General features: G+C 33.0%; 1 protein-coding gene across 2 annotated transcripts; it reads left to right on the forward strand.

The window, feature by feature from the left end:
- Positions 1 to 4,537: 4,537 nt before the first annotated feature.
- Positions 4,538 to 31,215, forward strand: LOC145265524 (uncharacterized). 2 transcript variants are annotated; one of them, XM_080121439.1, is made up of 13 exons: positions 4,538 to 4,741; positions 21,090 to 21,239; positions 22,327 to 22,386; positions 24,797 to 24,935; positions 25,023 to 25,132; positions 27,144 to 27,273; positions 28,214 to 28,338; positions 28,438 to 28,587; positions 28,926 to 29,008; positions 29,098 to 29,186; positions 29,271 to 29,348; positions 29,483 to 29,643; positions 30,795 to 31,215. In XM_080121439.1, the coding sequence occupies exons 2-13, from the start codon at positions 21,098 to 21,100 to the stop codon at positions 30,854 to 30,856; spliced, it is 1,329 nt and encodes a 442-aa protein (XP_079977565.1). In that variant the 5' UTR covers positions 4,538 to 4,741; positions 21,090 to 21,097; the 3' UTR covers positions 30,857 to 31,215. The 2 variants fall into 2 exon arrangements, with proteins under 2 accessions (XP_079977565.1, XP_079977564.1); XM_080121438.1 differs by having other exon boundaries at positions 4,553 to 4,741; positions 29,483 to 29,793.
- The last annotated feature ends 36,285 nt before the right edge of the window (positions 31,216 to 67,500 follow it).

A 67,500-nucleotide genomic window follows, 5' to 3' on the forward strand; every position in this document is an offset into this window, starting at 1 on the left:
ACAAGTTTTGGGGACTGACCTTCACTCCTGACCTGAAATGGAACACATGCATCAAATCTGTTGCCAATATCGCTGGAAAAATGGTCAGATCATTCTACCACTTCAAAAAGTTATCTCATTACCAATGTAATCCTCTATTTGTATAAGAGCCAGGTACATCCTAAAACGGAGTACTGTTGCTGCATCTAGGCAGGAGCTGCTCTGTGTGCCTTATCCAGCCTTGATAGAATTCAAATCAGCTTTGAAACCTAGTGGGTGATGCCCTTTTCTCTTTCCTGCAACCTCTTTCTTTTTATTGCGAGCCTGTCTCTGCTAAATGCTTGACTGAACTCCAATCTTTGGTTCCTTCCTTGCCAAGTTTTCACAAAAATACTCTACTAAATATAACCACTATCAACAATTCCCCCATTCTCTATCTGTGCCTAAATCTAAACCAAATACCATGAACAAAACTTCTTTCTTAGAACTACCTGCCTGGGGAACACTGTTTCACTGGTCTGCTTCCTGACTGACTACAGTATGGTAGACTTCAAGTCCTATATAAACAAGTTCTTGTTGAGCTGTCCCCATAAATAATCGAATTCTACCAAACTTACATGATTAACGATTACTACACGATCACCTTATATTCATTAACCCTTATTCTCGAGTGGCCTTTGGGCCTTGAAAAACAGTGACTCCCTCGTAAAAAGGAAAAAAAAGGGGAGAAAACTGAGACTGAAAAACAATCCATCTACATCTACCTTACTTATATCTTTATATCATAAGTAACAGAGGATCTACCTCCCCCTCCCCCATGCACGGTTGCACGCACCCACATGCAGCTGTTAGTAGCTGGAGTAGTGGCAGTCGGGTGTGGAGGATGCAGAGTTGTTCCTGCTCAGCTCTTTATAACCCACTTCTCTCACCTTCATTTGAAAGTGATACATGCACTCGCTTAAACATTAGATTTTTCAACTTCCAAGAGACGGTGAGGCATATTTATGTGAGCAAATGACTGTAGAAATTGTACACTGAACGCTTCAGTTGTTGACAGGGTAAAAAAAGAGAAGAAAAAAAAAAGCTAAAGTAAATTTCAATGCTATATTTATAAGTTGAGAGAGGAACGTATGAAATAAAAATATATGAGAGTCTGTGGCACGGTCCCTGACTTTGGTGGAGGCCATCTTGGAACATCTTTGGGTAAAGCTATGGAGCACACCAACATTTAACATTATATATATATATATATATATATATATATTAAGGTATAGATGTTATTGTTTTAGTGAAGGAAGAAAATGAATGAATATATTATATATATATATATATATATATATATATATATATATATATATATATATATATATATATATAATGCTCCCTATCTTGGGTTGAGCATTTCGGGAAGTGATATACAAATTGCCATTAGCGTATAAAGCGACGCTCTTTGTGTAAACAAATCGAGCGGAGGCATTTGGACGATGTTAAAACTAAACATCGTTAAATTCATTACCCACAAAGCAGCAGCTGTATAGCATAATGGTGAGAAGCCTTGACTCTCATTTGGGCAGTCAGGTTTCAATTATGGCCAGGATCGAAACCTGAACGCCATACAGTACTGTATGTAAAATAATATATATATATATATATATATATATATATATATATATAGTCATCCACATACAGTACTATTTTGCTGTTTCACAGCTCATCAGTGTGGCTATATATATATATATATATATATATATATATACACTAGCATGGGTGCCCGGCATTGCCCGGGTGTTTTGGAGGTGTATGTTGAACAAAAGAAAAAAGAAAAGTAGTAGTAGGAAGGCAAGCTCGAACCTCTATGGCAAAGTAGGAAAAGGATGGTGAAAAAACCTGACGTCTTTGCTGTTACGGCCACCACCAAACCGGAAGTGATATAGGTTTTAATTAAGGTTAGAAAATCGAAAGGAGAAGATGGCTTTCGAAAATATCGGCGAAAAACGCGCCCCCCCCCTGTAGAAAAGTGCCCAGTTGAAGGTGAAGATATTAATGCTTTTAGCCCATTTTTCGATATTTTCCATCTGAAAGGTCGAAATTAAAAAAGATACTGATCCGTCACCTCTGTCAAAAGTTTTAGGCAGACATGCAAACATACATACACACATACATTCATATACACATACATACATGCATTTATATATTGGTAACTCAAATTTTTGACCCAAATTAAAAAGCTTGCCCTATGTCTGAATAGCCTTTATGTAAAATTTCAAATGTTTAAACCAGAAATTGTCTGAGTAATTTGGTAGAAACCAAAGCGGTCAAATTTTTTAAAACTTTGACCCCTATTATGACCCCTTAACATTTATTGTTTTGGGCTCAAATCAAGTTATTAAGTTAGATCCATGTCCAAGAAACCTATATCTAAAATTTCAAGTGTTTAGACCCAAAATTGTCGGAGGAGTTTGGTAGAGTTCTCAAAGGTCAAATTGTTGAACTTTGACCCCTTAACAGCCAAATTTCTATATGAACTCTCATTCTTTGACGTTATTCTCGCGTTGGCTACGCACAGTTCAAACATTTCAAAATACAACCGCAAGAAACAACGTGCGGCTCTTTACAAACAGACCTCTTTCTCCAAATTTACAACATGGCAAGGAAGAAGAAAAGAAAAAAAAAGAAACAAAACAACACACTGAAGATGGAGTATACCTCTGAAATATATTTGTGTTATACATTTCGAACAAGTAAAATATTTGTTTATTTTCCTAATATTATGTTGTATTTGGTTTTCAAGTGCACTTGATGCATATATATATATATATATATATATATATATATATATATATATATATATTAGTATTGGTTTATATATTAGTGTTTTGTATATATGTATATATACGTGTTGATTAATCGAAATCGGAATCGGGAATTGAAAAACTCAACAAATTTGTGGGTATTGGAAATGGTATCGGAATCGAAAAAATTGGTGCCTTTTTTCCGATGCCGAAGTGATTTGTAGTGGACTGGTGGATATATTATACATATACCCCAGTCGTACAAAATAGGAAAAATGAATTGCATTGAGAAAGGAAAAATGTATTGCTTTGAAGAAGAAACGAATAACACGTTTATTTGAAGTAAACGAACTAGGATTTATTTCCTGAAGAAACACATGAAAGAAAAGGGTACCGCACACGTTTAGTTGGGCGTGCGTCTCTCGCTGTTTACTCGTGAGAAGGAAAGTCTATTGTCGTAGAGTGAGAAAGAGAGAAAGTCAATCCAGTTTGGTGTGCGTCTCTCAATGTTAGCTGGTGAGAAGGAAAGTCTATTGTAGTATAGAGAGAGAGAAAAAATGAGAAAAAGTCAATCCAGGCCATGGAGATAGAAAACGTGTAAGGTGTACATACTGTCTGTTAACTCTTGCCCTCACACATACAGTAGCAGGGGCTGTGACGTGCACGGATGCACGCCTCCCGAGAGGGAGACGGCTGGTTCGTAGAACCGTTCAGTTCGGGAGCTGGTCCAATAAAAGGGCTGGAAACAGCTTGTCTCTTGCTTTTATACTTGTTTCCGGTGGTCCTTTGCACATGTGTGGATTTCCTTTGAAAGGGGAAGTGACGTTGCCCATGTGTGCGTACGTGTGCGCGTATGTGAGTACATGTGTGTACGTTAGCGTGTGTGTGTATACACGTGAATGTGAGTGTATATATGCGAACGTGAATATATCTACTTGTGTGTACATGCGCGCGTATGTTTGTGTGCGCGTATGTATATGACAAGAAATATGGCTTGAGATGTGAATGCGTGTTTTTGTGTGAGACTAGGAAAGGCTCCCACATATATATTTATATATATATATTTATATATATATATATATATATATATATATATTAAATGAAAGATAAGGAATAAAAGTTATATATAACTTTCTTGTATCATCAGAACAATAAGGAAAAGTTTAGTGGAAATTTAAGGAAAAGAATTTTTTTTTTTCTTAATTCAGTAACCCTCTCACACTCCGAAGTGTTTCTTCACGTTACTATATATATATATATATATATATATATATATATATATATATATATATATATATATATATATATATATATATATATATATATATATATATATGCAGATATTTTCCCAGCTTTTTTTTTTTATGGAAATCGCTCGAGGAGCTAACGAAAGATGATTATTGCAAAAGACAGGAGATGCTTATTGACTCTAGTCTTAAAAAGACTCAGGCTGTAAGTAGAAGGGAAAACAGTGAGCAGAAAAGAATTCCACAACCTTGCAATGCTTTGAAAAAAAGTTACTGGAATAGGAATAGGAAGCTGAGGTATTAAAACAAAACAGTTTTAATTGATGGTTGCTTATATGTAACCGCCACAACAGAGTAGAATTTAATTAAAATTTTTTAGTGAAACAGGCTGCTTATTTATCTATTAATAAAATTATTTATTATTATTTATTAATACATTTATGTATTTATTTATTTCCCACGTGTGGATTTCGTTAGATTCGAACCGTAAACTTCTGCAGCGGCGGGGGGGGGGGGGTTGATATTTCTCGGATCACGTGAGATATAGTAGGAGGAAAAGTGTGAGTAGACATCATAAGAGATAGTGACTAACGGCGGATTTTGATTCGTTAAAATTTCTGAGCCTGCGCAGAGCCTTTATAACGTGCGTTCTTTCCCGATTGCGCTTCAAACCATTCACTGAGATTTTCTACTCTTTTCTTCTCCGTCGAAGCACACTACACGGTAAGTTCACGGAAGAAATTATTTTTCATAGTTTTGTTTGTTTCCGCGATCAATAATTTAAAATTTTTCGTAGGGTTGAATTTTCCTATTTAAAAAGAAAATCGGGTTTTGTTAACCAGAAATTCAACGGCTCTTGGTAATTTTATCAACGGCCATCTTGAATTATTTTGGGGCGTGTTGCTTTTTTTTTCTATGCCTTTTGTTTAAGATTAATTTTAATTCTTAAAAATGTTTTTCTTTAAATAACAAACATTTGTTTTTGTAAAATGTTTAAAAAAAAATTCTTGGTCTGTTTTATTTTTAAATTTGAATCTTGCCGTTTTCACTTTTTTTCTACCTTTTTTTTTCTCTACAAAAAAAAAAAAAAAAGACCCGGTCACACGCGTTTTTTTTTTCTTTTTTCGTTAAACAAAAATTCTTATGAAAATAATTAAAGCAATTAAATTGAGTTTATTGTAATGAGTTTATTTTAATATTGAGGTTTATTTTTAATGTTCCAATTTTTAATCAACAATATGCTCTCGGGGGGGGGGGCATAAAAATGTGTCGAAACGACTTCCGTATAATTTAAATTTCTTTGTTTTATTTCGCTTTCAATTTTTTTAAGTTCAAAATAAATTTAATCTTTTTGTTTTAAGGTAAATTTGAGAACGGTAAAATTAGCTTAAAATCAATACATTAATTTAAACGACTTTTCTCTAAAAAAAAAATTATGGATTGAAAATATTCGCAAAAGTGGTAATTCTGAAATATTTTCGCTTAGAGTATATTAAATTAATTTAAATTTAGCTACTTATGCACTGATTGGTCCGTGCTGAAATAACGTTATTTAGAAAGCCATTTTTAACATGAGGACGAGGGTGTTTGTGTACCTATTCTGTACTTTCACCTTACAAAAGACTTCGGTACTAGTGCAGAGTAATCCGGACGTAAATAATGTTATTTAAAAAGCCAGGGAGGATGTTTTGTACCTATTCTGTCCTTTAACCTTACAATTGAATAAAAACATCCCATAAAACTTTAAATGTGGAAATACGGTTTAAAAAAAAAAAAATAGCGCGGATCACTCATTAGCACAAAGATTTTAAACTTGCATACTCTTTGAGAAAAGCGGATCAATAAGTGCACTAGTACCGAAATTTAGCAACTACTAATGGTTTCGAGTAGTTTCATGGAACTGCTAGAGTACGCTTAAATCATTTTGCCTGTTTCAATTCAGTTGTGTAAAATAAAAATTTGGGCGAAAGTACATAATAGGTAAAAAAAAAAAAAACGTATTTTACATTAAGGCCCGTCTCACGGTCGTATATAACAATTTTTTTTTTTTTTTTTTTTTCACTTTTCTTCATGAAATTTTTCGAGAAGTGGGTGATCACTTTTCCATGTAAATTTAACTTCATATGAGTACCTACTTTCTGGCCACCTGGGAGAAACGGGCATTTTTTATTAGCTAAAAGGTTTCATTTTATCAATAGACACGAGGAAATTTAAAAATAAAGAAATCGGTATTTTACTTCAAGGCTCGTCTCGCATTTGTATAGAAAAAAAAAAATAGTTGGTAAAACTATACAAACACCGTGACAGCGAATTAACCCTAACCCTAACGCTGTCACGGTGTTTGTATAATAATACCAAATAGTTTTCGGTGTGCTTTAAAAGAAAATGGTAACCGTTTCCGTGGCAAATTTACCGTTTGTATGTTAACTCGGATCATTTTCCATTTCATTTATTTTCCGAAAATTTAAAATTAGACGAAAAAGTTTTCCAAACATGAGCCATGTAATTCTGTTATCACGGTTGGCCATTTTTGTACGCGCAAGCGTAGGCCATGTGCGCGCTTGCGCGTACAAAATGGCCGGCCGTGATAACATAGAATTACATGGTGATAACAGTTTACATGGTTTATTTAGAAAACTACGTGTTTTTCGTCTAATTTTAAATTTTCGTCAATACTACACTGTGACAAGCAGTTTGGTATGCGAGTGCACATTTAACAGCCTTCATTTATGCTCGCGCGTAGCGTAAATGAAGGCTGGGCTGTGAAGTGGAAAATAGTCCCAGAGCTAAGGGGGTTAATACCATACAAACGGTAAGTTTGCGACGGAAACGGTTACCATTTTCTTTCAAAGCACACCGAAAACTAAAAACCATTTTATATACAAATGTGAAACATTTTTCTTTATTTTTAAATTTCCTGGTGTCTTTATTGAAAGATAAAAACGAAACCTTTTAACCAATGAACACTAAAATGCACCTTCTCAGGTGACCAGAAAGTGGGTACTCATTTTAAGTTAAATTTACATCGAAAAGTGATCACCCACTTTTCGAAAAAGTAATTTCTTATGAAAATTTTCTTGCGACGGAAATCAGATTCGTTACCACACCGAAATATACAAAACCGGTAATGAAATTAATTCTAAGTTCAGTATTTTTGAATTTTCATTTTTTTTTTTTTTTTTTTAATGAAACCTTGCTCTTTTAATTGAAAAAAAAATTAGGCTTTGAATAACATTTTTAAAGTAGTTATAAGCTTGGAAAGACAGGGTGTCGAATTAATTCAACCCCCCCCCCTATTGAAATATCTAAAAAGTAAATTGGATAACCTTTACGGAGATGGTCACAACGTCCGCCTCGTTCTGAGCTCGGAGAAGCCGTCTGACGTAGGCGGTGTCGAGGCAGAAAATTACCCCTTCAATAAAGTGCCCAGTTAACTTAAGGAGAAAAAAAAAAAGCCGTTCCAATAATTAGAATTTAAAAACAAAACAGTCCATGATTAGAATAGTTCCACGTGGTTAGTTAACCCTGTAAAATTCTGTGATTTGTTTCACAATATTTATAGAAGCATCTGTCTGTGGCATATCGCATATTTTAGGGTTAGGGTAATTTTCTGCCTCGACACCGCCTACGTCAGACGGCCTCTCCCCGAACTCAGAACGAGGCGGACGTCGGGACCATCTCCGTAAAGGATAACCAGTAAATTTACTTAAGTTTTATATAAAAGATCAAATATATTCAAATAAAACTTTTTTTTTTTTTTTTAGAAATTTAAAGTCCGAAGTTTAAAATCTTTTTAAATCACTTTTAAATAAAATCTTGGTCCTTACTCCTTTAATTGAAGAAAATTAGGGTTTGAATTACATTTTTCGAGGAGTTAAGTTTGGAAAGGCAGGGGGTCGAATTATTCAATGTTTCACGAAGTTTCGGACACCTAACGAACGCGAGACGGACCTTAATGTAAAATTTTACAAAAAAAAAAAAAAAACTGTTACAACGACTCTCCAAATAACATTTTAACGCATGTATTAAACGGCGAAGAAGCGGTACTCTAAATTAAAATTTTGGTATTTGTACAGTTTAAGACGTAAAAATGGAAATATCGAAAAGGTTATGGAACGAAGTTCTCAAAACATTTCACTTAATTTCATCAAGTAGGTTTTTTTCGTTAAGATCGGAAAAATTTGATACCGAGTAAAAGGTTCGATTTTTAGGAAAAGCTAGTATTAAAGATGGAGGGGGTGTCGGCGCTTTAAATGGAGTATCTCCCCGTGGCGTGTTTAATAAATTCCAAGATGCCTAACTTCAACGCGCTCATAAAAACCTTTTCCGCTGTAAACAAAATTATCAAATAATTAAGTGATTTTGGTACTAGTGCACTTATTGATCCGTGCTGAAATAACGTTATTTAAAAAGCCATTAACATGGAGGGAGGGTATTTTGTACCTATTCTGTACTTTAAACGTATAATTGAATAAAAACTTTAGTATCTTCAGTCAATACATACAATATAACCTTTTCGAGATTTTTTTTTTTTTTTTTTTTTTTTTGTCTTGATTAAACTGTACGAGTACCAAAACTCGAATAATTTGCAGTTTAAAAATTAACTAAGAATAAACAAATTGAAAAATTCAAAAATTTCTAAGTTATGCCCGTTTTGTAGTTTTTTTTTTTTTTTTTTTTTTTTAATCAATCACCTTTGTATGAAGCACTAGAAGCAAGTTAAATCTTAAATGTTACCTCAAATGAGTTTTTCTAAATTCTCCATAATTCATGTGACCCACATTTTCAATTTAAATTTCAGTTTTAAGCAAAACTGAAGATTATCGATTTGAAGATGTTTCTCTAAATTAAGACGGCCCAAACAGATGCGATGTGTAATCGATACACTTTATATTGAGTAAAAATTTAATGTAACTCCCGCTGGAAATGTATAAATATTGCTAGAAGAATCGAGGGCGGAGTTGTTTCTATACTGATAGGTTTTTTGACTTTTTTTTTTTTTTTTTTTTTTCACTGGATTATTGGACACGCAGATTATGAAAAATCATTATTTCGATATTTGAAAGGGCTGCCCACTTTTTAGTTATAACGTTCTGTTAAATCAGTCACCTATTTTGTAACCAATAAAAATGCGGGTATATCAAAATCATAGTAAAAATAACAAACCTCTACCGCATTTGTAAGTCGGAAATATTAGAAAAAAAGCTAGGGTACTTGTGCATTTAACGAACCAGACGTAACTCAGCATTTGCTCGGCTTTGTCCGGCGCATGACGTCAACAGCCGAATATAACCGAGCGTTGCCGATTAAGCAGACGAGAATTTCGCTATCAATTGGAAGAGTCACAACTCAAGAAACGCTTATTTGAAGAGTTTAAAAAAATTGTTTTAAAAAGATAACCGACGAAATAATAATGAACCTTGCGGACCAGCTCCAGACCCCAGAGGCTGCACTAAACTTTTGCCAGCAACGGAAATTGTTGGCAGAAGAGAAAAGGTGTTTACATTTTGGCCAGGATTGTGTACTTGCAAAGAGAACAAGCCTTTCCGGCGGTTACGGTTGGAGGTGTAGAAGTGTAACATGTCGTCGATGGACCTCCATTAGGATTGGAACCTTCTTCTCAATCTCGACTAACCATCGCGTGTATAATAAAAATAATATACTTATGGGCGTTCGAGATGGCATCTACAAAAAAATCTCCATCCCGAATGTGGGTTACGTTCTCGCCACACAATTGTGGATTGGAAGATTTTCCTGCGTGGCAGGGATTATTTTCTTAGGAATCCCCGGCAGATTGGAGGCCCAGCAGGCCATACGATAGAAATCGTTTTTAACCGCAGAAAACACAACGTCGGCAAACTTCTGACACCGGTTTGGGTCTTCGGTGGATACGACCCCGCCGAAAAGGAAGGTTTCTTGGTCACTGTACCAAATAGGAACGCCGAAACCCTCCTTCCACTAATAAAGTCCTTGTTTCTGGCGAAAAAAAAAAAATGTACAAATAATCCTTGTTCATGCCCCCCCCCCATTGCCGTTTTTTTTTTTTTAGGCTTTTTCCATTTATTTGACAAGGAGTTGCAAAAAAAAAAATTTTTTTACGTGTTTAAGACATAGACAATATGGTTTTTACGTTAAAAAATGAAAAAAATAAACCGTTTAGACAAAGTTTCCTATTAACAAAAAACTTGTTTTATATGTATTTATTTTGAAAACGGAAAACAATTTCAAACAATATTAATAAAAAAACAAATGAACGGTAGGTTTTTGCTTTTTACTTTAAATTTTTTTGTTTCTACATTTTACAATTTCATTGTACAGATATTTTGTTGTAGCGTTTTTATTTTATCGCCAACGCTCGGTTTTATTCGGCTGTTGACGTCATGCGCGCCGGACAAAGTCGAGCAAATGCTGAGTTACGTCTGGTTCGTTAAATGCACAAGTACCAAAGCGAGAATTAACGTAACATTGTTTTATGAAAGTTTTTTTTTTATTACTACTGTACACATAGATTCCAAAAAAGTTGTCAAAACATAAATGTACTAGTGCACTTATTGATCCGTGCTGAAATAATGTTAAAGCCATTCTTAACACGGAGGGTGTCTTGTACCTATTTCTATTTTACAAATGAATTTAAAAAAAAAAAAAGCAACAAAAAAAAACTTGGAAATTTAAAAAATAACGCGGATTAGTAAGTGCACTAGGTGTATCCGAATTGTAGTCCACCCGCCATAACAAACGACTGATGGAATAGACCCTCCCCCCTCCAATGTATGCAAGATTATAACAAAATGAAAATGTAATTTCAAACCTTCATTTTTATTTCAATAAAATGTGCAAAGACCCAATTTTATAAGACTAGGTTTGTATTACTGTACACATAGATTCGAAAAAGTTGTCAAAAAAACAAATAACAAATGTTATCAAAGGCAAGATAAGTTACTTTTCTACCAAACTGGATATAATTTTCGTGTTTTTATTCAATTCAACATGTTTATTCAAAAACATTGGCGTCATTGAAGGCGCGCGTCGCCGCGCCTGTACTTTGTAAACACTGTTTTATAAATAAAAATATTTCTATTTTAAACAACTTTATTTTGTTTTGGAATTATATTCCATAAAGAAAATAAACCCACTTAAAAGAAATTACGAGTTTTTTATATTTTATTCGCAGTTTCGTGTTAGGGGTGTCAAATTCCCCAAAAATTCTGATGCACCTATAAGTTACTTTTCTAACTGGGTACATTTTTAGTGTTATTTAATGTCGCATTTTTTTTTTTTTTTTTTGTCATTGTTAAATACAAAGTATTAAAACTTATTCCCTAATACAATTGCTTCTACTCTAAAACGTTATAAATTTATTGGCCATGCATGCACTAATTTTATTGGCTGCTAGTGCAGAGTGATCCGCGCTATTTTTTTAAATCGTATTTCCAAGTTTAATTAGTTTTGTTTTTTATTCAATTACAAAGTTGAAGTATAGAATAGGTACAAGACACACTTCCCTCCCCATGTTAAGAATGGCTTTTTAAATAATAACGTTATTATTTACGTCCGGCGGATCACTCTCTGCACTAGTACCTTTTTATTGTAAACCGATCTCCTTTACTTAAACATTTATGGAATTCTTATATATATATATATATATGCGTGAAAGTTTTTTATTCATATTTAATGATTCAATTAGTAGTTAGTAACTATTTCGCGCGACACTTAAAAAAAAAAAAAAAAAAAAAAAAAATTTGGGGTTTGTATTATTACTGTACACAGATTCGAAAAAGTTGTAAAAAAACAAATATATAACAAATGAATGTTATCAAAGGCAAGAAAAGTTACTTTTCTACCTAACTGGATATTTTTCGTGTTTTTATTCAATGTAACATGTTTATTCAGCTCGAAAAGCATAGTGTTTACCGATGTGCGATGTATTGGAAAATTCAAAATGGCGCCGACACTCGCTTTAACACGGTAAGTTCAGGGAAAGATGTTATAAATAATAAACTAGACGAAATACTGTTAGAAATTCGCTCATTATAGGTTACCGTGACATAAGTTGACATATATTCGGTGTTTTTTTTTTTTTTGTATTTTTTTTTTAATAGTATTTTGTCTAGTTTATTAACCTTTTCCCAAACTTAGCATATTAGAGTGTCGGGCGCCATTTTGAATTTTCCAATACATCGGTAAACACTGCATGTTTTTCGAGCTGAATAAATATGTTACATTGAATAAAAACACAAAAATATATCCAGTTTGGTAGAAAAGTAACTTATCTTGCCTTTGATAACATTTATTTGTTATATATTTGTTTTTTTGACAACTATGTATACAGTAATACAAACCCCAACTTTGATTTAATGACATTAAACGCAGATTCTTCGGCAATCTACTGATTCGTCTGTCATTATGCAGTTTAAATATTTAATTTTAATTTCTCATTTTAAAACTAAAAATTTTTTACTTAAACACCCAACCTCGAAAGCGTTCCTAAGGTTGGGGTGTAGGTTAACCGGTGTTTATACTACGCTGGGGCAGGCCGTAAGAAATAATACCTTAAAATGCATAGTAACTTTATCTGAACTGAACAATTCATAAAGTATTAATTAATCATTCTTTAAATTTATTACATTTAAAATGCTGTATTTTAGGTACCTCCAACACGCGCCACAGTTTTACCCCCTCCCCTATATGTAGCCCGATGTAATTTAATCTAAATTTTTTACCATTTAATAGAAAAGGCTTCAGAGGTTGACACTCCTGACACTTTTCACAAATCGCTAAAAACATGGACGACCTACACGCATGACACTGAAAGTAATTAACGCCCCCTCTGACACGTGACCGGAAGTTAGGGGGCATGTGTATTTTTCATTTACATAGGTGAATGAACAACGAACCATTCTTTCATCTAACAATTTAATGAAAAAAATTTTTTAGTTCGTATTTCTCGCGTTGGCGAAACCGCACTAGTACCAAATGTCTTTGGTTAAGAATAAAAGTATGGTGACAATTTCATGTGTATATATATATATATATATATATATTCGAGACCAAAGCGTTTGTTAGACACCTGTGGCGCTGTGGCGGGGTCTACAAAATGTTCCGAATGGTTAACTGTCATACGAACTTAATTTTTCATTAAATTATTAAGTGAAAGAATGGTTCGTTGTTCATTCACATATGTAAAGTCAAAACAAATGCCCCCTTACTTCCGGTCATGGGGAGAGTTAATTACTTTCAGTGTTAGGTCGTTCACCATTTTTTTTTTTTTTTAGCGATTTTTGAAAAGTCGCAGGATTGTCAACCTCCGCCAAAGCTTCAAATAAACTGCTAATATTTTATTTTTTACAGCATACAACAATGAAAATGCGAGACAAATCGTGTTTACATTATCGACGCTTTACAACGACGTTCCTATGTAATGACGTTTTTTTAAGCCACCCATGTTTTAAAAATCTAGTAAAAATCAAATCACATTTTCCTGAAATTTTCGATATTCAATCATTAAGCTTGCATATTAAAAGTAGGTTTCGATAAATATATTAGCGGAAATATATATTTTTTCTTTGTTCTACCCCCCCCCCCCAACATTATTTTTAAACAGAAAACATTAACATTAATTTTATTTTAACTCTAGTCTGTAGTTCCTTAATGTTTGTTTTTTTTTTAGCAATAAAAACGTTACTCCATATGATTGCGAACGCTTATCCATAGAAATTAAACACGAAATGACGTCACTATATAAAAAAAATGTGTACTACTGCCGTTTTACACATCGCCGTGGAGGTACCTACTGTACTTAATTTTAAGTTTTTAAAGTTCTGTTTAGTAACACAACGGTGATTATGGAAATTTAGCTCCCTTTTATGAGGGTTCGAGAGTATTTTGCTAATTTTGCTTTGAATATTTCTGATTGCTTTTTTCATTTTTCTCGATTCGGAAAAACCTAAAATGAAAATAACAATTTAAACTAATGGTCTTTTATTCGAATGTTAAAATGATTTAGATTCTTTTTTCCTTACTACTTTTGCGCTTAATGTGGAAGCTTTTTAACTAGTTGAATTTCATCTAAACGAGATTCCATGAAAATTAAATTTATCCTGAAAATTTATAAGTTGAAAGTGCACTGAGGACCACCCGAAGACTGTCAATGTGCATTGGGTTGTCCAACAATGCAAAGGCCGTTTTAGTAAATGGAGAATTTTTCTACCTTCGAAAAATCCTTTTAAATTACCACTTAGATTTTCGGGGCAATTGAAAACTAAAATAACGCTTAAAATTCTGGCAAACGAGTAGTTTCCAAGATATGAAAGCGAATATATAACAAATGTTATCAAAGGCAAGGTAAGTTTTTAGTGTTTTTAATGTAACATGTTTATTCAGCTCGAAAAACAGTCTTACCGATAGCATTATCAGAATTTTTGTAGGAATTTTTGACACCCCTAACACGAAACTGCGAATACAATATAAAAATCTCGTAATTTCTCTGTTAAAAGTGGGTTATTTATTTTCTTTATGGATTATACTTCCAAAATAAACTATTACAGTTGTTTTAAAAGTAATAGAAATATTTTTTTTTTTTTTTTTTTAAACAGTAATGAATTTTCCGAACTCAATATTTTTCAATTTTTAAACTTTAAAAATCTATCAAAATTTTTCTATTGATTCTATTTTTACGATATTTTCAGGGTCAATGTGAAATTTTATGTTCTTTCCAATAAACCGAATATAATATTTTAGACAAACGTTTTTTTTAAATTCCCCCCCCCCCCCCAGTGTCACCCATTTTGAAATGTCTATTAAAAAGTAAATAATTAATTTATGTCGCACAAATTGAAGAGAAAGGGTCAATAAATAATATATTCAAATTTAAAACAAAAAAAATCGCTTTTTTAGAAATTTACCTGTAAAGTCCGAAGTTTAAAACCTTATTTTATAAGAACACTGTTTTTTTTTTTTTGTTTTTTTTTTTATGAAACCTTGGTCCTTGCTCCTTTAATTGAAAAAATAATTAGGGCTTGAATTACATTTTTCGAGGAGTTATAAGCTTGAAAAGACAGGGGGTCGAATAATTCACGCCTCTCATTTTGAAATGTCTATTAAAAAGTAAATAATTAATTATATCGGAGTTTTATATATCACAAATTGAAGAGAAAAGGTCAATAAATAATATATTCAAATTTAAAACAAAAAAAAATATCGCTTTTTTAGAAATTTACCTGTAAAGTCCGAAGTTTAAAACCTTTTTTTTTTTTTTTTTTTAAAAACACATTGTTTTTTTTTTTTTTTTTTTTTGTTTTTTTTTGTTTTTTTTTTTAAACCTTGGTCCTTGCTCCTTTAATTGAAAAAAAAATTAGGGCTTGAATTACATTTTTCGAGGAGTTATGAGCTTAGAAAGATGGGGTGGAATTATTCACTATTTTCACGAAATTTCTGACACTGCTATCTTACCGATGTATTTGAAAATTTAAAATGGCGCCCGACTCTTTGACATGTAAGTTCGGGAAAAAGAGTTAAAAATAAAAACTAGACGTGACATGTTCGGTGAGGTTTTAACAATATTTACTTTTAACTCCTTTCCCAAACTTACCGCGTTAAAGTTTCGAGTTGATTAAATATTTTACATTAAATAAAAACGCTAAAAAAGTATCCAGTTGGGTAGAAAAGTAACTTATCTTGCCTTTGGTAACATTTGTTTAACAACTTTTTCGAATCTGTGCAGTAATACAAACCCAATTCTTCATACCTGCCCAGAATAGTACTTAACACCTTCCCTGTGTTAATGATTTTCGGGTTTGTTTTACTGTACATAGATTGGAAAAAGTTGTCACAAAACAAATATAGAACAAATAAATGTTATCAAAGGCAAGATAAGTTACTTTTCTACCCAACTGAATATGTTTTTAGTGTTTATATTTAATGTAACATGTTTATTCAGCTTGAAAAACAGTGTTTACCGATGTATTGGAAAATTCAAAATGGCGGCCGACTCTGTCACGGAGTTATAAATAAAACCGTCAAAATACTGTTAAAAACTCGCCGAATATGTCACAGTAACATAGGAAGGGAGTTTCTAACAGTATTTTGTGTTTTCTGCCATTTTAAATTTTTCCATAAGTTTTTCGAGCTGAGTGAACATAACATGTTACATTAAATATAAACACTAAAAACATTCAGTTAGGTAGAAAAGTAACTTATCTTGCCTTTGATAACATTTTTGGCAAAGTAATATAAGTGCATAAGTACCGATAATTCATCGGCCAACTGATTAAAAAAAAAAAGCTATATTCAAGGTAGGATTTTTAAATCGGACGAAAAATAAAAATCGATAGTTTTGCAATTCATGGATCGTGCTATTTATATAAATTGGAAGTGCACTTGTATCACCTGAAGATGTAGAAGTATCAGAATTTTTGTAGGAATTTTTGACACCCCTAACACGAAACTGCGAATACAATATAAAAATCTCGTAATTTCTCTGTTAAAAGTGGGTTATGTATTTTTTTAAGGATTATACTTCCAAAATAAACTATTACAGTTGTTTTAAAAGTAATAGAAATATTTTTTTTTTGTTTTTTTTTTTTAAACAGTAATGAATTTTCCGAACTCAATATTTTTCAATCTTTAAACTTTAAAAATCTATCAATTTTTCTATTGATTCTATTTTTACGATATTTTCAGGGTCAGTGTGAAATTTTATGTTCTTTCCAATAAATCGAATATAATATTTTAGACAAACGTTTTTTTTTTTTTTTATTCACGGTTTCTCCCCCCCCCCTCCCAATTTTTAAGTGTCTATTACAAAGTAAATACTTAATTTAGACCCGGATAAGTACATAATTATTTACTCACAAATTGAAGAGAAAAGGTCAATACATAATATATTCAAATTTAAAAAAAAACGGACATCGTGTTCTCGTAGAATTTTACCTGTAAAGTTTGAAGTTTAAAACCTTTTTTTTAAACCACGTTATTTGTTTTTTCTTTTTTTTTTTTTTAATGGAACCTTGGTCCTTGCTCCTTTAATTGAAAAAAAAATTAGGGCTTGAATTACATTTTTCGAGGAGTTATAAGCTTGGAAAGACAGGGGGTCGAATAATTCACGCCTCCAATTTTGTAAATGTCTAATAATAATTAATTTAGACCCGGATAAGTACATAATTATTTACTCACAAATTGAAGAGAAAAGGTCAATACATAATATATTCAAATTTAAAAAAAAAACGGACATCGTGTTCTCGTAGAATTTTACCTGTAAAGTCCGAAGTTTAAAACCTTTTTAAAAAAAAAAAACTTTTTTTTTTTTTTTTTTTTTTTTTTTTTTTTTTTTTTTTTAATGAAATCTTGGTCCTTGCTCCTTTAATTGAAAAAAAAAATTAGGGCTGGAATTGCATTTTTCGAGGAGTTATAAGCTTGGAAAGATGGGGTGGAATTATTCGCTATTTTCACAAATTTTCTGATACTGCTACTGAAGATGTACCTTAAGTTGATTACGAGGAGGTTAAAAATCCGAAAATGCCTTTCGGGCCTCCTCATGTTAAGAACGGTGGTAAAAGTGCAGCATCTTTCCACCTTTCCTTTAAAATTACGACTATTGGTTATGATTCATCTTCCTTTGTTTACAAAGCCATTTGGCGGAAGTGACGTCCAACATTTTTAGTTAACGATGACCAAAACTGTATAGAATTGCCCCCCCCCCTCTTTTTTTTTTCTAACGAAAAGTTAGGTTTTTGACATTTCTCATGTATTTAGACACCGCTAAAAATGGCAGAAAAATGAAGTTTTTTTTTTTTTTTTCAAAACAAATTACATTTATTAAAATCCATTATTTCTGAGTAACTTTTTTTTCCAAAAAGATAAAACCCTGAATTTTATCATAGAAAGCAGAATAATGTAAAACTTTCTATTTTTAATTAAATTTTAAATGTTAAATTTCCCCCCAAAGTTAATTATGAATAGTTAAAAGTTTTTGAAAGAATTTTTATTTCTTGTCTATGGTTTTAGGCTGATTTTTCTGAGAATATGCAAAAAAATATAAGTACCTGAATTTCAAATAATTCCACTTTTCATATAGGCAACCAGTTACTTTGCGTCAATTTGATACAATGTTTACATTTGTACTTGATAAAAAGCAAACTACGGAAGACCAAACAGGCAAAAAAAAAAAAAAAACTTATTTTTTAGTGACATTATTTCAATGTATTAATGCTGAGGCTGGCCAGTACCAGATGGGTGACCATTTGTACGAGTTTGGTTTTTAATGTGTGTGTGTGTGTGGGGGGGGGGGGGCAATTTAAAGCCGAATAAAAATTATTTCGCCGCGTTTGTTTCACCATAGTCGAAAGGCGGCAAACGTTTTCAAACGGGATCGAAAAAATATTTTTAACACAAAGGGCACAATATTTATTTTTTTTTTAATCGATTCAAAGTATTCCCTGTTTAATAATGGTCATGCATTATTCGGCTCGCTAAAAAATTGTTTATCAAGGATTTTAAAATGGCTTTTTTCGTATGAATATTTAAGCAAGAACAAATATCGTTTATAAAAAATAAGTAGTTATAAAGTTCATTCTTTTAATCGCTGAAAATTTCGTATTGATTGGATAATTACCTGATTTAGTACCCCCCCCCCTCCCGTTTTGGCGGTGCTTTGATATTTCAATCATAAAAAAAAAAAAAATTGTATCCAATACATATTCCCCAAATAATTGGAGGTTAGCCTGCCACTTTTCAAAAATCGCTAAAAAAACATGGCAGACGACCTATGCATGACACTTAAAGTAATTAACGCTCCCTCTGACACGTAACTGGAATTTATTTGTTTACAATTTTTCACCATACTTTCTTTCTTAACCAAAGACATTTGGTACTAATGAAGTTTCGCCAACTTTAAAAAAAATTTTCATTAAACTTTTTTAATCAGTTTTCTTTATAGATTTAAAGAAAATCAACGAAATTCCAAAAACGCGCTTACCTATAAAAAATACTATTCAATGTGTACTTTCATTAAGAATTTATCCATATTTATACTTATATTCCATGTCCTTTGTAAATAAAATACTTTTTAAACAAGGATTCCCAAAAAAAGCAAACTCGGAATTTTTGTTCAAATAAACGGAGACTTTTGTGTGTGGCTTATAAATGCCACAATATCTTTCTGTTGCGTTCTGTTAACCAAAATTATTTGGGCCTCTGGAAGTTAAAAAATGCACACATTCACTAAAGTTTTTGCCATTAAACAAAAACCCAGTCGACCATTTTTTTGTTTTTGTTTTTTTAAGCGTTTTACACTTTGGACTTTACAGGTAAATTTCCAAAAAAAACACTTTAAGAATATTTTATTGATATTTTATCTTATATTTGTGATATATAAAAACTTTAAATTTTAATAGACATTTCAAAGGGGGGGGTTAAAAAGTTTGTCTAAAATATATTCGGTTTATTGAAAAGAGCATAAAATTTCATTGATCCTGAAAGTATCGTAAAAATTGAACCAATAGAAAAATTTTGATAACTTTTAAAGTTTAAGAATTGAAAAATATTTAACTCATAAAATTCAATTGGTTTTATTACATAAAAAATGGCTGCATGAAGGCGTGCCGGTACTTTGTAAACACTTCCTTTTTAACAAATTTCTATTTTTTAAACAACTTTATTTTGGAAGTATATTCCATAAAGAAAATAAACCCACTTTTAAAAGAAATTACGAGGTTTTCTTTTTTTTTTTTTGTATTTTATCCGCAGTTTTGGGTTAGGGGTGTCAAATTCCCCCAAAATTCTGATACACCTAATACGACAGTGTCCCTTAAAATTAAAAATCTCTCTTTAAAAGTTTAATCTTAAGCTGATGTTAGTTCCATCTGTATACAAAGGATTTCTGTAAAGCTGTGACATCGATTGCATGGTGATGGCCCTAAAGTTTTTACTTTTTTAATAGTAAACTGAAACAAGGGAGCTTAACTTTATTTAAAATACAACTTGGAAAAATCCAGTTTCATTTTACTACTCGTGATAAAAACTTGTAAAATTTCAAATTGGAAAAAAAACTTTAAACCTTTCGAAGTGAGGGTCTTTGAAATTGATGCCACGTCTTCAAAGAAATCCTTTGTAAACAATTAGTGATTAAACAGTTTGCTTGAGGATGTTGCAGTGCGCAAATTTAGAAAACCATTTAACATGGGGGGGGATTTGTTGCATTTTCTCTTGCACAGATGAACTAAATTGAACACTACTTGCTTGGATGTAAATGGCACTAGTGCCAAAAAAATATTTCTTAAACGTTAAGTGTTCGATAAAACTTGCCCGTTGATGTAAGTACAAATATTTTCTTGGATGCTTAAGGAACTGTACCAATTTAAGTTTTATAATTTTAATAAAACTAGATGTTATTGTGCATCAACTTTATTTTTGAAAGTTGCATTTTTAACCCAAAAATGTTAAAAACAAAATCCATTAAAATTCACCGATACTTGGAATTTTCAATACTGGTTTACAATTTGTGATTTGTCATCCATGAGCAAGTGGATATTTACCAAAATTATTTCAATAACCGTTTAGTCTCTAAGTGCAAATCCTTCCCCCTTGCAGCGTGTGATGGGAAATTAAGATCTGCAGCTGGCATTTTCCATTCATAGAAACAAAACCCTCATTCTTTACAACTGCGATGACTTAAATGTTATTATTGTTAGACCCCCACCCACCCCCATCCTTTTATACAAAGGAGGCATGCGATAGTCTTGAGGTTGAAATAAAAAAAATGACTAATTTCATAGTTTCAAAATTTTTAGACAAAGTATTTTACTAAATCGTGCTGCTTAGCTTGTTTACTCACTTTTTAAATCTTTAACACTAAATATTTAGTGCTAGACGTCTTGTATTTATCCAAAACTATGAATTTCAAATGGCCAGTATTGAAAGTTATTTAGAAACATTCTTTCACCGAAGAATCTAATATATTGTAAAATTGGATGTTTTTTTTATTTTTAAGGTATAGTCCATGAACTGCAGAAATACCAATCTCTATTTTCTTCAGCTTTCCTCGCCTTGTTTAATTCAGCCTTTATTTCTTTGTTAGCCTAAAAGATGTCTGCCGATGAAAACCAAACTGAAGCCTGTCTTGATGAAATTGAAGACTCAAATGCAACCGAGATGGAGACTAATGTTGCCGAACCGGAGGCTAATGCCGATGGGGAGACTCCCATGGATGATTCCGTTGTTGAAACAGGTAACCATTCTACGGAAGTTTTTTTTTGTTGTTACACATTTATTATATACTAGCGGGGGGTACCCGGCGATGCCCGGGTGTTTTTGAGGTAAATCAAAACTCCGGGGGGTTAAATAATTAAAAAGTTTTGGTAGGTGAGTATGAGGATCGAACCCGTACCCTTGAGTTGGAAATTAATGTGTGAAAAAAAAAAACATGCGTTAACCATTGGACCACCGCGACATACAACGTAGACAGGTTTGGATTTATTTAACTATAAAAACAGGCGTGCGCAATAAAAGTTAACTCTGCTGCTTCTATTTGACCTTAATTAGGTCAAATGGAAGTCATGCAGCGTTTGAGTTTGGTTACCCAAATTTGACTCCCACCACCAGATGTTGGAGGGGGAAAGCAGCTCCCAATTGTCTAGATTGAATAGCAATTGTATGATATACAAGATTGATCAAAGCTGATTGCTTCTGGACGTTTCCCGGCTTGATGCCGAGAAAGCTTACTTAGCTTTGAATTGGTTTCGCTTTTTATATGAAAAAGTCAAATCAACATGCGAGAAGCCAAAATAGCAATAATTTTGTAAAAGTCGATGTAAATAAATCTAGACGAGACGCACTTTCCCAAATCCTAGATATTATCTAGGACCTAATATAAACAGTTGTAAGCGATCGTAACGAACCCGGGAGCGTGTGCGAGAAGAAAAGCCTTTTGAAGACATACACGAAATGGTCACACACATTCTGCCTTATATATATATATATATATATGTATATGTATATATATGAGAATAATGGAAATAGTATTCTGACAAAATAGAAATTAAAAGGAACAAAGCGAGTTATGTGTTCAACGTTTCGTCTTTGTATATGGGAACCTATCTATATAAACATCAGTATAGTAGATAAAACAAGTGAAAAGTTGGATAAATTATCTCTTTACATCTGGGATGGCATTCTCTTCACTGAATATTGAATAAAACCTTTTGCAAATTGAAATTACTTTAATTAAATTGATTTTTTTTTTTTTTTTTTTTTTTTTCTATTGAAAATGTTAGTTATATCTTATGCAAAACAATCTTATCTATTTTTAATTTCAGACAAGAAAGATGACGAAAAGGATAAAAAAGAGGAGGAAGATGACAATACATTAAATATGAGTAAGTTGCTTTTTCCAAACATTATCTACAGCAAAATTTGATTGCAACACTTAAAAACCTTAAGGATCTCAATTACCTAAATAGGTGTCTTGTTTAAAAATTAATGAAACTGTTACTGTTAATAGTAAATGAGGTCTGCTAATTTTTAAGCCAATTTTCACTTTGTATTTCATAATAGAATTTGAATTCAATTTAGGAAAGTGTTAAATGATCACATTCTAAGCAAAAATCATAAAATATTTAATCTAGAAATGTTTGAAATGTAATATGGATGGTAATCCAGTATATCAGAAATGGTGCTTCTATTTAATCTGAAAAATGGGTTACTTAATACATCTAAATATTGTCATATTTTCTAAATGTAAAAGAAATTCTACATGTTTGTACTATATCACTAGCAGTATTAGAAATCGCCATTAAAAATGAGTGATAACTTGAATAATTCGACCTCTTTCGAAGCTTATAATTACTTGGAAAATGTAATTCAAACTTTATTTTTTTTTTTTTTTTCAATTAAAGAAGCAAAGACCAAAAAGTAACAGGTTTAATAGCAAATTATGCAATATTTGTTAAATCAGTTTTCTTTAAAAGATTTAAAGAAAATCAACGAATTTTAACACACACACACACACACACATTCCAAAAAAATACTAATCAATGGGTACTTCCATTCTCTAAGAATTTATCCATATTTATTTTATATTCCATGTCCTTAAATAAAACACCTCAGATTTTTACAGTTAAAGTAAAGGGTGACAAATGTCTACTTAGAGTTGACATCTTCGGTGGCTTTAAGCGCCAGAATTAATGTCTTTCTAATGCGTGCTGTAAACAAGTTAGTAAATATGGGCCACCATAATTCAAAAATGATCCCATTTCACTTATCAGTTTTTGCTGTTAAAAAAAACACTACCTTTTTTTTTTTTTTTTTTTTCCAATGAGTTTTTAATTTAATGTTTTATTTCTTTATGGAGTGAATTTTTTAATATCTTAATATTAAATTGTAAGAAATTTTCTGAACAATGTAACAAACTTATATGGTTTCACTTAAAAAAAAAAAAAAAAAAAAAAATGGACATGGTTTTTAAAAAGGTTTTAAACTTTGGACTTTACAGGTAAATTTGCAAATAACTTTTGTTTTTAAATTAGCTTATTTTATTTATTGATCTTTTCTCTTCAATTTGTGATAAATTTGAGGTGAGAAAATTTTCATTTTAATACATTTCAAAATGGGTGAATTTTAAAAAAAAAAACTTGTCTAGAATATTATATTCGGTTTATTGGAAAGAGCATAAAATTTCACATTGAACCTGAAAATCTTAAAAATTGAACCAATAGAAAAATTGATTCTTAAAGTTTAAAAATTGAAAATTAACTCCTAAAATTCAATTAATTTCATTACATGAAGAAAAAATGGCTGCATGAATGTGCACAGGCATTTTGTAAACACTATTTTATTTTAAACTTTGGCAGTATGTTCCATAAAGAAAATAAACCCATTTTAAAAGAAATTATGAGTTTTTATATTTTATTTGCAGTTTTGGGTTAGGGGTGTGAAATTCTCACAAAATTCTGATACTTACTAAATCACTGCTTCGATAAATATTGCCTTAAATATTTAAACCTGAATTTAGTCTTTCAAAATAAAATATTAGTTTTAGAGTATTCCAGTGTGCCTTTTGGCCATCAAGTGTCTTAACTATCTGCATACATACCTCAGATACAAGGTCATCCTGTCAAAATGACTGGCTCAGGGCTGATTGTTGGAGCAATCCATATTTGATCTGTGCCAACTTTAGTTTTCTCACTAACCTATATATTTTTCATTTATGTACATTTTTAGGTTGAAACAAAAACTAGTTCAATAATATTCATGATCTGTTAAAGAATTTTTTTATGAATTTGAAAAGTAATTTGGAGATCTAATGTTTAATTGGACTAGGATGATGGCTGCTGCAAATAAATTCTAATTCTGGTTAGTTTACATTCAGTTGTGATGTACTTCTGACGCTTCTACTGTGAAGCTGTAGTACAGTGTTCAAATGGGTTATGTTATAGGGTATACTTAAATCGTACTATAAAAGCACTGATGCAATTTTAAAATACAGCTAGACTTGAATGTCTACATTTTGGCTAGCCTGTTTTCAGTACAGGGTATTAAATACTGGTAATGGCCTTTTTAGAATTGCTTGGTTCACTTCTACATCGAGTACCTTCATGCCTTGTCTGGAGTAATGATTTTAATTCTATTTTTAAACAAAACCAAGAAAATATTTTACCTGTAAAATTTGAATCTTAAAAATTAAACTTTTCTGGAAGTATTTTGAATCCATCTGTCCAGATTTTGTTCGGTTCTTCAGTGCCCGCTTCCATTTTTTTCTTCACTCAACTTTGTCTTTTATTTATCCAGGGAGGCCATATCCAAATTTGTTGACAATTCATAAATTGAAACTGGAAGACATCAAAGTTGCTGTTGCTGAACTATCTGACTATTGGGAGGATACCTGCCTGAATATCAGATATATTAAAGAAAAGACAGTTGGCAAAGGGTATGTACATTTTGCTTTAACATGCAAACAAAAACTGTTACTTAATTTTGGTTTGAACTAATTGATGTTTTGTTTTTTCCTATAAAGGTTCATGCGAATGAAATTTCCTACTGAAGAAGCTGCAGAAATTGTGTTCAACAAATTACAACCCATGCAAATCAATGGCAAACCCTTTGTATATGAACCCCCATCAGAAGGTAAGGAAAAAAAGATGGCTATTTTAGCTTTGGAGATTGAGATTCCATTTATTAAAAAAAATGCCCACTTTATCTTGTGAAGCTTTTTAGTTAAAAGCTTTCACTGAGATTGGATCATTAGGATTTTGTAAATTCCAGAGACAAAATAATGGCTTCTTTCTTGATTCTTTCAGGTATGCCTTTTTGTCGTTATGGCTGAATCTTGTTGTAATGCCATACTGTGTGAATGAAGGAATTATTTTGCTGCCAAACCAATCTATTTTCCTTCTTGGTGTTGGCTCCTCAACCAGCGGAAGTGAAAGCATTTTCATCTGCTAATCTTTCGATTCTTGAATGGATCTGTTCAGCTATTCAACATAAAAATAAGACTAATGGAATTTTAAGCATTTTTGTTTTTACTTTGAAATTTTCAAATGTATTGTTAAAACTTAGTTTAACCAAATATTTAAAACTTAGTTGCATCCAGTCCTTCTCCTCCACCTCTCCCTCTGCCTTGTGCAAAAAGTCAAATCTCATTGATTGCTCATATATGGGATGTTAAAAAAAAAAAAAAAAAAATGAATTTTGACATCTTTTCTTTTCCAAATTCAAATATTAGACCCTTGAATTTTTTATGCATTCTCTTGTTTTTAAATGTATTGTTTGTGTAAGGCTCCAGCATTTGAAATATTCTGGCTTTTACTAAACTCATTTAATACAAATAAGTGACATTATTTTGAAATGTTAGTTTTAGTTTTTCTGTAACCTCTGATTAAAGTTATGATGCAGTAATATTTCTTTTTGCGAGAGTCTTGCACTTGGGTAAGCAACACTTTTGTTTTCAAACTCCTGTATTAAATTAAATATGCTTAAAACGCTTTATTTGAGGAAGTTAGATGCAAATATTCATTTTGGAGTCTAATGTAATGCCTATGTAGACCTACGTATCTTTAAGTTTAAAATTTGCCAGTAGAATTTGTTTTTCAGCTTTAGCCATCGTTAAATCACTAAGATTTGTTTATAGTTTATCAGAACTATATATCAAGTCTACTGGGACTTAATTAAAAATAAGTTGCAATAAAAAAAAAAAATTTAAAAATGTACTTGTGGCTATTGTCCACTTGGCTTATTGTAAGGTACAATAATTAAGAGGAAAAATAGTTTTCTCCCCACCCACCCCCTTCAAATTCATGTTGCCAAAATTAGGCAAGTAAGCCATGTTTTTGTGGGGTTGAAACTGCTAGGTGAACAATTCTCTAGTGTTATCCTCAAATATGTATCATCCATCGGAGTTTGACTTGAGGCTTGTTTTTTGTCTTTTTGTCTTTGATTTTTTTGTCTTTTTTACACATGTATAGTCAAAGATTGGAATGGCCAACGACGCCTTCTCTTGCTTTTGACATTTCTCTGAAAATAATTGGTAAAAAGGAATCTTTTTTTTATCCCTTACAGGAATTGTTGACTAAGAATACATTTTTGATTCTTTTGTGTGCAAAGTGTGCAGTGTTTGTTTACCAATCCTGCAAAACCTTTGAATCACAAAGACAAAACATGGGTGAACGATTAGTTATTATAAATTTTTTTTTTTTTTTTTCCTCCCATACCTAACTGATGCAACAGTATTTGTTGGGATGGAGGTGTAAAATAATTGAGTGTGTGGGGTCATTAGCAAGAGAAGGTTAATTTCAAAGTCTTGGTCAACCAATTCCAGTTTTTGATACTTGTCGCTGGCGCCTCCATTGTTGGTGTCTCTGTGTTGAGCGTACCTTCAGTGGACGGTGGTCAGCAGTGATGATGATAATAAAACTTGCTTAATCCTCTTTTGTGGGCACGTCGTGCCTTCACTGTCTTTTGTACAGTCTTGTTAGTAAATGACCATGTTAGATTGTAAGCAGGTGTGATACGCATCCATGTGCTTTCCACCTGTTTGTATGCATCATCGTCATCCTCCTTCTTCTCATCGCCATTCTTAACTACAACACCGATTCTTCTTCCCCCTATGGTTTCTTTTGGGGCGACCTGACATTTACAGGGAACAAGAAAGACTATTCCCTCTATGTGAACAACATTCCACAAGGAGTCACGGTGAAGGAGGTTCAGGCGTTATTCCCGCAAGCCCGGAATGTGGTGATCCCACTTAATGAGGAAGATCAGAATCAGGGGTAATTTGTCAGCCTTGCGCATTTTTAAATTTAGTTGGTGCAGTTTCAAACCTGCATCAACACTCAGTTTTTTTTTTTCCTTCCTGTCAACGTCTTTCTGTTGCACAGTCCTTGTGACTGCAGCAACAGCTAGGCACCTTATTCTTAATTTTCTAAATCTTCTGGCTGCCTGTATTTAATATCTGTAGATCTATTTTGATGTAGCACTTTTTTTTTTTTTTTTAAACTAGCCAGCCGGTTGCTCTTTTATATCCTTTATATTGGATGCAGCGACAAGGCAGCTAGCAGCAACTCACTTATATACTATGTGTATACGTTTCTACTTCTAGTCTTAGAATTGTTATTTTAATTAGACTACTATTGTATGAGCAGCTTAGTTTTCATTAATTAGTATCTATTGCACTTAAAAAAACTGTTTTCCATTTTAATTAAAGAAATAATTGCACCAAATTTGACTTTAAATTTAAAAGATTTTAAATAACCTTTATTTTTAACTATTAGATGTTACAATGGGCAACATTTTTGTTTATCCTGTTTGGACCGTTTGCTTTCTATATTAGTGACATGTGACCCCCTTTCGTAACAAAATGATTCTCCTCTTGAGCATATTTTCTGTATTGGATTCTGTTTGTCCCATTGTATCATCTGATTGGTTTTAATATTATACTGATCACAAGAGCATGGTTTATATTAGAAATCTTCAAAGTACATTGGACTCTGTCATTATTGTATTCATTGACTTCCATATTAAAATAGAAAAAAATGCAATTTCCTTTTTTGCTAAAGTTTTGAAAATTATATAAGAGTAATTTTAAATTGTCATTTTTGATGGAAGTCATTTAGATTAACATTGTTTCCCCCAAAAGGAGTCCAGTTTTGTTTTCAATATCTGTAGTTTCTAATTGAGTGATGTTTGTGTCCATTTGTTTTGCCTGTTTAGATACGCGATTGTTGAATGCCATTCTCTGCAAGAAGCTGAAAATACAATTTCAGAAAACAAGGAACTCAAACTTAAGGACAATCTCTTGAGCATTGATCTGATTTCTCACAGTTCCAAAGATGATGGTAAGTTCCATTTTGATTTTAAAATGGTTGAGTTTTTTTTTTTTTTTTTTCTAAAATGATAACCGCCTTTTTATAACATAATTTTCTTTTGTTTTTTAGATGACAAAAAATACAAGAAGCATCAAAATAATCAGCAAAACAAGAAGGGTCGTTTTTCCAATCAACAAAATCGACGCAACCAACAGGTCAACAAGAAGGGTAAACAAGATCAACGTGGTGGCAGAGGTCTAAATTCATCAGATATGAGAGGTTAGTTTTCATCCTGGAAATTCAACCCTATACACTTGGCGTGAGAATAAATCTTACCTTTGTAAAATTAGACATTTTTGTTCAGTTTTAGAAGTAAATTGTGCTGTATCCCATAGCATATCCTGCTCTCCTAAATATCCTTACTGTTGCGATATTTCTTGTTCGAAATGCATGTGAGCATGATTTTTTTTTTTTTTAATATGAAATAGTAAAGGTAAATTTTTAGGATTGTCCATGTCTTTTAAAACTTTTTACACTTGATAAATTTAGTTTTATTAAACTAAGAAACCTTTGCTTTGTTAGCATGTTAAAGCATCTTTCCATTCTTCCCTCACCAGGTAAACGCCCTCAACAGATGCAACAAATGCAACAACGTAAAGGTGGCCGCTGGTCTCCAGACAGACGCCAACAAGGACGAAGGGTAAATTTGATTCTCACTAAAATCGAACCTTTTTTTTTCCTTGATCATTGTAAAATTTCAGTTTACAATTTTAATACATTTCATTTCAGCCTGCACAGTTCATGCAAAAGGGTCGAATGGATGGCAGTGGTCGTCGCCAATTAATGGATGGTGTGGGTAGTGGAGCTGGTGGCCAATGGTAGGTATTCACTCAAAAAAATTTATCCCCCCCCCCTCCTCCTTCATAATTGGAAAGAAATGAGGTTTTAATTTTTCTTTACAGGAACCAAGGTGGCCAAAATGTTACACAGGCTCTTTCTCAGACAAGTGAATTACTCAAGGGATTGACCAGTTTACTTGGGTAGGTATTCTGTTCTTTCACTTCCCCCCCCCCCTTAAAACTAGAACTAGTGTAAACATTGTTATATTTAGATTTTCATCTATATTTATTTATTTTTATTTATTTTATTTATTTATTTTTTTTCAATAAATCAGTCAGCAGTTGTTGAATCCAAACCAGATGTCCGGCCAAGGTGATGGCCAGTATGGCAATCAGTCATGGGGTCAAGGCATGGACCAAGGAGGTAACTACGGTGGAGGCTATCAGTCTGGTGGTGGTGGCAGCCGTGGTTTCAACAACGACAACATGAATTACGGTAACTATGATTGCAACCCTACGGAGATCTCCTCATCCTCTTCCTCCAGATACTCGGGTGATAACTATGCATCTCGAAAACGACCCGTTGATCGGCAGAGCGGCAGATATGGGAATAAGAAAGTTCGTCGTTCTGACTATAATTCCTCGGGTATGCTCTTATGTGTTTGACTTGATTGGAGTGTTGATTCTCATGTTGAAACTATCCTCCCCTCGTTCCCCTTTTGCATCACTGTCTAACTCTTGTTACGACTGTGTCTACCCACTTTGGAGAGGCAAAGCTGCAAAGAATGGACTTGAAGGGTCTTAGTGGGTAATCCTCAGTTCCAGTTTTGTTTGCCTCTCTTCACTTTATAGCACAATTTCTTTGGTCTATAAAATCACTGAACAGAGATATATGCACCTTGTTTTTAGTTTAGATCTTCGTAATGGTGCCTCTCAACCTGGTGATGTTATAAAATTGCAACAATCCTTTCCTTCTTTTGCTACTCTTTTAGTTGCTGTAGTAATTTTGTGCTTGTGGCCAATGACTTATGGTCATTATCCACCCCTACGCAGACCACCCCCACATTCTCTCTAGTCTAACCCTTCATTATCCCTCCCTATTTGTCCATTCAGCTACAGTGTCTGTACTCTGCTTAGAGCACAAATAATCCAGTTTCAACAAATCACCTCTTGAAAATACTGTACAAAAATAGTCAGCACAAATCACTCTTCAGCCTTCTCCTCTCGGGTGGGTTTTTCACTACTCAACCCCTTCCATTCTTTATACTTTTTATTTCCTTGATAATTGTATTCCATTATCCTTTTTAATGGGAATTAATAGATATTGGTCTCTGTACTTGTAAAGTGCTGACTTGTTGACGGTCAAATGCTATCGTTTCCTTAAAACCCCATCTGAATGTTTGGCATAAACTAATGCTTTGGTTTTTCAAATTCCTATTTAAAAAAAAAAAAAAAATTTTTTTAATCGTAAATGCCTTCCCATATCCATTACTTACCCTGAAACTTGACTAATCAAATACTGGACAAAGATTCTGAATCTATATATTACAATGAAACTGATCAATAACTCTTGAAGATATTAATTTTGAATAACTTTATCCTTTGCTTGCATTTTCTTTTAATTGAATTTATTTTTCTTTATTTCAGGTAACTACGGCAGTGGTGGCAGCGGCGGAGGCTGGGGTGGTTCTTACCGGGGCTACAATTAAAACCTCCCCTCGTCCCATTAAAATTTTCTTTTACCATCCTCCAGACATTTTGAACAAGAACGAAATCTCCACTTTTGCTCTTCATCAAAACAAAAGTTCTTTTGCTGTACACATAAACGTAGCTGGAAAGGCTCATGTTAGCCATACTACGGGGCCGTACCAGACATCTCATTTTGTTCATATTTTTTTTTTACTTTTTACTTTTCAAAAATGGTTGGCCTGACATTACAGTTTTATTCTTTTGGCCTTTCTATCCCCCTCCCTCTTCCTCCATTTCTCAAGTTCTCGTTTAAAATGTTTCGGAGATTCCCCATCCCACACCTTTTTAAACATTAAAAATAAATCCATAATTCAACCTATTTTTGCTTTTGTCTTTTTTATTCTTACATAAGTTAGTGTGAGTTTGATTTGATTTCAAACTCATGGGAAAAATAACCAGTCCATAAAGGGATCATTGCTGTATCTGTACACATCGAAGAATGCAAGAAACTTTGTCAACTATTCAAACTTGTCAAACTATTACCGAATCCTCACATGTGGAGAGATAATACTGTTCACATCTCTGACAAGCCACCTCAAGCCCAGAACAATTGAAGTCATTTTCAAATGATGTGCATACATCATATGATATTTTCATATGGCACTTTTAGAAGTTTACAGCAAAAAGTTAATTTTCACTTTTTTATTTATTTTTTTTTTTTTTCCCCCCTTGCTGCAAATCTTTTCACAAATAGTTTGGTTGTACTTGGTTTAGTAATCGCATTAAAAGTTGTGCATAATAGTATTTAGTTTCATATTCAGGCTAAACCTGCAAAGAATCTTTCTCCATAGACAATGCTTAGTTCTTGCTATATCGTTAGATACCCTAAAAATAGCCAATTTCCTGTGTATTAATCAAGAACATTAAATTCTGAAATGAAATTTAGAATCAATTGGCAATGGCAAAATACAAACTGCAAATATTTGGTATTAAAATCATCGCGCTTGTGAAGGGGTCAGTTGTAAAACTATGGTCTTATCAATGTTGATATCTACCCCCCCCCCCTTTTTTATTTTAATTACTATAACGGGCTGCCTTAAAATATAAACCAATAACTTACGCATGCATATTCGTAATGCCATTGTTCAACCTTCACCTGGCAAATTTCATTTTTAGTCTTCACACTTTAGTACCGATTTCTCGGTTTAAACCCAAAGCTTTGCATGGGTTTGAATACCCTCTCAAGTTTCATGTCTAGTTTATTAGATTTTTTTTTTAAAACTTTATACATAAACATAAAGAGGTTCATCTTTTTACATTTATTACACAAGTAGAAATGTAATCTGCATGAATATAATTACATTGTTAAAGATTTTCATCCCATTAGAAAAATAGAGAATTGAATGTTTAAAAGAATATGCAAATTAGCTAGACCTTTTGCAGATGAATGCCATTCCAGGACCTATATATAGAAATTTTTTTTTGATATGAATATCAATACACAAAACTCCAAATTTGTATTTTAACAACTTGTTGCTAATTCATGTTAACTATCTTTTGTATTAAACATTTTAAAATGCATTTCAATTTTTTTAACACACCTCCAAACACCCGAGCATCCAGGCTAGTATTGATTGAAGTGATAAGTATCCAATAGTTAAGGGCAAAATGTATAAACATTTTGACCCCTCCCTTTACTTAAAAATTTACCAAAATCAGGAAATTAACCAATTTTAATGAAATTTTCAGTATTTATAAAATGATCACAATATAATGAACCCATTATTTTTATTTAAATCTTAGTGGACATGTATTTTGTTTTTAAAAAAAAACAAAAAAAAAAACTTAAAGTTGTCTTCTGTAGTTAAACATACTTTTGCTTTTTTTATATGAAATTAAAGCATTGTAAATTATAACAATTTTTATAATTCCTTAATTTTTACATGAACATTGCGAAAAAAAAGCCCCTAAAGTATGTATTAATGAAATCTAACACCCCCTACCTATTTTTACTATGACTTCATTTTGAAACGTTTCTATTGGCTTTTTGAGTGCTAATTAAGCTATTTTGTACTTTTTTTTTTTTTTTTAATTCAATCTTAGGACATTACTAATGATCTTTTGAAATAGACCCAAAAAACTAATATTTATCTTTTTAAGGATGTTTGTAAGGAATTTAACTTAAATTTAGCTGAATATGTTTGAAAACATTTTTCATAATTTTTTTTTTTTGTGTACAAATTTTTTCCTTTAAAGTTAATTTCCTAATCTTTCAAATACAAATTTGTCGGAAACCTACAAAAAAAAAAAGATACAACGGCTTTGAAAACTAAGTCCTATCTTTATCCGCCCATTTTTGCCCATACCTATTCAAATAGCAAGTTAATACAAACTGTAGTACCTTTTTATAGCATGGACTTCTGTAATCGTGATAGATGTATCCTCCCACTTTTTAAAAATTTCTTTTATATACAATGTTTCAAAAACAAATTGATCTCTCCACAATTTTTCAACATTTTATGCATGTCATCTGCTCAATATATTCAACTTTCCTTCTTGAATAGTGTCAGGCTAAATTAATCTTAAAACATTCTCCATTCGATTATATTGTATCCGATAGGGATTTAAAAAATGACTAGCCATCATCTAGAATTGAAACCGAAACTGATTATCAGCTAATGACAAGCATATCGAAGCTTTACAAACACATCTCAAATAATTTTCAATGCTGACCCTTTAGCAGCTTTTTATCTATCCAGAGGGAATAAAAAATGTTTCAGACCTAAATTCACGGTTTCAATTTGGTAGACAAAAATTGGTTTTTCTAGAGATTGTTCCAGATTTACTTTAAATGCAGCTCAAAATAGAAAATATACAAAGCTTTGATAAAATAAAATTTCTTTTTAATATGAATTAAGCTTTTAAAGTTGATGGCATACATATTCATCATTAAGTATATGTAAGCCTTAAGTTAGAAGTAGACAAGTAACTTGACTTTATGTATAGCCTAACCTGGGATCACGGATTATCCGGGTGTGTTATGCAAAAAAAAAAAAAGTAGGCAGGCAGGTTCGAAGCCATGACTCATTAGCTGTTGTGCTCATTGCCAAACAGGAAGTGACGTAGGCTTAAATTAAGGCTAGACAATCAAAGAGGGATGACTAGAAAACTTGGGCTGGGAGGGGGGTGCCTAGGTGTATGCTTGAACAGAAGTAAAGTGGACATTGGAGAAAAAAAATGGACAGGTAAAGTGAAGGCAAGAAATGATTGGCACAGGGTCTGAGTAGTGTACACCGGGTGGGTGAGATGAAGTCAAGACTTAAGTGGTGTAGAAACAATTATAGCAATAATAAAAAATTTGGAGAAAGAGAAAAAAATGCCGACCTGGATATTTTTATTTCTTTTGTTAGTAAGTGCAAAGTTACTTTTTTTTTTTTTTTTTTTTTTTTAACATAGGCATAACCACTTATCAAGGCCGAGAGACCACTCGAGGATAAGGGTTACGAGTGTACAGTAGTCAATTGGACAGTATAGTAATCATTAGTGATGTAAATTTAACTTAAGTGGAACAGTTCAAGAACTTGTTTACATGGGACTTGAACACAACCATATTGTAGTCAGCTGAAAAGCAGGAAAACAGAAGACAATTCCACAGGCGTGCAGTTCTAAGAAAGAAGCTTTGTTCATGGAATCTACATTTAGGTTTAGGCACAGATAAAGAGTGGGGGAAATTATTGATACTGTTTTCAGCTAGACAAGTGTTTCTTGTAAAAGTTTGGTGAGGGGGGGGGGAGATCATAGATTGAAGCTCAGTTGAGCACTTTCCATGAAAATTACGATAAAGCAGAGACAAACTCTATCTCTTGTGAGATAGAGGTTGCAAGGAAGAGAAAAGGACATCTACGAGACTATGAAGTCTATTTTGAACTCTATCAAGGCAAGAAAAGTCCTTTCTAGCAGCTCCTGCCCCGATGTGGCAGCAGTACTCCATCCTTGAATGTACCTGGCTCTTATAGACAGAATTGCATCAGCAGCGAGATATTTACTGAATGGATAAAAGGATCCCACTTTTTTTCAGTGGCCTTGGCAACAGATTTGATGTACATGTTCCATTTAAGATCAGGAGTAAAGATCAAGCCCAGAAGCTTGTCAAAATATGAGGCCTCCTGAAGACGAGAGCCATTCATTTCAATTGATGCCAGATGGGGATCAGAACATTGATGATGTAAAGATAGAAGCTTGGTTTTAGATGCATTAAAAGTAACCAGCCACTCATTTCCCCATTGTACCACATGCTCAAGATCAGAGGAGAGAGAACTTGGTCATTTGCGGTCTTAGATGTGCTACCATAGGTGGTAATGTCATCAGCATAAATGTTTACGAATGATGTAAGGATGTGATTTGAAAGATCATTAATGTAGATCAGGAAGAGAGTTGGGCCTAGGATGGACCCCTGAGGGACTCCAGCATTAATACTGTGAGCTTCTGATGTTTGCCCATCAATTACTATTATGAACCTATCAGAGAGAAATGATTTAATAATTGAGAAGACATTTTCAGCTATACCATAGCTGGAGATCTTGTGAAGTAAGCCATTCTCTATCAAAGGCCTTAGATATGTCAAGAGCAATTGCCCTAGAAAGGTTACATCTATAGTAGAGTATAATTTCCTACGATGGTGTCACATGCTCAGAGCCCAGCCAACATATATGGAATACTAGCCTGGGTATTTGCAGATAAATCAAAACTCCGGGGAGGGGGTGTTAAAATAAATTAAAAAGTTTTGGTTGGCGAGTATGAGGATCGAACCCGAAACCTTGAGGCAAAATTGGAAATTAAAGTGTGAAAAAAAAACGTTAACCATTGTGCCACTAACGGAAATACATTTGAATTTATTTTATTACTTAGAATTTGCAGGTGCACGTTTTAATGTCTTAATGAGGTCAACTTTGACTGCGGGGGTTTTTATTTTTATTTTCCTAAGATGTTGGGGTGGGGGGGAACCAGTTCCGCCTTGTCCAATTTGAATAGCAATTGTCTGATATAAGGAAAATATTTCCACATTGATCAAAGCTGATCGCTTTCAGACATTACCGGTGATGGCGACCGGAAAAATACCGCCAGAATTAGTGTCGCTTTTATTATAGGAAAAAACCTGATCCACACGCAGCGAGCGAAAACTGGTGAATATTTATCTTCCCAAAGTCGAGCAAATTAAATAGACAGGCGAGCTCCGTTGTTAACTCATAGATATCATTTAGATGTGATATAAAAAGTTTTAAGTTGCGAGCCGACCGAGCGCTTCTCTGAAAAAAGCCTTTCTTGGGCATACACAAAAAGCAAACACACATACACACATTTTCACTTTTATATATATAGACTAGCGCGGGGGGGGGGGGTACCCAGCGTTGCCCGGGTGTTTAGAGGTGTGTGTTTGAGGTAATCAAAACATAAGAATAAGCGAAGTAAATATTTTTAAATATTAATATTAAAATGTTAAAACTTAAAAACATCGAAAAAAAAACACCCCAACATAAGGAAAACGAATGATGTTAAATGTAAAAATCGGAAAATGCGAAAAAGAAAACAGAAAAACGAACGTTAAAACTTCTTTAAAAAATCTGAAAAATAAAAACCAAAAAAGAATACGTGAAAAATGCCTTAAATAATCCTGTTTCAATATTAAAATTTAAAAAATCGAAAGCAAAAAGACATCTCACACCACGATTCGAACCCAAAACCTTTAGATAATGAGGCCACGCTCTAAGGAACTGAGCTAAGACGATGTCGACGAAATTGTGTCGATTTTTCAAATATTTAAAGTAAATCATGTTGACGTCGTATGACGCATGCGTAGAAGCAAACTTGTCATGAGAGGACGGTTTTTGCTGAGCCCTCCCTGTAGAAAACTGATGATTTTAGGGTGAAGGAATTAATGTTTTTGTCCAATTGTTCAATATTTGTCGGGCGAAGGAAATTAAAAAATTATATATATATATATATATATATATATATATATATATATATATATAATTTTAAATTATTAACTTTATTGTGATAAATATGATTTATGTCTGAGAGAACACAACGTTCTTACCTTTGCATAAGGTCGTCTTAATTTTTATTGTTTCTTTACGCACATATGTGTGTATATCTGTGTATGTGTCCAACTGGATTGCTGATACACGTATAAGTATATGTGTGTATACCTCACTGTAAACCCTATTTGCTAATTTGTCTTTATTTTCTTCTTTCTTTCCTCTTTTCCTTTTTTATCTCTTTCTGCTCTTCTCATTTATACTGTTAAGCCTTGACATTCTCTTTCTCCCTATCACCTTCTATTTTGAGTCTAAAATGTCACTTAATGTCACTTTAAGTTAGCATTTTAATATATTATTTTATAAATGAAAAAAAAAATTCACTTCTTTCATTTAAGAACCAGCTGTCTTCAGTGACAAATAAACTTTTTTGCGTCGCCTTATGAGTGACTTTTGTTTTTTTAGTAAACCAACTGTCTGAAAGATTAGCATGCTCTGTGTAGCGACTATATAATATTTGTCTATATAAATAAAATATTATATTTTGCTCTTTTTTATTGAATACTCTTAATAACCTCGTTTTAATTCATAATTCATAAGTTTTATGGCCTGAATAACTTCAAGTTGGTGTGTGTGTTTATATATATATATATATATATATATATATATATATATATATATATTAATCCATTTTTAAGAAGCACGAGGACAATGGAATTTAAAATGTGAGGGTAGAAAGAACGATCACATGCGAATTTGTATTTTTTTAAATAAACAGATATTTATTTATTTAAAGTTCCAAATTTTCGGCTTCATCAGGATTTTTTAAAAAACAATATATATATATTTTCTTTTTTTTTACATGCCATGATGTTTAGCAGAGTGGTTATGTATTGTAAGTCCAGTGGTAAGTGCTGTTCGTGCGCAAATGTGTAGTATAAGTATTAATCCACTTTTAAGAAACACGGGGACAATGGGATTGGAAAATGAAACAAAAACTATATATTGGTAAATATAGAATGGTTCATTTATTTAATAAAGGTATACAAACATTTAGTTGGGGGAGTTTTTTTTTTTTTTTACAAGGTGGTCACCACTTACCAAGGGTCGGAAGCCACTCAGTGATAAGGGTTAAGAGTTGTTCTGAAACTAAACATGGCTTACACTTCTACTGGTTATGGACCCAATGTGTGTCTTTATTTCGATGGATTTGAATTGTGGCAAGTGAAATTTCTAGGATATCCACGAATTCAAAAAAGCTACACAAAGTACTTCAAACACAACCTGAAAACAGAAACGATCCTGACTTCATTGAAAAGAACGCTATCTTTGCGGAATTAATACAGTGTTTAGATGACCGAAGTCTATCACTGGTAATGAAAGAAGCTCTGGACGATGGCTGCAAAGCATTAAACATATTGAGAGAGCATTATTTATCGAAAGGAAAACCCAAACTTATTTCTTTATATACTGAACTGACCTCTCTAAAACGAATGGAAGCCGAAACCATTACAGATTATATTATAAGAGCTGAAACGACTGCAAATTGTTTAAAAATGTTTGAAGTTATTAGCGACAGTCTGTTAATTTCCATGGTCCTCAAGGGATTACCAAGTGATTTCAAGCTATTTGCCACCGTGATAACCCAGAAAGAAAACCCTTGACTTTTAGCCAATTCAAGGTAGCACTCAGAAGTTACGAGGAAACTGAAAAAATAGTCACAGAAAAAAACGAATCTACAAACATCATGAGATTTAAAAATGCACACATAAAAACATCAAAATTAAATTATACCTATGCCAGGAATAAAAAACGCAACTTTGCCAAAAACAATTTTTCTCCTAAGAAAAGTACAAAAATTATGTTCTATAATTGTGGACGACCTAATCACAAGAGTTTCCAATGTAGATACACGACTTTAAAGGGCGACTCCATTAAAAATACGGAGAGCTCTGTTAGCAAACATACATTCTTATTTTCATGTAAAAAAAATCCGATATGTAAAATTCACAGACACGTTTAATTTTAAAGATGAAACCCACATGAAGAGAATGAAATTATATTTCCTCAAATTATTAAAACAAATGAAGACAATGAAGATGACGAGGACAAGAGTATCCATGATATTAAAGTCGAAAGATACCCCAAAAGAAATAGAAAACGGCCCGTTTTTTTTTGTGGTCGACAATATGAAAGATTATCAAATCGACTATTGCTATTCCATGGAAAATACACCAAAAAGCTTTAACGAAGCAATTAATTTAGAACATTGTGATGAGTGGAAAATAGCCATGAAAAAAGAAATAGATGCTTTGACCGAAAATAATACCTATACGTTAGTGCCTCTCCCAAAAGATAAACATGTTATTTCTACAAGATGGGTCTTTACAAAAAAGACTACAGCATCAGGCGTAGAACAGTACAAAGCTAGATTTATTGCTAAAGGATCCTCTCAGATTTACGGTATAGAATATTTTTCTACGTTTTCACCAATCACAAACCTAACAACAATCAGAATTTTATTGCAAATCACATCGCAATATGACCTAAAGATCCATCAAATGGACGTAAAAAAATGCTTATTTGAATGCCCCAATAGACTGTGAAATTTGTATCACCCCTCCAGAAGGATTTATAATGAAAAATAAAAATAGCATGTGGCGACTTAACAAGTCATCATATGGTCTAAAGCAGAGTGCTCAGTGTTGGAATACAGTATTTCATGATTATATGATTAAACAACGATTTAGACAATGTGCTGCAGATCCCTGTTTATATACCAAACACAAAGACAATAAAAATACTGATTTGGGTTTTATGGGTCGATGATATTTTAATCGCATCAAATTGTGACATAATGGTGACCAATGTTAAGAACAAATTAAGTAAAAGATTCAAAATAACCGATCTTGGCAAAATATCCTGCTTTTGGGATAGAATTTACTCAAAGGAAAGGACTTATTACGATGAATCAATCGAGATACATTGACAAAATACTATTAAAATTTGGAATGAGAGAGTGCAAGAAACGCTCTACACTGGTCAAAAATTATATCAATAAAAATATACACACAGAATCTGAAATAATAAATGATAAATTATACCGAGAAATCATAGAAAGTCTTGTATATTTAATGACTGTGACGAGACCTGATATATGCTATACAGTAACAAAACTATCACAAAAATTATCAAGACTGACAATGAGGGATTTAAACAGAGCTAAACAAGTCCTTCGTTATTTAAAAGGAACTAAAGAACAGAGGTTAGTATTTAGAAAATCAAAAAATCCCCTAAAATTAGAAGGATTTTCAGATTCAGATTGGGGAAACGACGAAGATCGAAAAAGTATATCTGGATATTGTTTCAGGCTATCAGAAAATAGGCCTATTATTTCATGGAAAACTAAAAAATAACAGATTGTATCTCTCTCTACATGTGAAGCAGAATTTATCGTGATCACACATATGACCCAGGAAGCACTCTATCTTGAAAATATCCTAAAAACTATTCTAGAGCCAGAATTAACTAAAAGCCCCGTAGTAATTAATTGTGATAATCAAGCCAGTATAGTCTTAGCACAGAACACAATAATCAACCAAAAATCTAAGCATATAGATATAAAATACCATTTCATAAAAAGCGAGGTGAAAAAGGAATCCATTATTTTGAATTACATATCATTAGAACAAAATATCGCTGATGTATTCATGAAACCTGCAACAAGAATAAAGTTAAAGCATTTTTCTTCAAAACTTGTTGGAGGATTCGACTGACTAATTTTTCACGGCCCTGTATGTATATAAATTTCTATATATTGAAGAAAAAAACAAAAAACAAAAAAAAAAGTCCTGGGCAAGACGTTAAGCTGCATCCATTTTGTTTGTATTAACACTTTAACATACTAATACGTAAATAATACTTTTTCTGAAATAAAAAATTTTTGAAAAAGAAAGTCACTTTTTGCAAACCTTTTCTTTGTAAATTTCCTTTTTGACAAATAATTTTTGAATCACTATTTTGCAGATATTTTATTTGCAAATTTTCCTTTTGACAAATACTTTTTGCATGCTTATTTTAAGGTGCGCATAAATTACAATTGAATTTTTTTTTTATGCACATTAGTTTTCTTTCTTATTTATCAAAAATGTCCTATTATTTTTTTGTATTGCTTTAATTAACAACCCCCCCCAAAAAAAACTCTCTTTTTAAATGTGTACTATTGCATGTATATTTATATGTATATTCATTTATATGTATATGTGTATGCGTTTTTGAACAAAGCTGCATAATCAAATTTAAGAAATGGCTTCCTTTTTTCCCCAAACCCATCCCTTTTTAAGGTAAAAATAAGAAATTTCTTTTATGTCCCTTTTCTGTACACAAAGATGTATATGTTTGACATTTGAAAAAAATTAAAAATAGCGTCTTTTCACATGCTAAAAATTTAAGATCCAAATTATTTCTAATTTTGTTATGGATAATCGAATATAAAAATATTTATTTTTGAGCAGAATGAACCAAAGAGACTTCCCCCATTATAAAAAAAATAGGGGGGGGGGTGATCCCACACAGTCAAAAGATTCTATTTATAAACGATGCTGCTAGGAACTGACGAATCGAATCAATTCATGTTCTGCTACCAACCAATCGGAAACCAGAATTGCTCCATAAATATTAAACCTTTCTGTAGCAGTTTTGCATGTTTTTTCTGTCTCAACACGGGAGGAATCTTTTGCTTTGTGGATTCCAACTTGAGAACTGTCTACTGAGAACCAGTCATCTCCCAAGACTTATGTAGAACAACGAACCATCGGAAACTGTTTTGAAACTAAACATGGCTTACACTTCTAGAGAGGGGATTCTTTATACCAAGGTATTTCGAAGTTTAATGCTTCTCATCAAAAGAGTAGAGATGATGCCAGGTAACATAACGTCTAGAATGGGATTCATCAGGAATTAAATAAATCAATGAAAATATTGACGTTGTTAGGAGGAATTATATCGAATTCTAAGATAAAGGCGGAGCGTATTATATAAAGTGTAATGTAAAAAGTTTCTATCATAGTCTTAGATACCAAATTCCTCTATCAATTTTCGGTCTAAAGACTTGAAATTTTAGATGTAGGTAACTTGGATATGGGTAAAACTTCATATTTTGATTTGAGACCAAAATAATAAATGTTAAGGGATCAAAATTGGGGTCAAAGTTAATAAAAAATTGACCTCTGGAGTCTCTACGAAATTACTCAGACACATTTTGGTCTAAACATTTGAAATCTTACATAAATGGTATTCACACATAGAGCAAGTTATGAACAGTGCATAAGGCCCGAGCAAAGCCGGGCTGAACTGCTAGCATATAAGAAAATCAATTTAAGCTCTGTAAATAAGAATTTACAACAATTTATTATTCGACAAGGAATACAAGTTGGAAGCTTCAAAATTTTTTCTTATTCCATTAAGCTATATATAGATATAGATATAGATATAGATATATTGTGACATAATCCTTCAATGGATTATGCATTTGAATAAAAATTGAAATATTTGATTTTAGACCAATGAGTAATGTATCGGTTTTTTTGCTATTTTTATATTTTATCACCAAGGCAAAATGAACATGGTTTCCGAGAGAGAGAGAGAGAGAGAGAGAGAGAGAGAGAGAGAGAGAGAGAGTATAGAAGAAAGAGGGAGATGCTAAGCCTAAAAAGAGAGAAAGAAAGAAACAGTATAGGAGTAGGAGAGAGAGGTGAGAAAAGCCTTTTAACAAGCAAGTTGGCAAATGACCCGGTCAGCAAGATGACCTGGTTAACGACATACTTTTCGACCTGACCCCTGCTAGTTGCTAAGCAACAAAGAAAGAAAAGAGAGGGATAAGAAATGTATAGAGAAGAAAGAGAGAGCGGGAAAAAGAGAAAAATAGACCTTTTGGTACAAAAGAGATCCCGCTGAGGCGTCACGCTGAGCGAGCGGAGGTAGAAAATTTTCCACCACTCCACCAAACGACAGATGAACGAACCGATGTCAAACCCCCCAATCAACAAGGAAAGAAAAGAAATAATGCCTGGGAGAACAAGCCGGTGTCGTCGAAATACAGAATGTTAATGCCATAAACACAAGAGACATGATACTCGAAGAATAACCAAAATATTGGATGGATATTATACAAGTATATCGCATGTTACGAACTGTCATCTGAAGCGAACAAAACGGGGGTTAAATTCCACGTAAAAGCGAAAAAAAAAAGAGGAGGAAATAAAAATAAAATCTGTAAGTGTATTTATGAAGATCTCTCTCATGTATTAAGTAAATGGGTTAATTTTGCCATCATTCTGTTTGGACTGATATATGTTTTTGTATTGGTATATTCTCATTAGCATTTTCAGATAGTAGATAAAAATACCCTTTCCACACCCTTATAATCTGTTTCTTTTATTTTTTTTACTTAATCTCATCCCCCCATCTCTACCATAGTTTAAATTGTTATAACAAAGTTGATTTTGAAAATATTATCACTGGTGTTTCTTGTTTCATTCTTTCTTGCAGTTTTGGTTGGGTTCGCCCTTGTGTCTCCTTCCTCTTTTGTTTATCTGTGTCACATGTGCAATAAAATACTTGGATTTTGCTTTCCCATAAATTCCCTTATACCCCCCCCCCCATTTTGGTAACATGTTACAAAGATGATTTATTTGCTTTTATCGTAAGTTTCCTTTCATAACCCTACGTCTATTTGTTACTTAACCCCCCACCCTTTTATCGCATATGTTACAATATATATATATATATATATATATATATATATATATATATATATATATATATACTTACTCTCTAAGCTATATATACATACTTACTCTCTAAGCTATATATATATATATATATATATATATATATATATATATATATACTTACTCTCTAAGATATATATATATATATATATATATATATATATATATATATATACACACATGCACACACATACTTATGAATCTATGCACATCCTGTTGGCAGTCACCAATATGAAAGACAAAATGTACAAATTCACGATATACAACAGGGTTGAGTGGGATGACATGTTTTCGCATTATTTCCCTAAAACGGACTGGCTGTAGTTGAGAATTCATATGGATTTTGTTGGGCGATTGGATGAGTTCTATTATTTGGTTGCAGTAAGATAGCTTCACTAAATGGCCAGAGATACTTAAGTGTGAAAAAAAGAAACCAACAAAAAAACAATGGCAGAAAGTTCAGTTAGGTTTCTGCATTAATCGTTCGCAGATTTTAGAGTTGCTTGCTTGAATCTTGTCTTCACCGATCTGATGATTCCATTTTTTAAAAAAGGGGTGACATGTGAATATACATATATATAGGCATGCCCCAAAGGCTAAGGAGTGAGGATATTTTCAATTCTAGCTGATGGCACCCAAAAAATTTAGCATTCAAACACTACAGTGTTTGAATATATGGTTAAGTGGCAGTTTTAGTCATTTAGAACTGCTTTAAAGCTTCACCACTCACTCATTTTTCAACCAAATTTCAAACAATTATTACAGTTTATAGATCACCTTCTTAGCTATATTGTGAAAATATTTTTTCAATTTTCGTTCAGTAAAACAAAGTTATGATGAATTTACTGGTGTTCAAAATCGTAAAAATTTGTAAGGAGGTGAGCGATGTTTTTTTATGACTGGTTTCCATAGCAACCACGCTGCTTCAGCAACTAGTGTTGCTACTAATTTACTGCTCTTGCAAAAAGAGAAGCAGCAAGTGAAACAGAGAGAATGAAAGCAAACGAGTGCCGTACATTGTTTTACATATGTGTATGTTCTGTTTATGGGGGCAAAAAAAAGTAAGATTGAAATTAAACAAAGAACAGGCGAATTTACTGGACGCCTGCAAAAATCATGAATTACAATATGTTGTGAAGGAACATAACTGGCTATACACCGGTTACAAACTGTATATATATATTGGACTGTTTGGCAGACAGCGGCAGACAGCGGCAGACAAGCAGTCGCAGTAAGACGGATAGTCTTACGTGTTGATTATCAGACTTTCTTCCCCATACTTGTTACTATGTACTTCTATTTACCTTAGGCGAGCAGCCTTACGTTTCTGTATTATAAATAAACCCCATTACACATACCACTCGGTGTAACTCACGTTTGTCTTTATTTCCTAAGTATTTAGGAATATAACAATGGCGACGAAAGGATGTTCTTTCTCTTAACAGAGATAAATTACCGTACCAAGGACTGTGTACAATGCAAGGATTTTTTGTTTTACAAAAAAAACAAACTACACAAGGATTTTTGACCACGTGCGTCAATGAATTTAAAAATTTTTCCTACCTAAAGTAGCGAAAAGTACGGATTTTTCTTCGTAAAGAACTCACAAGAAATTATAGAAACATGTTCAAGGTAAAGTGGAATTTATATTTATTTTGACAAGTAAAAAAAAAAAAAAAAAAAAAAAAAATGGTCGCAAGTTGAATTCGAAACTACACTAAAGGATTACGAGTTTCGAAAGAAAAAATATAAATACAACGACTATTGTACCATTTTATGCCACGTGGGAACGGCAGCCATATATTTTTTTTTTTTTGGAAAATTAATTGTTTGTTATTGCCTTTATATAAATAATTGGAACTATTTGTCGTGGGAAGTAAGAAATATTTTGTGTATGAACTTACGTTGTTGAAAAAAAAAAAAAAAAAAAAAAAAAAAAAAAGAATTATTTTACAAAGCCTGTTGAATTACTATGGATGAACTTTGTTGAAACGTGTTGTGTCTGCATATTGCTACTAATTTACGATATACGTAAATTTACGATTTTTCTTTGGAATTATTGTGTAGAATTCGAAAAGACATTTTTGTACTAGAAGCTAACATGGAACAATTAGCAGAGTTAACTAAGGCTCTAGCCCTTAGCATCCAGGAACAGACAAAAATGACTCAACAATTTTTAGCGCAACAACAACAACAACAACAACAAATTCAACAACAACAGCTACAGCAACAGCTGCAACAACAACAAGAAAGAACACAAAAAACTTTAGAGGCACAACAAGAACAAACAAACATACTACAACGACAAATGTCGACACAGCAAAAGAATTTAGAAAAGCTAATTCTAACGTCGACCGGGAAGAAGACTAATTTTTCTGCCGAGGGTATTTCAAATTCACTAACGGAATTTCGTTACTCCCCGGATACTGGTGTTACTTTCCCTGCATACTACAGAAGATACGAAACAATTTTTACGAAAAGATGTTTAGACTGGACCGATGAGGAAAAAGTTACCCTGCTACTACAAAAACTGGGTACTGATGAAAACACCAAGTATGCAAATCTAATTCTACCAAAAAAACCGGAGGAGGTTTCGTTCGAGGAAACAATTAGTACCTTGTCGAAAATATTTGATAAAAGGGATAGCCTATTTCACTCTAGATACAAATGTTTGAACATTCAGAAGGCAGAAGCTGAAGACTATCTAGAATATGCTTGCACTGTGAACTGTTTATGCGAATCATTTAAATTGAATGAAATTTCCGCAGACCAATTTAAATGTTTAATCTTTGTACAAGGTCTCACAGCACCAAGGGACAAAGATATACGTTCACGGATCCTAACAATTATGGAGGCGGATCCTAACATAACATTGCAAAAAGTCACTGAAGAGTGTCAACGTCTGATTAACATAAAGAAAGACAACACTCGCATTGAAGAGAAAAATATTTTTAAGGTGCAGCAAGTAAAAAGGCAAGGGACCACAAGAAAGTCCAGGTTCCAAGAACACAGGATCCTTAAAGGATACAAAGACCCAAAGCTAAAGTGTAAATGTTGTGGTAGTTTAAGACACAACAATAAGACCTGCTGGTTTAGGAACAAAATATGTTATGAATGTGGTCTCAGAGGTCACAAGGGAACATACTGTGCCCAGAAGAAAAGACAAGGGACCGATAATGTAAATACGCTTCGCATGAATAAAGAAAAAAGCTGCGAAAGACGGAAATATGTTGATGTTCGGATAAATGGACATCTGGTTACATTGCTTCTGGATAGCGGTGCAGATATTAGTATTATAAATGAAGATATATGGAAAAGGATAGGTCGACCTGAATTAACGAAAACCAGAAAGACGGCGAGAAGTGCGTGCGGCAAAAGATTAGAGTTCAAGGGAGAATTAAAATGCAAAGTGACATTCGCTAACCAGACTCATAAATCCAAAGTGTACGTCGTACCAGGAAAGAATACATGCCTGTTTGGGGTAGATTGGATTGTCCTGTTTAATTTATGGGAGAAACCCATAAATTCGTTTTGTAACGTTTTAACTGCAGAAAAAGCAAACCAAAGGGAAGACTTCCTGAAGGATTTGAAAACTGAATTTCCCAATGTTTTTGCCGAAGGACTAGGACTCTGTATTAAGACAGAGGCAAAATTTGAATTAAAGAAAAATGCCACTCCAGTATTCAAACCTAAAAGGAATGTGCCTTTTTCAGCGATGGACGCAATCGAAAAAGAGTTGGATAGACTTCAACAACTGGAAGTCATTGAAAAAGTTAACCACACAGATTGGGCAAGTCCAACCGTGTATGTAAAGAAAAAAAATAACAGAATAAGGGTCTGTGGAGATTTTTCAACGGGTTTAAATGACTGTCTATTGGACCATAATTATCCCCTTCCGTCCGCAGAAGATCTGTTCTCTAAGCTTAACGGAGGAAAAATTTTTTCTAAGATAGACCTCTCAGATGCTTACTTGCAAATTAAGATCAGCGATGAATGCTCCAAATACTTAGGCATAAATACTCATAAGGGCATTTTTAAGCTAAAGAGGCTTCCTTTTGGATTAAAGGTTGCTCCTGCTATTTTCCAGCAAATTATGGACACGATGCTGGCAGGGTTGGAATTTTCAATGGCCTACCTTGACGATATCCTAATTAAAAGTGAAAATTTGCAAGATCATAAGAAGCATGTAAAAGAAGTATTCAAAAGAATACAGGAATTTGGTTTTAAATTGAGCCCAGAAAAATGCGATTTTTTTATGAAAAAAATTAAATATCTAGGTCAAATAATCGACAAAGAGGGTCGAAGACCGGATCCACAAAGGACTGAAGCAATTGAAAAGATGCCTGCTCCAGATTCAGTGACAAAATTAAAATCGTTTTTGGGATTAGTTCAATACTATGCAATTTACATCCCTAACATACATAATTTAAGAGCTCCTCTTAACGAGTTACTGAAAAAGGGTGTTAAATGGAACTGGAATAAGGAATGTGAATCTGCTTTCCAAAATATCAAAAGATGTCTACTGTCAGACTTAGCATTGGCACATTTCAATCCAGAAAAGGAACTAATACTAGCAACGGACGCCAGTGATTACGGTGTTGGCGCTGTATTACTTCACAAGTATGAGGATGGTAGGACAAAAGCTATCGCCCATGCTTCAAGAACGTTGGTTGCAGCGGAGAAAAATTACAGCCAAATTGAAAAAGAGGCGCTGTCGATAATATTTGGAATTACAAAGTACAATCGATTTCTCCATGGACGATCTTTTATTTTGCAAACCGACCATAAACCCCTACTTACCATATTTGGATCAAAGAAAGGCATTCCCACACATACTGCGAATCGATTACAGCGATGGGCTGTAACCCTCTTAAACTATCAGTTTAAGATGGAACATGTATCCTCAAAAAAGTTAGGACACGCAGATGCATTATCACGGTTGATCCCTAAAAGAAGCGAAAGTTTCGAAGAAACGGTAATTGCTGCGCTTAAAGACGAAAGTGAATGTACAAGTTCAATGTGTAATATGATACGTGAACTTCCGGTAACTTTCGAAAAAATAAAAAAAGAGGCAGTAAATGACATTTTCATTAAGAAAATGAAAAATCAATTGGGATGGATAAAAAAAAATAAAAAGGTAGATCAAACAACGCCTTTTTCCATCTGTGAAGATGTGCTCATGTATGGTGAGAGGATCGTAATTCCACTAACGTTACAGAGGAAAATTCTGAAGGAATTTCATACAGGTCATCCGGGCATTTCGAGAATGAAATCCCTTATGAGAGGATATGTGTACTGGCCTGGTATGGACAAGGAAGTTGAAAAATGTGTCAAGACATGCAGAGGATGTCAATTAGCAGCTCGAGATCCTCCAGTAAAAACGACGCCATGGCCAAAGACGGACCTACCCTGGTCACGTCTGCATATTGATTATGCGGGACCTATAAATGGTTATTTTTACTTGATTATTGTAGATTCTTTTTCAAAATGGCCAGAAATATTTAAGTTTAGACATCCAACAGCAAAAAACACTGTGAGTGCGCTTAATGAAATTTTTAGCCGTTTTGGAGTGCCAAAAACCTTAGTGAGCGATAATGGAACAGCATTTACTGCTCATGAATTCAAAGAATTCTGTGACTCACTAAATATTCTACATATGACAACACCTGTGTACCATCCACGATCGAATGGGTTGGCCGAAAAATTTGTAGATACGTTTAAAAGGGCACTTAAGAAAAATCTTACTACGGACACAGACGAACAATGTATTCAAACATTTTTAGCAATTTACAGGGTGACACCAAATCCTAATAATAATGTCAATTCTTCCCCGGCTGAGCTAATGTTTGCAAGAAAGATAAGATCTGTCTTCGATAGGCTGCTACCAGAGAAAAAGAAAGTTTTAAAAAAAGAAAACCTTAATACCAAGTGCTTCTCCCCAGGTGAAAATGTATATTTCAAAAATTTTCAAAATGGACGAAATCAGTGGGTTGAAGGTATTATCAAAAAAAGGATTGGGAGCATGGTCTATACCATCCAAGGATTAAGTTTTGTCTGCAAAAGACACAGAAATCAAATACGTCCCAGACTGTCTCCAAATGTGGAAGAGACACCAATGGAAACATTGTGCGATATTTTTGATATACCAAAACCAGCGTGTGTACCGCAAACAATGAATATTTCGCCTGAACCGACCATACGGGCTGGACAGAAACCTTTACCCCGGGTAACGCTGACCAGAAGGAAAAGCGCAAGAAAGAGAAAAGTTACCAGGAGATTAAGCCCTGACCCTAAAAGGAAGAGGTATTTAAGCTAAAATCAGGAAGATTTCAGCTTCAGGGGGAGGTGTTGTGAAGGAACATAACTGGCTATACACCGGTTACAAACTGTATATATATATTGGACTGTTTGGCAGACAGCGGCAGACAGCGGCAGACAAGCAGTCGCAGTAAGACGGATAGTCTTACGTGTTGATTATCAGACTTTCTTCCCCATACTTGTTACTATGTACTTCTATTTACCTTAGGCGAGCAGCCTTACGTTTCTGTATTATAAATAAACCCCATTACACATACCACTCGGTGTAACTCACGTTTGTCTTTATTTCCTAAGTATTTAGGAATATAACACAATAGAAAAATGTGATCATGAAAAGTAATATGGTTAAGCTTAAACATGGAAAAGTAAAAGACTAGTTGTTAAAACTAGAAAAGAAAAGGACAAGATATTCTAGTAAAAAATATAATAAATTCATAACAAAATATTGCAGCATTAAGAATTGATTATATAATGTTAAATTGAATTTTAAAAAAAATTCTTAATGCTGCAATATTTTAAGTTATAAATTTATTATATTTTTTATTTTTCTGACCATCACATAGAAAAATATTGCGACTCTCTAATGCAATTGGTATTTTTTCCTGTCTAAATAAAAGGGGGGGGGAAATAAATTTTTACTTTCTTTCCAACTCGATAACTTTTACAGGATTCTGGGTATGCTGTAAATGAATGGGTTTATGAGTAAAAACATCTAACAATTCAACGGATCTAACTTTTAGTATTTGAAAACACTAGTGAAGGCGGTGAAATGGCGTAAAATAACCCCAGGGTTGAGGGGTTCATACCATGCAAATGGTAAATTTGCGACGGGTTTGATTATCAGATTTGTTGTCAGTGACCTCGAATATCCATAAAAATCCAAATTAGTGTGGTTGGTGTTCTGTTGTAACCTAAGGTAACATTTACTGAATCAATTATACAATTTAAAGTTTTTTTTTAAATTATTATTTTGATCATAATTTAGATTTTCAATAAAATCTTTTTTTTTTTTTTACACATTTTTTTTTTATTTACATGGAAGTCACCACTTATCAAGGCCCTGAAGCCACTTGGGGATAAGGGTTATTGCATGTGTTACATGATAAAGGGCTGTCCCCTTTTCATGCAAGTAAAAAAAGAATAGGAAATTAGTTAAATGTAAATATGAAATATGATAGTCAAGGATTCAAACTTGCAAAGCTAGATTTGGAATTGAAAATTCCAATCATAAGTTAAAATAAATATAGAATGTTATTGAAATAAGGAATGTGGAATCGCATTTGTTTAGCTTACATATCAGTTATTGGAAAGGAATGTAATAATGAAATTTGTTTCTGTTATAAAAATGAAAATTAAAATAAGGAATTTAATCGTCAATTGAAAGTGTAAACATATTTTGTAAAGAGGTTATTTGAAAAATAGGTTACTGAACTCAGGGTCATGTCAAGTTTCTACAAGTATTTTAGTGGTGAATGCTCTGATGAACTGCAATCACTTGTGCCCCCACGACGCGAGCACCCTCGACAAACCCGACAGGCTACTAGATCCCACCCCCACACTGTAGAGGTCCCTAGATGTAAAAGATCTTTTTACTCCAATAGTTTCTTCCCCAGAACCGCTAGACTCTGGAATTCCATTCCAGGTCCCTGCTTCCCCAACAGTACTGACGTGCAGAAGTTCAAGTGTAACGTGAACCGACATCTTGCTGCCCAAATCCCTACATAGTACCCCAGTAGTTGTTGCCCCTGATAGTAGCCCCCTACACCAAAGTGGCAATTTGCCTTGTTTGGGGTGAAAATGTAATAAAAAAAAAAAAAAAAAAAAAAAAAAGTTTGGCAATGTGATGCATGTCATCCCATGTGCTTTATGAGCACATGTTTAATCATGCAATGACATGACGAGTTCTCAATATAGGTAGAGTTTTTAGATGTAGTCTGGGAGAAAGAGGGGAGAAGAGCCTAGAGAGACATGCTGACAGCAAACCTTGGAAGTGGAGATTAGAGAAGAAAAAGCCATGTAAAGAAACTTTGAATTCCTCAAGTGAAATCATGGACCGGTCATGAAATAAAGGACGTCATCATCTTTGTGTATCTGCGTCTTCGTGTTGTGATTCAACAGAAAAGGTATTGTCCATTTATATTATAAGAACTTTGTGAAAATCATCATCTCAAAAATAGGTAAGAAATATATGTATTATTGGTTATAGAAACACTCCCGTCATACAGAACTATCAAAAGTATAAATGTTAAACCCTCGGTCTATCTATCTATATATCAAGTCTCCTCTCATTGTGTAGTAACATGTACACTGTCTATTATATATTGTCAAAAATGTCTCTCTCTACATATTTGGTACCCTTCCAAAAATATAACCATTACATAACACGTGTACAGTAATCAATGGGATAGTATCATAGTAATCGTTAGTATAGGAGATTTGATAAAGTGTCTTACTTAAGGGGGCAGTTAATCAGGAATTTGTTTATGTTGGACTTGAGACATCCAAGTTGTAGTCAGGCTGGAAACAGGCAGACGGAAGAGAGTTCCACTGGCGTGCACTTCTTAGATAGAAGCTTTGTTCATGGAATCTACGTTTTGGTTTTGGCACAGTTAAAGAGTGGGGAAAATTAATGACAGTGGTTTCAGCTGGACAGGAGTTTATCGTGAAAGATTGGCGAAGGGGGGACCAGGGATTGGAGCTCAGACGAGCACTTGCTATGAAAGTAACGATAAAACAAAGACAGGCTCGCAACGTCTCTTTTGTGGAAGAGAGGTTGCAGGGAAGAGAAAAGGACATAAATATTTTTTAGCATCATTAGTTATTCCTCATTTTTTTTTTATAATAGCCAACAACAACAACAACAAAACAACCAAATGGGAGGGGCGTGAAAAATTAAATTTACAAGAAATAAATGTTAGCAAAGGGAAGATGAGTAACTCTTCAACACATCAGGATGAGTTTTGCGTTTTAACTTATAGTTGTTGAAAATATGAAAAACATCTCACACATTTTGCACTATATTTGTGGCGCACCTGTTCAGGGATACAAATTAAAACAAAAGCCTATAGCAAGATTAATACTTTTACAGGGCAACTTTTTCCTTTTAGTAGTTTCCGCATTCAAAATGGCCATAATACAAAATTTCGCCGACATTTAGGAAATTAACCCCCACTTCTAAATTTATATATAGTTCAGCTTTTTTTTTATTTTTAAATAAGTCTGTAAAAAAATTAACGAAATTGATCCATGATTTGAATTTTGAGAGAATTTTAAATATCACATAGTTTTCATTGTTTGGGTCAAAATATGTAGAAATTAACATTGGGTTCCATTTTTCCCGTTTTTAGCATTTTCGGGAATTTTTTGGCAATTCTTTTTAGACTGTTTCTTGAGAATACTGTCCAAATTACAATAGGAATCAATTCTATTTTACAAGTTTTGGGTTTGTATTACTGTACACATAGATTCGAAAAAGTTGTCAAAACAAATATATAACAAATAAACGTTAGATAAGTTACTTTTTTACCTAACTGGATACTTTTTTAGTGTAACATGTTTATTCAGCTCGAAAAACATACAGTGATTACCGATGTATTGGAAAATTTAAAATAGTGCCTGACTCTCTCTTGAACATGGTAAATTTGGGAAAATGAGTTAAAAATAAGAACTATACAAAATACTGTTAGAACCTCGCTCAATATTGTTACTGTGACATAGGCTGACATATATTCGGTGGGTTTTTAACAGTATTTTGTATAGTTTCTTATTTGTAACTCATTTTCCCAGACTTACCATGTTCAAGAGAGAGTCAGGCGTCATTTTAAATTTTCCATACATCGGTAAACGCTGTATGTTTTTTGAGCCGAATAAACATGTTACATTAAATAATAAAAAAAAACGTATCCAATTAGGTAGAAAAGTAACTTATCTTGCCTTTGATAACATTTATTTGTTATACATTTGTTTTTTTTGACAATTTTTTCGAATCTATGTGTACAGTGATACAAACCCCAAGTTTTTTACTGTTATTATTTGTTATGGAGGTCGAGAATTTCACTTTTATTATGGTCATACCTGCTAGTACTATCAAGTTGATGCAAAAGTTTTGCTGATTTAAAATTTCATCTTGAAAATGAAAAACTGTTTTTGAAAATCTTTATTCATAACAATAACGATATTTGCTTTCTATAACAAGTTTTAAGCCTCATTTATTGGAAGATGATGCTACTGACAATCTGGGTGCGCCAAGTTCAAACCCAGTTCATTCCACCGCAACACTTTCACTTAGAGATGTTGGCCACCTTCACGTGATCCTTCCCATAAGTACCTGATGTCTTTCTGGAAAGAATTCTAACTAGAAAGATACCGGGGAAACGAATGCCAACAATAAAATAATCTGATTCATACAAAATGAATAAATGATTCTCATTACACAACAACATTTATGACCGAACCTAACCGTTTGTAAGTGTGCCTTTAGGTCAAATAAAACCGGCTATTTTAACCAAATGAATAACTTTGAAAGTTTTTTTTCCACCTATTCTAACAAAAAAGAACGGCTATGTTTATTATTCATTTTGAGAATTTTATTTACTTAACTCTTTAGGCCATCAAGCTATGCAGGGACGGTGGTGGAGTGTTCGGCCCTTTTCGCCTGTGTGATTCGTAGCATATTCATTTAATTGTTTTGACTCTTGAATATATATCCATTAATATCTTATGTTTTTATATAGACAGATGTGGTTCTCGGTTGATTAAATGTGTCTAACTGTGTCGGATATATACCCAAGAGTCAAAAGAATGAAAAGAATATTCTGTTGTCACAGCCCTACTGATTAGTTTGTTAGGCGTCATCTGCCATGACCACTGTCTATCACCACCCTTGCCCCCATAGAAGTCCAGCCAAGGGACAGAGAAAGGGAAAGAATTTTCCTCTGGCCCTCTTGTGGCACTCATTTTAATCAGATCCCAAATTTATCACAGAAGAAATGATTGGAGGTTTTTTCAGGAGTCTGAATTTCTTTTCAGATGTTAAGAGTATTAGAGCTATGAAGTCTAACACATTTTGTTAAGTTAAGCAAGTTAACGATTTGTTCCGGAAGATTCTCCTCAGAGAAATGACACATGGTGTGCCAGCTAACCCACTCCCATGTTTGTAAACAAAACCCCAGAAATATACCACGAGCACGCATGCTAAAAATAGCAATAACATTTTCTTCTACAACAAAGAACCCCCCCCCCCCAGAAAACTCAGTTTTTCACAACAAAACAAAATAAGAAACATTTTTATTTTTAGACAATGATTTAAATAAATACTGGCAATAAACGCCACATATTTTTGCTGGTAAGAAATCCAACCTAAAATTAATGATAGTCATTTGTTGTTTAGCGACATCATCACTGTTGTTCGGACCCAGTTCATTTCGCAGAGACATTTTCACTAAGGGATGTTGGCAACCTTCATGTGATCCTTCCCATAAGTACCTAACGTAATCTAACTAGAAGGATACCGTATAAACGAATGGCAACAATAAAATAATCTGATTCATACGAAATGGATAAATGATGCTCATTACACAACAACAACATTAATGACTGAACCTAACCATTTGTAAGTGTGCCTTCAGGACAAATAAAACCGGCTATTTTAACTAAATGAACTTTGAAAGTTTTTTTTCCACCTATTCTAACATAAAAGAACGGCTATGTTTATTATTTATTTTGAGAATTTTATTTACTTAACTCTTCAGGCCATCAAGCTATGCAGGATTGGTGGTGGAGTGTTCAGCCCTTTTGGAGCCTGTAGCATGAACGACTTTCCATAAAGTTAGTGGCTTTCACAGCAAATCCTTCAGCTCAGCTCGGGAGTTAGGAGCACTCCTATCATAACTTGACTCTTGTTAAGTCACCTTGGGAAACAAGGCAGCTGCATCCAAACAGCCCTTTTCAGGGCTACTCCACAAACTAATTATGCAATACCAGAATGTGATGCACACGACACTCTATACTTCTACCTACCTCCTATCACTCCAATTCCTGAATCTCTGGTTCACTTCCAGCGACTCATGCTCACTACTGCAGTCTCCAGTGACTCCAATGGTCCCGGCTTACTCTTGCAGCTTCCAGACACTCCGGTGATCCTAGCTTACTCCTGCAGCTTCCAGAGACTCCAGTGATCCCAGCTTACTGTAGCTTCCAGAGATTCGTGATCCTAGATTACTCCTGTAGCTTCCAGAGACTCCAGTGATCCCAGCTTACTGTAGCTTCCAGAGATTCCAGTGATCCTAGATTACTCCTGTAGCTTCCAGAGACTCCAGTGATCCCAGCTTACTGTAGCTTCCAGAGATTCCAGTGATCCTAGATTACTCCTGTAGCTTCCAGAGACTCCAGTGATCCCAGCTTACTCCTGCAGCTTCCAGAGACTTCAGTGATCCTAGCTTATTTCTACAGCTTCCAGAGACTCCAGTGATCCTAGCTTACTCCTGTAGCTTCCAGAGACTCCAGTGATACCAGCTTACTCCTGCAGTTTCCAGAGACTCCAGTGATCCCAGCTTACTCCTGTAGCTTCCAGAGACTCCAGTGATCCTAGCTTACTCCTGCAGCTTCCAGAGATTCCAGTGATCCTAGCTTACTCCTGTAGCTTCCAGAGACTCCAGTGATCCCAGCTTACTCCTGTAGCAACCCCCAACTCATTCCAGCGGCTCTCCAGCTTACTACTACAGTAATCTCAGTGCCTCCAGCTCTCTCCTGCAGCTCCACCCATCAGCTTCTGCAACGCTTAACGTCCGGTTACCAGCTTTCAGAGCTCACTGATGTCCAGCCACCAGTTTCCTATATCCACTGACGTATGACTACCCATTCCAGTGTCCACTCACGTCTGGCTACCAGTTCCAGCATCAGATCCTGTCTATATGACTCAAGTCAACCTGAGGCACATCACCCTACCTCAGGGACAATAATTTCAATATTGCATGTTGTCTGTTCTCATACTGGCTGATCCTGACTCCATTGACGTACATTTTATCTTTTTTCTTAGAAAAAATAAAAAACGATACCCATCGTCTTTAACTGAACATTTGTGTTTGTCATCATTCTTTGCGATTTGCTATTACTTATTTTCCTTTTGTCTACCTTATAGTTTATAGCTTGTTTCATGTATTATAACGCAAAAAAAGCATGAAATAGACACTCCATTTAACACAAGACAAACTATGAACATTGAAAGTTTTGAATAACTTTTATCAACAATAAAAGACGAGATTGAATGCGCATGTTCAAAATAAGTTCATTTTCATGTGTCATCACCTTTCAGAATAATATAAAGTAAGACGTTGAAAAAAAGAGAGAATGTTCATAAAGAGTACTTATTCCTTGTTTCTTTTTGTTGGTTGAGTAGCGGTCACAGAGGGAAATGTTTTCAGCTTTTATGGCGAAAGCTGGGTAACTTCTTGTTTGACTGCATCTGTGTCCTGTCCTTGGTATCTTGTTTCCTTCTCTCTCCTTGTTTACAAACATCCTAGGTTTATATTTCTCCTTGCCGGATCCAACAGACACGTTGGTTGTTAAATCTTATTTTTAGTGCATCCCACTCCCATTGGTTAATTAATTTTTTTTATTATTTTTCTCTTTTTGACTGGATTACACACTTTGTCTGTGCTAGCCGACGAATAAACATCTTGTTTGAGTTTTATTAAGTTGTACGATCAATTGGCACCTTTATGTCTTTCGCCCCTTCACAACAAGGACACATTTTTTGGGACGTAAGAGATATAGAAATGAAAATTGTTGACCAGATTGGCAAGAGAGAACAAACAAATTTTTAGTTGTCTCCAGTATTTAAAGAGATTTCAGAGAAAAGAGATTCCCTCTTCATCCAACAAATTTATCAACAAAACAAAAAAGAGAGCCTTAGAAGATAATTTGGCACTTCTGTATGAGAGGACCACGGGGCGAATGTGTGTATTTTAGTTTCGAAAATGGCCGATAGAGGTCGTTGTAAACCAAAGAACAGGGTCGATAACTCATACTTTTCTTGTGACTGTAATAAACACTATAAAAACACTGTGTAATAAACACTATATTCAAAAAAGGTTTCAATGGAAATTACTTATTGAAAAAAACAAACAAAAAAGAATATTATTAAAAAATTGAAAGTAAATGTCGATACATTTTTGTAGTTTAATATATTTCGCTACATTGACAAACTAAAATTGCATTCTGATATTTTTATACAATCCTGCTGTGAAAAAAATAAAAGAAAACAAATAATTAAAAAAAAACAATCTATAAATGTTTCAATTTTTTTAAAATTATATTTTGCTACATTGTCAGACTAAAATTACATTCTAATATTTTTTATACACTCCTACCGCGAAAAAAAAAAGAAAAAATACAAATAATTTTAAAAAAATCTATAAATGTTTCATGCTTTGAACATATTTATTTTCAGTTATAAATCACTTGTTGAAAAGTAATAGTATTAAAACATTAAAATTATATTTATATTATAAAACATTAAAATTATATTTATATTATAAAACATTAAAATTATATTTATATTATAAAACATTAAAATCATAATTATAGTATAAAACATTAAAATCATATTTATATTATAAAACATTAAAATTATATTTATATTATAAAACATTAAAATCATATTTATATTATAAAACATTAAAATCATAATTATAGTATAAAACATTAAAATCATATTTATATTATAAAACATTAAAATCATAATTATAGTATAAAACATTAAAATTATATTTATATTATAAAACATTAAAATTATATTTATATTATAAAACATTAAAATTATATTTATATAATAAAACATTAAAATTATATTTATATTATAAAACATTAAAATTATATTTATATTATAAAACATTAAAATTATATTTATATTATAAAACATTAAAATTATATTTATATTATAAAACATTAAAATTATATTCACATTATAAAATATTTAAATCATATTTATATTATAAAACATTAAAATTATATTTATATTATAAAACATTAAAATTATATTTTGATACATTTATATTTATAGAATAAATGTTTTGATTTTCATGTTTTTGTGTTACTTGTTGCGTTATTATATATTTTTTTGCGTTCTCGGAGACATTTGTCTATATTTGAGGTTCACAGAAGAACTGATAGAGGTCACTTCTTATTAAAAGAACAGGGGGTGATAACTCGTCCCATGGTCCTCTCATACAGAAATGCCGATAATTTAACTTGAGGCGAGGCGGTTTGAATGGAATTTTCTTTTTTAGTAAAAGGACCATTTATGAAACAGTTTTTTGGGGGGCAAACTAGCCCAATAATTTGTACCTTTTGAAGGTACTATTTTTTATAGAAAGAAAAGGACTGGCAAGAAGTATCGGAGAAAAAAAAAAAAAAAACAGAACTCAAAGAAAAGACTTTTAAAAGACTGAAAATATTTTTATAAAGAACTTTTTTCGTTTTTAATTTTGGTGCTAATGTAGAGAGTGATCCGCGCTATTTTTTAAATCGCATTTCCACGTTTAATTAAAGTTTTATATGTTTTTTTTTTTTATTCAATTGTAAGGTTAAAGTACAGAATAGGTACAAAACACCCTCCCCTCCCCATGTTAAAAATGGCTTTTTAAATAATAACGTTATTATTTCAGCACGGATCATTCTCTGCATGAGTACCTTAATTTTTACTGTATGTTTTTCATTTCAGTCTTATTTCAAGTGAGCAGAAATTGTTTTTTGTTATGCTTTTCTCCAATGGTTGTATCGCTCAGAGTGATAACTAATTTTTGAATTGTCTCTTTAATTAGAGACCACTGTTTTTACGTATGTTTTTATTTTTTAATTTTGTATTTTCGTAATTGTTACCTGGTTGATATAACCTTTGTTTTAATTAACAAAAGCAACTGCTTTTATCCCTGTAATGGAAACAGGACGATAAGTTTCCATCTAGTAATCGTTATTATTCAATTAAGAATTGAATTCAACTATTTGTCTTTATTTTTTCCCCCACGAAACAAAATGTGACGCAAGGTCGTCTTTAATGTGGGAGAAAACCAGCTCTCCTCAAAAGGGGTACTGTAGAAGTTTGCAAAGATAAAATTACTTTAGTATAGAAGGGTTTCCCCCCTCCATTGACTAAAGACAGTTAATTTGAGTGCGGCGAATTTAGGAAAACTCGTCCTGGGAAAACTCGTCTCCGGAAAACTCGACCTCGGAAAACTCCTTCAAAAACGATCATAAAATGTGTTTTGAATCGATATTTATTCAATAAGGGACCAGTTTTCCTACCTAGCGAAAGGGGACGAGTTTTCCCGAGACGAGTTTTCCGGGCACCGAATGCGGCATCTAAGCAGACACCACACTTCAGCCACCAGTCCAGTATGAGTACTGGAAGTCGACCGACAAGCCCTTCAGTAAAATTGTGACTAAATTAATTTACTTTCCGAGTCTAGTTTTTATTTGCTCATTTTTTTTTTTTTAATTTAATCCCTCCCCTGCCTCATTTATTCTTTTTTGTTTTCCCATTTTATGTTTCTTTATGTTTATTGCTGCTAGAAGACGGATTTTGATGAAAGAAAGAAAAAAAAAAGAAGAAAAATCGAATCTCATCATTATTTAATTCCATCGTATCAAAGCCAAGAGGCCACTCGAGGATAAGGGTTAAAGAGTGTACAGTAGTCAATTGGACAATATAGTAATCGTTAGTAAATGGAAATTCGGTAAATTTGTTAACAAGTGGAACGGCTAATCAAGAACTTGTTTACGTTAGACTTGAAGACAACCATATTGTAGTCAGCTAGAAAGCAGGAAAACGGAAGACAATTCCACAGGCATGCAGTTCTAAGAAAGAAGCTTTGTTCATGGAATCTACGTTTAGGTTTAGGCACAGATAAAGAGTGGAGGAAATTAGTGATAGTGTTTTCTGCTAGACGGGTGTTTCTTGTGAAAGTTTGGCGAGGGGGACCATAGTTGTGTAAGATTTTGAAATATCGTATATATAGTAATCTGAAAACGGTGACAATCAACTCTGGAATTTCCAGGACATTTTAATAGACCAGAGTTCCCCTTCCGTTAGGAGTGCTGACTTGATTTTCTCCATATTCTGATCTTGTGCCATATTTTCCTGCATAATTCGTTGCTTGCTAAATATTGTCTTTTGATTGGCTTTTAATTGACAGCGTATTCTAATTTTATTTGATTACTAGAAGTTCAGCCCAGCTTTGCTCGGGTCTTATGTACTGTTTATAGCCTTACGTACATATGCATATATATATTAAAAACTTTGACTCATGACCAGGTAACCTATATCTAAAATTTCAAGTATTTAGACCCAAAATTGGCGTAGGAGTTTGGTAGAGTCTGCAAAAGTCAACTCTTTCAACTTTGACCTCTTGGCAGCCAAATTTTCGCCCAAAAACTGATTAAAAAGGCTTGCTTGCATGTCTGAATACCCTTTATACAAAATTTTAAATGTTTAAACCCAAAATTTGCAGAGTAGTTTGCTAAAGACCGCAAAGGTCAAATATTTTGAACTCTGACCCCTTAGCAGCTTAAATTTTCAAACCAAACGATTAAAAAGCATGTCCTATCTCTAAATACCCTTTACGTAAAATTTCAAATGTTTAGAACAGTAATTGGCTGAGTAATTTGGTAGAGACTGCAGAGATCAAAATTTTTAAAACTTTGTCCCCAATTTTGCCCCTTTAACATTTACTTTTTGGGCTCAAATCAAATTAAAAAGTTTGACCCATGTCCAAGTAACTTACATTTAAAATTTCAAGTGTTTAGGCCAAAAATTGGTGGAGGCGTTTGGTAGAGTTTTCAAAAGTCAAATCGTTGAACTTTGATCCTTTGACAGCTAAATTTCTGACTGAAAACGAATGAAAAGGATTTTTCCAAATCTCAATACCCCTTATGTCAAATCTCGAGTCTCTAGACCGAAAATTGACAGAGTTATTTGGTAGGGAAATGCACACACACACACACACACACACACACACACACACACACACACACACACACACACACACACACACACATTTTCACTTTTATAGATAGATTAATTTACTTTTACTCTCAACTCCAAACTTATTTACTATTAATCTCAAACCCAAAATTATTTGCTATTAATTTACTATTCTTTCAACTCCAACCTTAGTTACTACTTGTATTTCTGTCCAGCTTTGCTCGAGCCCTTTTGTATTGTTCATAACTTGCTCTATGTGTGAATATACTTTTATGTAAAATTTCAAATGTTTAGACCAAAAATTGTCTGAGTAATTTTGTAGAGATAGCAGAGGTATTTTTTTTTTAACTTTGACCCCTTAACATTTATTGTTTTGGTTTCAAATAAAATAAAATGTTTGATCCATGTCCAAGTTACCTACATCTAAAATTTCAAGTGTTTAGACCCCAAATTCGCAGAGGAGTTTGGTAAAATCTGCAAACGTCAACTCTTTTAACTTGGACCTTTAGGCAGCCAAATTTTTGCCCCAAACATATTAAAATGCTTGTCGCATGTCTGAATACCCGTTATATAAAATTTCAAATGTTTAGACACAAAATTGGCTGAGTTGTTTGCTAGACACAGCAAAGGTAAAATCTTTTGAACTTTGACCCCTCATCAGCTTAAATTTTCGACTAAACCCGATTAAAAAGCTTGCCCTATCTCAGAATACCCTTTATGTAAAATTTCAAATGTTTAGACCAGAAATTCACTGAGTAATTTGGTAGAGACCGCAGAGGTCAAATTATTTTTAACTTTGACCTCAATTTTGACCCCCTTAACATTTATGTTTTGGGCTCAAATAAAAGTAAAAAATTTGATCCATGTCCAAGTAACCTACATTTAAAATTTCAAGTGTTTAGATCCAAAATTGGCAGAGAAGTTTGGTAGAGTTTTCAAAGGTCAAATTGTTGAACTTTGCTCCACTTGACAGTCAAATTTCTGGCCGAAAACCGATTGAAGAGATTTTCCCAAATCTCAATACCCCTTATGTCAAATCTCAAGTCTGTAGACTGAAAATTGACAGGGTTATTTGGTAGGGAAATGCACACACACACACACACACACACACACACACACACACACACACACACATTTTCACTTTTATAGATAGATTAACTATTAATTTCAACCCCAACTTATTTGCTATTAATTTACTATTTTTCTTAACTCCAAACATCTCTAATATTAATTCGCTATTAATCTCAAACCAAAATTTGTCTGAGTAATTGCATATAGACCGCAGATGTCAATTTTTTAAAAACTTGGACCCCAATTTTGTCCCCCATAACATTTATTATTTAGGTCTCATGTTCAAGTTACCTACATCTAAAATTTCAAGTATTTAGACACAAAATTGGCAGAGGAGTTTGGTAGAATCTGCAAACATCAACTCTTTTAACTTGGACCTTTAGGCAGCCAAATTTTTCCTCCAAACATATTAAAATGCTTGCCGCATGTCTGAATACCCGTTATATAAAATTTCAAATGTTTAGACCCACAATTGGCTGAGTAGTTTGCTAGACACCGCAAAGGTAAAATATTTTGAACTTTGACCTCTTAGCAGCTTAAATTTTCGACTCAAACCGATTAAAAAGCTTGTCCTATCTCTGAATACACTATATGTAAAATTTCAAATGTTTGGACCAGAAATTGGCTGAGTAATTTGGCCAAGACCACAGAGGTAAAACTTCTTTAGAATTTGACCCCAACTTTGACCCCTTAACATTTATTTTTTGGGATCAAATCAAATTATAAAGTTTGATCCATGTTCAAGTAACCTACATTTTTAATTTCAAGTGCTTAGATTAAAAATTGGCACAGAAGTTTGGTAGAGTTCTCAAAGGTCTAATCGTGGAGGTTTGACCCCTTGACAGCAAAATTTTTGTCCGAAAAAAGTTTGAAGAGATTTTCCCAAATCACAATGCTCCTTTTATCAAATCTTGAGTCTCTAGACTGTAAATTGACAGAGTTATCTGGTATGAAAATGTACACAGAAAGATGCACACCCACACACAGACATTTTAACTTTTATATATATACTAGCGAGGGGTACCCGGCGTTGCCCGGGTATTTGTAGGTGTGTTGGCAGCAAATTCGTTTTCAAACATTGCCATTACTTGATATAGCACCAAAAAAAAAAAAGATATACAGAAATACGAAAACAAATCTGTCATGGGCCGCACGAAGGTGGCTTTTTAGCCCTGCCAAACTCTGGCATTCTTTGACACACATTGTGCAGACATGTGCGCCACTAGCAGCACATTCATGATGGTCACTTCTATGTATAATCAAATGCTGCTTCAAACCACCTGCTGTTTTGTACGCCTGCCCACAGTTGGCAAAAGTTAGATCTGGCAACACAAGACTGTGACCTAGTGTGCTGATGAATAGTCTGGTGGCTTATCAGCCCAGCTCTGCTCAGACATAATCTTCTGCACACCTCACACTCCAGACCAATTTGGCGCCCCACTGCTCCTTTCACCCTCCCTTTCCAGATATTGTGTTTTAGTCGCTCATACTGGGTTCAATCAGCCTCAAACTTGCCCACACCTCCCCGCAAGGTCCTTCTCCGCTCTCCATGATCCAAAGCAAGACTCTTCAAAGTTCTTTCATCTATCTCACATTTTTTAAGGTGGACTTTAAACAATCTTTGAATCTCATTTTAGGCTTTTGAGCCAGACGTCTTCCCTCGGCGAGCTCACCATAAAGGAGTTGTTTGGGAATTCGACTGTCTAACATCCTCACCACATGTCCACTCCATCTCAGTCTATGTTTGATAATAATGTGAGCTTCAATGCTTAGACATTGGGTCCGTTCAAGAACCTCCACATCACTAACATACATATGCCAAGCCACACCTAAAATTCGCCGTAGGCACATCTGGTGAAACCGCTTGAGACGTCTTAAATGCTCCCTGTATGTTGTCCAAGTTTCACAACCATAGAGAAGAGTAAAGAGAACGCATGCGGCATAAACCTTAATCTTAGTTGACAGCGAGATTCCGTGACAACTCCACAAACGCTGGTTCAACTTTCCAAAGGCATCACTTACCCTGCTGATCCGTAACGATACCTCATCAACCAGGGCACTGGACATACTTAGCGTGCTACCCAAGTATACAAACTTAGTGACAACCACTATCCTTGACCCACAGATATAAACTGATGGCTCATAGTATGGCATGCCTGGAGCAGGCTGATACATTAAGATAGTTTTTTCAGATGGATAGTCAGTCTCAATGCTCTGCAGGCAACCGCAAAGGTGTCCACAAGATGCTGCATATCAGCCACCGTATGAGCCACCAGATCACAGTCAACTGCATAGAGCAAGTCACGAATCGTGTTGGTGAGTACCTTTGTATTTGCATTGAAATGCAAGATTTTTGGGGGTTTCTGTAACCTTATCACCAATAATTTTCCAAACATTTTCAATTGGCTTAAGGTCGGGTCTCTGAGCTGGCCAATCCATACCACAAATATTGAATCTATTTAGCTCTTCTAAAACTATTTTTACTTTATGGCACGGTGTGCTGTCTTGCATAAAGATATCAGAATCAGAAAGATTAGGAACCACATGTTCTCTAATCAATTCTCTGTACATTCGGGCATTTACTTTTCAATGAATCCTCACAAAGGGGCCAGTTTCTTTTGAAGATATGATGCCCCATACCATTATACTATCCCCCCTCATAATTTTTACTGTACATTAAACACACATAAGGGATAGTCGTGGTCTTTTGTCTGATGACGTAATTATATATATATATATATATATATATATATATATATAGAGAGAGAGAGAGAGAGATAATTATATATATATATATATATGTATATATATATAATGAATTATATATATATAAATATATCTATATATATAAGTTAGTATATATGCATCTATATATAGATATAAATAATTATATATATATATAATAATTATATATATAAACAAGAATTATATATATGCATGTATAAATAAAACTATATATATATAATTATATATATATACAATTATATATATATATAAATCTATAATATAAAGCTGAACGTCTGTGTGTGTGTCTGGTTACGAATAGGCTCCAATATGGTTGACTATTATAGAAAACTGATCACATATAATGATAGAAGATGTATCGAGACACAGGAGTAGGTATGTTTGATCTGGCATAATGATGATTCATTAAAATTGTGGGGTCTGTGTACGCGCCTGGTCCACAAAGTATGGAAATAAAAAATTAAAAAATTAAAAAAACAACGTTTACAAGTGTTTTTGATATAGATGTACAGAAGAATACTTTGATAAGTATGTTTTAACTTAAATAGGGATGGTATAATAAAATTGTGGGGTCTGCGTTCGCGCCTGGCCTCCATAGAATGGAAATAGGCACAAACTTTAATAAAGTCTTTTCATATCTATCTGCGTAAATATACTTTGATAATTATATTTCAGTTTGAAGAATTATGGTATAATAAATTTATGGGGTGTTCGTTCGCGCCTGACCGCCATAGAAGGGAAATATGTTACAAAGTTTAACAAGGTTTTTTAATATAGATCCACAGAATATTGTGATGAGTGTTTCAGTGTGAACAGGTATGCTATAATAAATTATGGAGTTTATCTATTTTATTTTTACTTTCATCATATTTTGCTTTGGTTTTGATATCCCCAAATCCGAAGCTATCTGTATACAACCCTTCCTTTTCATAACCTATCATACTTTCATAAATCAGAGTCCATTTTTCTAGGCTGTTTTTGAACCCAGTCAACGACGAGTACTTTTGCTAGTAATTATATATATATGCAAATAATTATATATATAATGTAAATAATTATATATATAAATAAATAATTATATATAAATATATAATTATATATATAAAAATTACGTATATAAATTATACATATATAATTATATATAATATTATATTTATATATATAATTATATATATAATTATATTTATATATATAAATATATATATTATATATATAAATATAATTATATATATAATTATTTTTATATATATAACTATATATATAATTATATTTACATATATATAATCATATTTATATATATAATTATATTTACATATATGTGATTATATATATATAATTATATATATAATTATATATATACATATATATTATTATATATATAATTATATATATATAATTATATATATATAATTACATATATATAATTATATTATATAATTACATATATATAAATATAATTATATATATATATAATTACATATATATATAATTATATATATATAATAATATATATACATATAATTATATATATGCATATAATTATATATATACATATATATGATTATATATATACATATATAATATTATATTTATATATATAATTATATATATGCATAATTAAATAATTATATGTGTACATATAATTATATATATACATATAATTATATATATACATATAATTATATATATGATTATATATATATATAATTATATATATATAA

The sequence above is a fragment of the Euprymna scolopes genome, chromosome 40, assembly GCF_053919585.1.
Source record: "Euprymna scolopes isolate OS-2025 chromosome 40, ASM5391958v1, whole genome shotgun sequence".
NCBI lineage: Eukaryota > Metazoa > Mollusca > Cephalopoda > Sepiida > Sepiolidae > Euprymna > Euprymna scolopes.

Excerpts from the sequence above, each read along its gene's own strand:
- LOC145265524 (XM_080121438.1), top strand. The coding sequence starts at position 21,098 with ATGTCTGCCGATGAAAACCAAACTGAAGCCTGTCTTGATGAAATTGAA. Across the intron at positions 28,339-28,437 it reads TCACAGTTCCAAAGATGATG|ATGACAAAAAATACAAGAAG; the intron begins GTAAGTTCCATT and ends TTTGTTTTTTAG. Across the intron at positions 29,009-29,097 it reads GACGCCAACAAGGACGAAGG|CCTGCACAGTTCATGCAAAA; the intron begins GTAAATTTGATT and ends ATTTCATTTCAG.